Source organism: Bidens hawaiensis, unplaced genomic scaffold (genome assembly GCF_021521415.1).
Source record: "Bidens hawaiensis isolate Kalapana, Puna unplaced genomic scaffold, B.hawaiensis_p1.1 tig00023392_1, whole genome shotgun sequence".
Taxonomy (NCBI): Eukaryota; Viridiplantae; Streptophyta; class Magnoliopsida; order Asterales; family Asteraceae; genus Bidens; species Bidens hawaiensis.
In genome coordinates, this window is record NW_027493662.1 from 289,690 (window position 1) to 361,778 (window position 72,089).

The window sequence follows — 72,089 nt, forward strand, 5'->3', positions numbered from 1 at the left end:
ACTGATGATTCAGTGTATTATATTGACGTGTGTGAGTCTATAGTAAGTTGTCACCTTCGTGAAACCACTAAAAAGAAGCATGCAACACTCAGCTGATTGAGGAAAAGCCATACGCCTTCATCCATGAGGAGCAAACCAATGAGAATCAGGAGGCAAGTGAGCATCAAGACACGTACGAGACCGTTGACCGCAAATTGGAACCAAAGGAGAAACCTTCCGTTGAAGATCCGCCAGTTCTTGAACTTAAGGAACTTCCCTCCCATCTCCAGTATGCCTTTCTCTATGGTGAATCTCATATTTCTTCCCGTTTATCAAATGAGGAAAAGAAAAGATTGCTTGAAGTTTTCAAACTCCATAAGAAAGAAATTTCTTGGAAAATCATGGACATCAACGGAATCAGTCCATCATTTTGCACTCACAAAATCCTGATGGAAGAGGACTTCAAACCAGTCGTGCAGCATCAAAGGTGTCAACTTACTATAGACGTTGTAAAGATGTTGTAAAGAAAGAAGTCATTAAGCTTCTCGATGTTGGATTGATATACCCAATCTCCGATTCCCCTTGGGTAAGCCCAGTACAGGTGGTACCAAAAAAAGGATAACTTCCCCTTTCCTTTCATTGATCAGATGCTTGAGCGTCTATCAGGGAAGATGTATTATTGTTTTCTTGATGGTTTTTCTGGATACTTCCAAATTCCTATCTCCCCTGAAGATCAGGAGAAAACAACATTCATATATCCTTATGGCACATTTCCTACCGTCGAATTCTCTTTGGACTGTGTAATGCACAGGCCACTTTTCAACGTTGTATGGTGGCTATTTTTCATGACATGATCGAGGACTCTATGGAGGTATTCATGGATGATTTCTCTGTTTTTGGATATTCTTTTGATCACTGTCTTGAGAATTTGAGAAAAATGTTAACAAGATGTGAAGAAGCCAATCTTGTATTGACCTGGGAAAAATGTCACTTTATGGTCAAAGAGGGCATTGTCTTGGGACACAAGATATCACAGGAAGGACTTGAGGTCGATAAAGCAAAAATCGAGACCATTTCAAAGCTCCTGCCACGCACACCTGTCAAATCCATTCGAAGTTTTCTTGGCCATGCTAGTTTTTATCGCCGCTTCATAAAAGACTTTTCAAAAATAGCTCGGCCAGTGACGCAAATTCTAGAAAAAGATGCTCCCTTCGTGTTCTCCGAAGAATGTCTAAAAGCATTCCAATTTTTGAATGATAAGCTTGTTGATGCCCCAATCATGGTAGCTCCAGACTGGACACTCCCATTTGAACTCATGTGTGATGCAAGTGATTTCACAGTTAGGGTAGTGGTGGGTCAAAGAAAGGATAAACATTTTCATCCAATTTTTTATGCCAGCAAAACTCTCAATGATGCTCAAGAAAACTACACCACCACTGAGAAGGAACTTTTGGCGGTAGTATTTGCATTTGATAAGTTTCTTTCTTATCTTATCCTTTCCAAAACCATTGTCTACACGGACCATGCAGCCATTAAATATCGTTTTAGCAAATAGGATGCTAAACCTCGATTAATCCGATGGATTCTGCTTCTTCAAGAATTCGACATTGAAATCAAAGATAAGAAAGGTGCCGAGAATGTAGCTGCTGATCACCTCTCCCGTTTGGAATGCCCAGCTTCACAAGAATTAGTGGGGTCCTATATAAATGACAATTTCCTCCACAAACTTCTTATGTATGTCCAAACAAACGAAGAGGAATGTCCATGGTTTGCTGACATTGCCAACTATCTTGCAAGTGGGGTCATGATCAAAGGTTTGACACATCAACAAAGAAGAAAATTCTTTTTCGATGTCAAACATTATCTTTGGGAGGACCCACACTTGTTCAGAATCGGAGCCGATCAATGCGTTCATCGATGTGTATTCGTGGATGAAGCAACCAAAATCCTCCAACATTGTCATGAAGGACCCACTGGAGGACATCATGGGGTCACATCCACCGCAAAGAAGGTTTTTAATGCCGGTTTCTTCTGGCCCACCATCTTTCGAGACTCTCATGACCTTGTAAAATCTTGTGATGCATGCCAACGGGCAAGCAACATTTCTACACGAGATGAAATGCCCCAAAAGGCCATACAAGTCTGTGAAGTTTTCGATGTTTGGGGGATTGACTTTATGGGACCATTTCCGACTTCGTATGGAAATCGGTATATCCTAGTTTTTGTCGATTATGTTTTGAAATGGGTGGAGGCTCAGGCTTTACCCATCAACGATGCTAGGGTAGTTGTCAAATTCCTAAAAAAATTGTTCTCACGCTTTGGTGTCCCAAAAGCACTCATTAGTGACTATGGAACACATTTCTGCAACGCCCAGATGGAAAAGGCATTGTCTCGCTATGGTGTCCGCCGTAGATTTTCAACACCATACCACCCACAAACCAGTGGGCAAGTTGAAGTCACTAACTGGGGCATTAAGCGAATTCTTGAGAAAACAGTCAGGCAGAATCGTAAGAATTGGTCTGAAAAGTTAGATGATGCATTATGGGCTTTACGAACCACTAATAAAACTCCTATCGATACCACACAGTTCAGTTTGATTTATGGAAAAGCTTGTCATCTTCCTGTGGAATTGGAGCACCGAGCTTGTTGGGCGTTTAAAGCCGTTAATCTTGACTTGGTCGATGCGAGCGAGAATCGGTTCATGCAAATTCATGAGCTGAAGAATTAAGAAATCAAGCTTATGCGAATTCCACAATCTACAAGGAACGCACTAAGTTGTTACATGATAAACGTTTGAAAGAGAAACAAAGATTTCAAAACAGGTGATCGTGTTTTGCTTAACAACTCTAGGTTGCGTTTATTTCCCGGAAAGTTGAGGTTTCGATGGTCGGGTCTGTACACGGTCCGAAAAGTCTTTCCATACGGAACCGTGGAAGTAGAACATGATGACGGTAACAATTTCAAAGTTAACGACCACCGCCTAAAACAATATCTCGACAGACCGGTCGAGCTAACTTTGGAGGTTGTCCACCTCCATCCCAAAAACGAATAAATAATGCTCGGGTCTCGCCAAGACCCAAATCAAAACTAGGCAATTGTAAGTAGTTATTTTAAATTTAAAAAAATCAATCTAAATAGTTATTTTAATTTCTGTGTTAAAAATAAAATTAAAAAAAAAGAAATTATATATATATATACATATATATATATATATATATATATATTATAATAAATAAATAAATAAGAAAAGAAAAGGGTGCCTAGGCATAGGTCATGTAATGTCTAGGCTTGGTCTTATGTTTCAGAAGATCCTGCTCCTTGATATGTGCTGCACATGTTGCTTTTTCATCAATGCACACAAAAGTGAAGCAGGCTTGGGGCATGCCTCGTCCAGGCATGAGGTCATGCCTACATGCAGATTTGGCTATAAAGAGCATTTTCACTTACTATATAAGCACACTTTTCCTATTCTCTAAATCATGTCTTCCAAAGATAGCATTAACAGCCCAATTCCAAAGAAGTCTCGTTCCGAAATGCAAGAAGCAACTCAGACAGCAATGTTGCTTCGTATGCATGAACTCGTTAAGGAGCTAAGTTGCTTGGTGATGATGAATGGTCAAAAGCTCATTGAGGTAGGTAAGACAGCCAACGAGGTCAAAAACGAGATCACTTTTGCTAATGCTCAAATCATAGTGCTCGGTTGTTCGGCTATCAAAAACGAGAAGAAGATGGTAGAGATGACCGACAACATCATGGAGCTCAAGAACGAGCTCATGGTTGTGAAACCTGAAGTCAAGGAACTAGAAAGCTGCACCTCGCACTACCCGATTCCCTCGTTCCCCGCCGACCCATTTAACGGAAACCTTTTTTAGAATTTTGTTTTTATGCTAGTACTTATGTATGTTTCGTGAGCCGTATTTTCCCGTGTTAGGCTCACCCGGATGTGTAACCGTTTCCTATAAAAATTTTAGTTTCGAATTTATTTGTTATTTTTATTTTTATTTTTAGGATTCATTTTTTTAGCGATTAAGTTAAATTTATGATTTTGCATAACCGAGTTTAGAATCGAACTCAAAAGGTGTTAATTATTCTAGAAGGAATATGAGCAGTGTAAGGCCCCGTTACCGGTAGCCCTACTTTCGTGTTGGATTTACTCATAAACACAGTTCTAAATATCAGAGATAATTAAAACATTCGCGGAATATAAAAGCTTTCATAAAACATTTCATAACAAAACACGTCTTGTCTTAAAACATCATTTTGTCTTTCAAAATAAACGAAACATTAAACTTAAACGTCTTGAGTCTTCCGATGCCAGCCTCTTATTCAGTGCCAGGTGTCTCCTCAAGCGAGCTGCCTCATCCTACTCACCTGCGTGCATACTAAAAGTCAGCTACGCTGAGTGAGTTCTAGTTAGTCATACACTATACAATACACATAAACTTATATTCTTTCATTCATACTTTCATACTTTCATACTTTCTTTTGTATTAACTTACTTTCATATCTTACGTTATAAAGAGCATTACGCCCTACATTCCTCGAGTATTATTAGGGCTCGGTACCCTCCTTCCTCGAGTATTATTAGGGCTCGGTACCCTCCTTCCTCGAGTATTATTAGGGCTCGGTACCCTCTTTCCTCGAGTATTATTAGGGATCGGTACCCTCTTTCATCGAACATTAGTAGGGTTCGGTTCCCTAGTTCTCGAATATTAGTAGGGTTCGATTCCCTCTTCGTTACCATACAACCATACATCATACCTCGAGTATTATTAGGGCCCGGTACCCTCTTCGTAACCATACAACCATCTTTTCCTTCTTTTATTAACTTTATCACATTCATACACATAAGCATACATATCATACTTACCTTATACTTAGCGTTACAACCTGACAGTACGTGCAATATCCGAAAATCGTTCACGTACCGTCAAGCCATCATTCATACATATCACATCATTCACATAAGGCATACACTTATCTCTTAGGATAAGCGTATTAACAAACATATCGAGTATGCACATAGCCCTGAAAACATAACACATAATTGGGGCTAGAAACTCACCTGAACACGGTTACGTTCACCATTAATCGTAATCCCTTTCTTCGGTTGTGCACGGCTGACTGTATAACAAGTATACATATCAATTAACTATCACTACTCATATCATCTTTCTAGTCTTAACTACTACCCACAACGAACGGGGGTCCGGGGGCAGCGCCCCTGGCAGCGGGGTCTAGGGGCGGCAGCCCCTAGCAGGGTCCAAGGGGCAGAGCCCCTGGCTGGGGTTGAGCTGCCAGGTCAGCTTGGAAAAATTTTATTTACATTAACTGTCTTAACACATTTTCCATTAGGTTTTTAATTTATTTTCTAAGCGAACTTAACCTTAGGCGAAGTTAAACCTTAAGCGAACTTAGCTTTAGGCGAAGTTATCAGTTAGGCGAACTTGGCCTTAGGCGAAGTTATCAGTTAGGCGAACTTGGCCGTAGGCGAAGTTATCAATTAGGCGAACTTGGCCTTAGGCGAAGTTACCAGTTAGGCGAACATGGCCGTAGGCGAAGTTAAGCTTTGAAGGCGAAGTTATGCTTTGAAGGCGAAGTTAAGCTTTTGCAGGCGAAGTTGTTCGGGTCAGCTACGGGTTTGGTTTTTATCAAGCATTTTGGCGATTTTAATACCCTTGTTATGGTTCGACATCACCCCCTACGTTCCCTAACCGTTTTCGTTCGTATATATATCCCGTATATACTATAAAGCTTGGACCTTTAAGGTAAAAACGTTCAATACTACGTAAACTTTAAAGGTCAAAAACATACCTTTTATACGTTCGGTGTGGTCGCGGTTTGCTTGGTTATCTCGTATATTGAAGATCTAATAATGGTCGGTTTGATTCTTGGTCTCGGATGTCTCTCTCTCTCTCGGCCGAATATGGTGTAGTGTATGTGTGTGTTTTTGAGTGTGTAGAGATTATGATGGAAATGAAATGAGGGTTTAGGGTTTTAGGTTGGTTTAGGGGATATTTATATCCCTTAAAGCCCATGGACCTAAGGCCCATTCTCATTTAACCCATCTTAATTAATCTAAGTCCATGATCCGTTCTTTACTCGACATTAATTAATTAATAACGCGAAATCACTAAACGTAACTTTCTTTATTTAACATTATAAATTTTAGGATGTTACAAGCAGATCTGAATTTTGTCATATAAAGGCGGGCTTTGGGCATGCCTTGTCCAAGCATGTGGCTTGGTCAAAGGAGAATCTTCTCCTTGATCATCGATGAGTGCCAAATCGTCCTTGTCTGAAGCTTTGATATTGTGCATCAGCATGGGGCATGCCTCTGACATACTTGGGTCATGCCTGAAGCCAATATATCATTATAAATTCATGTTGCTTCTTTTGGTTTTACTCACACCTTCAAGCACTTCTAAAAACTGTCTGAGAGAGAGAGAATGGAGTGGCGTTCGGTTAAGAAAACTGCTAATGAAAGACGTGTCAAAGAAACCATGCTCGACATGCTAGAGAAAATGAAGTGGCGGAGGCTAGTGTTGCAAACGAGAAGCGTTTAGTTGAGTTAGGACAAAAGGTCGAGCTCATGAGGCTCGAAATCCATCTTCAAGCAGAGAGACGTACGCTTGATCTCGACCAGAAACTCAATCGGTTGCGTACCGACTTTGCAAGCCTCGCTAACCAACTCCATGAACCGCTTGACCGTAACCGCTTGCGTGCAGATCTTGCACGCATTAACAACCAACTCAACGAGCCCGTCAATCGCACCGCTCACTTCCCAACTCCACCTCCACCCGCGGAGTACGGGATGGGTAGGGGTCGTTTCATGTAGTACCTTCGGTTGTAGTATCCTCTAATACGTTTCGTTTCTATTGTAATTTTTTCTTTTTAGGATTTCGTAATTTAGGATTCGTGAGCCTAATTTTGGTCGTTCTGGCTCACTTGGCGTGTAATCGTGTTTACTATTTTAATGAAATGTTATGATGTTTAGTATTGTTTATTTTACTCTAATTTTTCGCTCTTCGTTCCCAACTATTCAACTTCGAAGCTTTTAAAATGTTAAAAATCCAATTCTGCAGCAGGTCAACATGGGGCATGCCTAACCCGAACACAAGGACATGCCTTTAGATCAATGTGAAACAGCCCAACATGGGGCGCGCCTACCTTGGACACAGGCTATGCCCATCTTCACACCTGCACAAAATAATTAAATAAATATTTAAGGTTTTAAAAGCTGGTCCTTGGTTCTTTCTCAAAACCAACCTGCACATTACTTTCATAAACCCCACCTACTCTCTTGCACATATTTGTTCGAACTCCATCACCTGTGCATATATTTTGACATCTCCATTTCTTTTTCTTTCATCCGTTTCGTCATAGTTATGTATGTACAGTATTTTTATTTTTTTTTTTTTGGTAAAAGGGCATTGCCCTTGGTAAAATTTATTAATAAATAAAAGGTGATTACATACTAGTGCATCTCCCCCTTCTTGGACATTGACAATGGATGGGGTTGACCACAAATAAACAAATCATAAGCATAAGCCATACATTGTGGAACATACTAACTTAACCAATACTCTAGATGTTTCATACTCCCATTAAATTGCGAACTAAACCAGGCAAAGAATTTAGCACGGGGCCACGCCCCACCATTCATCAGATTGAACTTGGAGGCCCAAGTGAGGCAATCTTCATAAGCCCAAAAGGTGGCCCACAATAGAAGGATCCCTTGCAGTCTTTGATAGTCCATATCTCAACAACAATCCCAACCCATGTACTTCATCCGTGTAGCAAACCATTCCGGCTTAAGAGGCAACCTCATGGTGGCCTGCCATACCAAAGTCTAACAAATCAACATTAAGCCCATGACTTGGTTCAGGCCAGCCATCGTGTAAGCCCAAAAGGCTTAAGAAAAAAACCATGCTCCTCTCAAAGCCTAAGCCTAATCATGCTAATAGTAAACCAATCGTAACTTCATTTAACTTCATTCCCATTCGCCAACCATCCAAGTGGATATCCATAAAGTCAAACCAAATCAATACCTTGAATCTTGGAATCACGACTGCCTGAACAAAAGTTTGACAAACCGTGCAGCCGGAATGTCACACCCCAACCTACGGGTGAAATGCCGGGGCGAACTGATTGCTCACAGCTTTTCAAAGTTTACTATCATGCAACATTATTTAAATGATAATATCTATTTAATTTGATTTAGTAATTTAAATATTTAAAGTACAAAATACAACTTTTAAACAAACAACAATTACAAATTAAATTCTTGATTTAATTATTTTCTAACTTAAATTCTTCACTAAGTATTCACCAACCTGCATTAAATTCCTACGATAACCTGCATATGCGTATAAAATAGAATTTTGTCAACAACACATGTTGAGTGAGCAACACACCAGTTTAGTTGTACATATAGTATATATAACAAAAATATGTAGCTGTAACAAGTCATATGAGAATAACAAAATAACCAATGAGCAAGTATAACTGAGATGTCGAGAAGCACAAAGGCTATAACGACTGGCGTATGATCATACTAGACTGATATTATGTTGGACCTCTCCGAATGCGGAAGCATACAAAGCAAGTAAGCACATAAACAAGTAAGGTATAAATTGTTAACACATAAGACAATAGTTGCAGTTTTGTGTATAAGTATATATGAGAAAGTATATTTATGCATATGTCCCCAAAACATGGAAAAACAAGTAAAATAGGGGAATGTGGTACTCACCTTAGTGATTAAGCAAGAGACATGGACTCGTTAAGCTATAAAGACAGATCGAACTCTTCAGGAAACATGGATGAGATATCCTAATAAGGAATAATTACGGAAAATAAATATAAATTCAACAACGTATATACAACTAGATAGAGACTCGGGAATTTATAATCGAGTAAGTTCTTTGCGAAAATTAAATATTACTTAGTTTTATTATAAATTTTATTATCAAAGTTTTATCGTAGTAAATATGATTTAATTATATAAAATACTTATTAATACTCAAATAAATATTTATAAAACTTTGGGTGGATCAATAAAGAGATTTGTTTTTCTTAAATTAAAAATGCATTTAATATAGCTATAAATATATTTATTATTAGTAAAGATATCTTTTATATTATAGTATTGTAAATAATAAGTAATTGATAATAAATAATCATGTTTGTATAAAATAGAATCTTTTGTAAATACTTACACTTATAATTATATTATGTTAATTTGCAATAAGTCTTACATATATATATATATATATATATATATATATATATATTAACATAAAACCCTTTATTATAAAACTTTAACAATTTTAGCAAATATACATATAAATATCTATATATATGTATACATATACGGTTTAAACACGATTCGGGAAAGTGTTCAATTGTTATGGCGGTTTTATAAAAATACAAGTCATTTAATTATATTAATGATATAATCAATTGTATTAAATAGATTAATAAAATGATTTATATGAATTAAAAATTGATTTAAACCTAAAAACCCTACAAAAACGGGCTGGGGGAATCGAACCTGCGCCCCCAGCCGCTCCTGAGTTTTAAACAAGCTGCAACAGCCAACTGAGCTGGTTGTTTATTCAAACATAACATGAAAACAAACATTTAAAGAAACTCTACCAGAAATCCCCATTTCATTAGAAACCCTAGAATCACAATTGGTTTAATATGTTCCTTATAATCAATTATGATTCGTTTTACCCTTTTTAACTATGCCGACCCTAATTCGTATTAGTTGTACATATAAACGATTACAATAACACAATTAAACTCCCAACTATCATATCCTAACCCTAGCCGTCCTTAACCCTCTGCTCAATTGGATTTTAAAAGTTGTTTATATCGTCGTTCATAGCCGTCCTATAACATCCGGCCCCTCGCACCACCAATATTGTCCACTCTTCCCACGAAGAGCTCACGGATTTGTTTTTGGTTGCCCAGATGGAGACTTCCCAAGAGGTTACCCATCCTAGTACTACTTCCACCTAAGCGCGCTTAACCGTGGAGTTTTCATGTGCTTCACAGCCAACTAAGCCCAAAACGCATTGGTGATTGAAGAGGCAGGACATTTACTTATGAACCAAGCATCTCTCTTGTCCACGGCCGATGTGGAATTTTCCTAAGAGTGGGACGATGTTGTGTTTGCCAAGGGTGTTACAAACAACCCCCCTTTGGACTCATCGTCCTCGATGAGGCGTGTCCCATCATCCCGAACGGCACAAGAGTGGATCTGATACCACCTGTAACATCCGGCCCCTCGCACCACCAATATTGTCCGCTCTACCCACGAAGAGCTCACGGATTTATTTTTGGTTGCCCAGATGGAGACTTCCCAGGAGGTTACCCATCCTAGTACTACTTCCACCTAAGCACGCTTAACCGTGGAGTTTTCATGTGCTCCACAGCCAACTAAGCCCAAAACGCGTTGGTTAAAACATGACTTTAAGGAAACTAAAGTTTTAAGGAGTTTAAATATAGAACACTAGAAAGTCACCAATGTATAATCTCAAAAGTTAGAGTGATTTAGTAAAGTAAAGAAATTTTAAGACGACTTTTAAATATAAAGATATGAGTATTTAAAGTTGAAGAAGGGGTAACTTATAAATAGTTAAGGTTAATGAAGATAAAGAAATAAGATGGAAGTAGGCTTCAATAAACAATTTTAATCAAAGAAAACTTTATTTATTAGATAAAAGGTAAATAGTTCAATTTGGAAATAATTAAGGCCATGAAGAGGCGTTATAATACGTAATTAAGAAAAAGACAAAATAAGGTAAGATAGATATAGGGAACAACAAAGGTCTTCATGATCGTGTGAGTAGCTTAATTGGCGTGACATGAGGCACCATGAGGAGTTGCAAGAGTAGGAGCAGTTGAGGTAGGTTGATTCGGTATTGCTTGGAAATCTGGAGCTTGAACGGTTTGCAAGAGAGTTGTCTGGTGAAAATACGTCTGGTAAACTTGAGCTTGTGGTTGCGGGATTTGATAGTTTTGGGTTAAGTAAGGTTGACCTTGATTGATGTGAGGAGCTTGAGGGACATGAGGTTGATGGATTTGAGCTTGGTAAGCATGGGTCAAGTAGTATGGTGTAGTCGTGGATTGGGCTTGATGAGTTTGGGTAAGTTGAGGGTACGCATTACGGAGATGATTTGGGTCCTTACAATGGTAGCAAGCAAGGGTATTAGGAACATCATGTTGAGTATGAGGGGTAGGTTGTTGCGGAACAACTTGTGCAGTAGGCGGGACACGGCAAGTGTTAGCAAGGTGGCCATAACGATTACATTAGATGCAGCAACGGCATAGGGATTTAACCGAGTGATGACGGTTACAAATGGAGCATGACAGAAAAGGACCGAGGTAAGGTTCCTTGTTTGAGGAGACTTGCGGGTGGGTAGGATTTGTTGCAGCAATGTTCTTACGTCTCTTGTTGTGTGGATGAGTCGAGGTAGATGGTTTGTAGTCACCAGCAGAAGTATTAGTGGGAAAAGTTGAATCGGTTGCATTGATGTTTTGGATTTGGGTCACTATCTTAGTGATTGTAGCAGTTAACTCTTTGGCTATACAAGCAGCTATACGGTGGTTGTGAGAATCAAACGATTGATGTCGAGGATGATGGTGGTTTCTTGAATGAGACATTCTAGCGATCAAAAATGAGGATTTATAAGATGAAGGATAAATTGAGGAAATCATAAGAATAGTAAAATGTTGAATTATGTGGAGATAACAATGTTGTCTTAAGAAGTAAGAGGAATTGCGTCATGAGGATTAAAAGTAAAAGTTTATAAGATGAAGGGGCACAGTATTATAGAAAGTTGTATTTTGAAAAGATAGATTTTATTGTATGCGCATAATCACTTAAAATCAATAAGCTATTAGAATAAAAAAATTAAATTCAAAGATTAAATATATATTTGTTATAATGAACGACCGAGAAAGTTAAATATGTTTAGATAAAATGACAAAAACATCTTCTTTGATAAACTTAGTTATGATTGATTTGATTTATCTGTTTTAACATAACTTGATTAATTAGATCTATAAAAATTTGAATCATTGAAGTTGATTGAATTGAAATATTTTGATTAGGTTGCAAAGTAGGGTTTAATAAAAAAAAGTTTGGAAATTTTGAGCTTGTTGAATACGATTGGATCGAGAACACATATGGCGTAGGTGATTAAGACTTCCATAGTTAGTAATTATAGGTAGAAAGGTATGAAATTGGAGAAAATATCGTAGCATAGGCTTTAGAATTTAGTGGCATAGACAGTTGTGGAACGTCTTGTGGTACGTGGCAAGTATTAACAAGATAATCGAACGATTACATGGGGTACAAAATGATATGAGGGTTAAATTGAATAGTGATAGTGGCAAGTGAAGCGTAACGAGTGGATTTTGACGTAAAGTTTCTTGGTTGAGACGCTATGATTTTGTTGAGATTGGTTGCTAATTTGATTAGTGGCACATAGTTTATGTTTAGACTTGCATTTGTTATTATTATTGTCATAAGAATGAGTAGGGGTAAATGGATCAAAATTACCAACAAATTAGTTTAATGAACAAGATTTAGTTGATTGTATTTACGTGTTAGAAATTGAGTTTATATTTTAGAGATCGCAGGAGCTATCTCCTTGACTAAACATGTGGTCATGAGGCGGTTATAGAGAATAAATAATTGATGTTGTCTGATGTTGAAAAATAAATCTATGATTAATAAAGATGTGATTCAATGAGGAAATTGATAATTGTTTAGATTTCATAAGAGTTATTGTGTAAAACGAAACTTAGATATGTTATGTTGATTTTTATTTATAACTTAAAGATAAGTTAGAATCTAAATCGATATTTGATAAGTTGATTTGACGAGAGAAAAGCTTTATCAAAGTTTAATATGTTTTTAACGAATTAGAATTTGAGGTTGAATTCTTAAAATATGTTTATTGGTTTATGTATATGATATCATGAGTATTAAATTGTGCTATATTATTTAAATCACTTGAGGTATTGATATTATAATAACGTGATCAGATGAATATGTGAAAATCGATAGAGTGTAAATTGTTTTGATTGGCTTATGATAACCGGGTTTTGATAAATGGAGAATTTTTATCCGATCTGGAGAATAAAAATGTTGACTATATAAATAGATCGAATCAATAGATCTTGATTAAAAAATGATTTAGTAAGTAAGGAATTGATAAATTGCATAATTGAATAATAGAATAATTGAGTAATTAAATCAAGTCATAAATCATTTCGTATAAAATCAATAAACAAATAACGAATGTTCTTCGATGTGTTGGGTTTCCCATGAGCTTTCCATGGCATTTTGTTTCCCCAACTTGTAAGGCCCCGTTAACGGTAGCCCTACTTTGGATGTTGGATTTACTCATAAACACAGTTCAAATATCAGAGTTAATTAAAACTTTACGCGGAACATAAAAGCTTTCATAAAACATTTCATAACAATCCAAAACTTGCCTTAACAAATAACTTGTCTTTCAAAAGCAAAGTAATTAAAATTAAAACATCATAAGTCTTCAGATGCCAGACTCTTATTCTTCTGCCACGTGTCCCCTCAAGCGAGTTGCCTCATCCTACTCACCTACGTGCATAATAAAAGTCAGCTACGCTGAGTGAGTTCTAGTTAATCAAGCATAATACATTACATACACTTACCTTCAATCATGCATCCGAAGATACATAATAATTACTTTACTAACTTACTTTCATTACATTATTTCATACGTACATTCATACTTTATTACTTTCATACTATATAGTTACTGTCCATTCTATCTTAGATATTATTAGGGTATGGTCCCTCTTTCCTTTGTCTATCTCAGATATTTTAGGGTCTGGTCCCTTTCTTGTCTATCTCAGATATTATTAGGGTTTGGTCCCTTTTTACTTCTCTATCTAAAATATTATTAAGGGTTTGGTCCCTCCTTCTCTATCGCAGATATTATTAGGGTCTGGTCCCTCTTTCGTCATCTTCGTACATACTGTCTTTACATACCCATAACATGCATACTTTCTTTAATCATTCATACATATTCATATATTGTACATAGATCTATCATACACATTCCTTTATCATAAACATACCTCCCTTGTTAGCACGTGCAATATCCGAAGATCGTTCACATGCCAACAAGCTTTCATTCACATTTAAGATATACATACATAACATATAAACCATATAAGGCATACACTTACCAGTTAAGGTAAGTGTATTAACTATCACATTGAGTATGCACACAGCCCCGAAAACATAACAAAGAAATGGGCTAGAAACTCATCTGAATCCTGTTACGCTCTCCGTTAATCGTTATTCCCTTCTTGAGCTGTGCACGTCTAACTGTATAATATTTACATGTATCAATTAACTACTACTACTCATATTGTATTTCTATCTTAATAAAATCCCACAATGAACAGGGGTCCGGAGGCAGCGCCCCTGGCAGCGGGGTCTAGGGGCGGCAGCCCCTAGCAGGGTCCAAGGGGCAGAGCCCCTGGCTGGGGTCGATTAACTGTCTTAACGCATTTCCTATTAGGATTTTAAGTTACTATTTTATTCACCTACTCATTCGTTAGCCCGATTCGTTACCTTAAAATGCATGTTAAGCGAACTTAACTTAAGCGAACTTAAGGTTCGGCGAACTTAGAGTCCAGCGAACATATGGTTCAGCGAAGTTGATAAGGTAGGCGAACTTGCTTGTAGCGAAATTAACATCAAGCGAAGTTAGCCAGCGAACTTGACTTTTGAACGAACTTATTTTCAAGCGAACTTATCTTGGCGTAGTTGGCTTGTAGCGAAGTTTAGCTACAGCGAACTTATGCAGCGAAGTTATACAGTAAGCGAAGTTCGTGGTCTGCAGTTCACTGGTTCGCTTCGTCGCACATTTCACAACTTAAATACTCATTTAATGATTTGGCCTTAGCCCTAAACGTTCCCTTGACCATTTGCGGTCCAATCTTGACCCGTTTATAACATAAAGCACGAACCTTAATAGTGAGCGTTTAGAGAATGGATCTAGGATTTCGTTTTAAACGAGCCGTTTAGGTTCGCGGGTTCGTTAGGTTCATTTTATCATCAAGTTTACAACTTTACATTTCGTCTATACTCGATCTACTCCCGTTCTAAGTTTCAAGGCTAAACGGTTATAAAAACGTAAACTTTAAGATCAAGAACATACCTTTAGTGCTTGTTTGGATCTCGTTTAACTTGGTTATGAACTCTAGATCTTGTATATTGCTCGTGTGATAAAGATCTAATACATGCTAGCGTTCGTTTGGTCTCAAATCCCTCCCGTCTCTCTCTCGGCCGAATATGGTGTAGGATGTGTGTGTGTGTGTTTTTTTTGAGTGTGTAGAGATTAGGATGATAAGAATGAGGATTTAGGGTTTTATGATGCTTTAAGGGATATTTATATCCCTTAAAGCCCATAGACCTAAGGCCCATTCCCTTTAATCCATCTTAATTAGTCCAAGTCCGTGATCTTTATTAATACTAATTAATTATTCAGGCCCAATGACTAAACGCGACTTTCTTTTATTAAATACGAAATTTTAGGATGTTACACAACTTTTTAGCATACCAAAACCAAAACAAACGTGTGAGTTGGCTTCCCATGAGCGTTACATGGCAATTTGAATGGCCCAACTTAATTAACGAATTCAATGAATCAATTAAGTTTGTCAGCCCATGAGCGTTACATGGCGATTTAACCAACCAAACTAAATAAAGAATAAACGAACTCAAACATAAGTAGTTGAAACACCTTGCGTATCATAACGGATGATAATTTTCCAACAAAATATCGCAAGTATAACGAATTGTGCAAATGCATAGTTGGCGTGCCCATGGGTTTTACACCCGACTAGGCATTTTAAAAACAATAAAACGCAATAAAGGGTGTAACCGTTCAGCCGATTACGTTGAACGCTTAAAGTATGAGCAAAAACAAAGCTAAGAAATTCTCAAGAAAATTTCCGATAAGAAAAAAATAATAAAATTAAATAGAAATATTTTGAGGTTGAGGCGTGGCCTCAGAGTTATAAAAATATTTTGAGGATGAGACATGGTCTCGGAGTAATAAAATATTTTGAGAGTGAAGCATAGCTTCGGAGTTGTGTGTGTGTGCAGGACAAATAAAATAAACAATTAAATAAACAGTTAAATAAGTACTTAATCTGGCAAGTAATTACATAAGCTGTAAACAATCAAATAGAACCTTGGTTTTAAAAAGCGAGAGGCGAACAAAAGCGATGAGGTCTAAAACTGAAGCGCGAAGCGCAAAGCGCAAAAAGCGAAAGCTTTTCGTGTATGAGGCGTAAGGTTTTTACATAATTTTTTTAAAATATATATCTTATGTTTTTAGCATCCCAACTCTAAATGTAGTAATAAATAGATGTTATATATGATTCAATATATAAATTATCTACATCTACAACCTAAAAAACATGTTTTACAACATTTTGATGCATAAAAACGACATTTGTATGAAAGGCGCTCGCTTCGGGTTCGCCTCAGGCTGCTTTTTGCCTAATAATAGCGCCTCACTCTCGCCTTTTGAACATTGCTCGCCTTAAGTAGGCAAAAGCGATGAAGCTCTCGCCTTAGGTCGCCTCTCGCCTCGGCTCGCCTCAGGCGCGCTTTTTTAAACAAAGAATATAACACATCAGGTAAACAAATAAGCACGTATGGGGCTCCTAAGCATGTTACTAAGGCACCACTAACGACCTATCTTAAACCTTCGGCTTTGATACCACCTGTAACATCCGGCCCCTCGCACCACCAATATTGTCCGCTCTACCCACGAAGAGCTCACGAATTTGTTTTTGGTTGCCCAGATGGAGACTTCCCAAGAGGTTACCCATCCTAGTACTATTTCCACCTAAGCTCGCTTAACCGTGGAAATTTCTTGTGCTCCACAGCCAACTAAGTCCAAAACGCGTTGGTGATTGAAGAGGCAGGACACTTACTTATGAACCAAGGATCTCTCTTATCCACAGCCGATGTGGGATTTGCCTAAGAGTGGGACGGTGTTGTGTTTGCCAAGGGTGTTACACGGAAGAGAAATAACACCTGAACATCTTCATCATGATCATTCCCAAGTCCGTCTAGCACCAACAGTCGTCACCATTGGGCAACAGTCATGGTCGTCACCAATCCCGATCAACACCTCAGCAAAAGTAAGGTTGTGACCATGAATTAATCACCAGCCGATGACCAATCCATGTAACAGTTACTCTCGAAAACCCATAGACCATTCCTTATTTCTCCGGGTGTCTAGCTCCAGATGTGTAAACACCTGGGTAACAACCAAGAAGATCTTGATCGATTGACATCCTATCAAAAAGAGATAGGATCGATTAATCCCAATGGATCAACCAAGCTCGCCTCCCACCCTCCATAGGGATACAAGCCGGAGATATTCATCTTCTCACCAATCAGGTTGCCTTTCACCAGATCAAAGAAACGAATCTGGGTAACAATCACGAACACATCATGATTGATTAGCATCATGCCACAGACATCATGATAGATCAATTAGGTTGCTGGAAGCAATCAGATTAATCAAAGACCAATCCCATAAAGAGATTAGTGGTCGGATTGGAGAGAGATGGTGGGGAATGAGGGGACGGCTCTTAGAGAAAAACACCTTGGAAAACACACACAAAAAGTTGCAAATGAAATTTCCTTTTTTAATTTTTTTTAGGGTTCGTGATTTGGGGATTCTTTGAAATTGGTGAAAACCGCATTCAACCTTGGCATAATAAACCGAGAATCAACTTGATTTTGATTTTAATCTCAGGTGTACAGTCGGTTTCCCTTGTTTATTAATCGTTTTGCCAAAGTGGTTCGGGTTCGGTTTTGTCCAATGTACAGCCGTGGTTTTCACCTCATTTGGGAACGGGTTTAAGCATCCTTTTCAATGATAAATCCATACCCGTTCTTAGCTGTACATTAACCTTTCGACACACGTTCGAATCAATTTTTTTCGCGAACAACGCGGACATGACCAATGCCCCGCCTAGGCACCACCCTATGCCTGATCTTATATTAGGATCTATCCGTTTTCATTTGTATTCCTTTGCTGACTTTAACCGTTTTTAGGACCATGGAGCACGCTTACTTGGTCTTTGAACTCGATCACGAAATATTTTGTTGTGATCGCCTCCGGATCCTCCTCAATCATCATGATTCATGAAGAACCCAACTTTCGGGTTTGTTAAGAAACTTTAAGACAAGTCGGTAAAGTGGATCGTTACAACGAGCTTGTTACGGGCCCGTGGCGCCGTCTTTTTAAACACGAAAGTCAATCCGTTCGTGAACTTACCTTGGAATTCTTAGCTTCGTTCACTTTCGACATTCAAAAGTTGGACCCATGGGACGATTCTGTCATTAAGTTTCACCTAGGAGCTTTGTGGAGTCATTCCTCTATCGCCCAATTTGGAGTTCATTTGGGCCTTTACACAGTTGATGAGATCGAAGAGCCTATTTTCTACACTGCGAAACATACCTTTCCCGACGAAGAAACCGGGGATTTTTACGGTGGTGGTGATCAACGAGCTGCATTCTGGGAATTGATTGGGACAGTGAAACATAATCCAAGTTCAACTAAAAGTACAACTCTGAAAGACCCTTCACATAGGTATGCCCACCATCTTCTTGCACGTTCCGCTACCGCACGCGGTCAGACAGTGGGAGTCATCACATTAAGGGACCTTTTTGCCATTTACTCCATGGTGACAGAGGAACCGTGCAACATAGCTTATCTTTTCTGTCACATGTTCAAAACCAACTGCACCGCCGCCTCGAGCAAAACACCGTTACTTGGTGGGTCTTGGATTGTCGAGCTTTATAAAAATTATGGAGTGTCGACTCAGGGCACTGCCGGGATTTCTACAAAAAATTGGCCATTGAGCTCTGTTCAAGTATGGGGATGATTGCCGACTTACCAGGCCATATTTGTCGTTTTAAAGATTCTAATGGTCAGGTTTGGGACCCGAATGATCCCACTCAAGCCACCATGCAAATTGTTGCACTTGATCAAAATGATGAGAACACTTCTGCTCCACTTTCGCCACCCCGCTCTGAGCCGCATGATACCACATCTTCATCTCATTCCATGGCGGATCTCATGACGGCCATCCGGATCGCTTCCAATAATTCTCGTCGGGCGTTAGAAATTGCACAGTTAACTTCTCACCAGGTTAGCGAGCTTGCGACCACCCTTCAACGTATGGAACAAGACATCACTTTTATACGCCAACACATGCCTAGGAAGTCGGGATCGGAGGATGCATAGCCGGACCGTGTGTTGTTTTCTTTTGCTAACGTTAGCTGTTCCGTTTCGTTTATTTTTATACTTTTTTTTTAAGTTGTTTTGTACCCGGTTTTAGTTGATCTTATAGTTTTGAAACCTTTTAAGTTGTGTCTATGTTGGCTGACTTTGTAGGACTGTCTTTTTATGCTATCTATGTTTTGTTTGTTTAAATTTTTTGCATTTTAGGCTACTGTGGGCACCGACCACACGCTTGGGATACTACGGCATTCAGGGAAGTCTCATTTTACCTCGTCTCCTAACACTTTATAACACACTTTATGCTTATTTCTTTTCACATTGAGGGCAATGTGAGATTCAAGTGTGGGGAGGAGTTTACTTGAACTTTGTTTTGTCCAATAATTATTTTTGAAAAATCTCTCCAAATTTTATTTTTGTGTCAAATAAAAAAAATAAAAAATAAAAATAAATAAATAAATGTATAATAATAATAATAAATAAATAAAAGACCGTTAAGCATTTTAATGAATATTTGACAAAACCAAGGGTTAAGGTTGTATTTCGAAAAGCGCTCGTTCAAACCAACCACCGAATCAACTTTAACTTAATGTGAAAACCGAAAATATGGTTTGTATCTCTTGAGAAAAACTTTATGCAAAATGTGGCGTTTAAACCCAATCTCTCTGTTCCCGTGAGTAAAGCTTCAAGCCTTATTACAATATATCATCGCTTATGTTTTCGGGGATTGAGTGAGTCATTTGTTGAATTCGTGTGATTTAGAACTTGTCTTGGGAATGCTTTTTCAAGATCACAACGAAATGTTGCATAAAAATGGAGGTAATATATAGCCAAACTTAACCCTTCCCTCAAACACCATATATAACCACAAACGCCACTTCACTTCAAAACTTCCCTCTTTCACCCAATACACAATCATTTACCCATAACAATCCTTTCAAATTTAGCTTACTCCCATTTTTATTACCAGTTCAAGTCAAGTCTCAAGGATGACCAATGCTAGTCAAGACTTAATCTTCATATTTCGGTCAACAAATTTTATGTTAAAAAAAATTTAAGTAAATCACCACAAACTAGGTGATAAAAGGAACAAGAATTTATGAACTCAAGACATTGAGACGATCAAAAAGCTCCCGATTCAAGATTGTACATATCGTCTTCAAAATAAAATAATTTCAAGCCACCAATCATATCCATACCTCCACAAACCGAGAACCCAACCTATATTAACTCTTCGTTTATGCAACGTTTCACATTAGTTGGTGGAGAATAGATCCCACGACAAGCTTATTTTTCACAAGTTGCATTTTGACAAGAGTGTTCTTATACATACAACATTACATGTATGATCAGATATAAAGACGAGTGTGAGTGAACATTGTGAGAACGTGTAATTTTGCAAAAAAAGAAACTCATAAATACAAACCATGTTTTCCTATATCACTACATATATTCATACGATCTCTGATGGTTGGATTGTTCGTGTGTCTTTCTTCGAGGCCACCTTAACGTTTTGGGGGTGTTATAGCCACGGTCTCGTTATCTTTTACCATTTGAAGAATTTTTATATTTAAGTTTGCTTGAGGACAAGCAAAGTTTAAGTGTGGGGATGTTTGATGTATAATTATTTATACATATTTATTGCATCATTTTATACCCAATGCATGGTATTTTCTTGATAATATTATTGAGAATCGGTTCTTATAAGCCTTTATTTGTTTTTATAGGAACAATGAGCTTAGGATACTAAACATGACGAAAAACAAAGAAAAGAATCAAGAAAAATGAAGTTTGTCAGCTAAGCATGGGACAAGCCTCAACCAAGCATGCCCCATAACCATCTGAAGACACATCAACTAAGCATGGGCCATTCCTAAGCCAGACATGCCCCGCGCCTCCTCAGAAGATGACAAAATAAAGTACACTGTTGGTTGTCCCCCTTTTTGAAGACACACGGGATCATGCCTCACCCAGACATGCCCCATGTCAATCATGTCTGCCAAGAAATTACAAATCAGTTTCATGCATATTTAATGATGAGGGACTAGCACAGCCCAAGCCTAGACCAGACATACCCCGTGCCTAGCTATATGCCAAATAGTACATCAGGGAACACGTGGTGTACTACAAGGGGACCAACATGGGTCATGCCCCTTCTAAGCATGGGTCATGCCTTGTGCACAGTGAGCCTATATAAAGACCATGCATGTTGCTCATTTGGTGTGCACAATTTTGGGAGAAAAACACACCCATTTTCACTCTCATAATCCATAGAATTAAAGAAAGAGAAGCTCTTGAATCTTCATACAACATCAAGAAGAAGTCTTAGCATCATCATAATTATCTAGCTTGGTTAGATTATCTTAATATTAAACATGAATGCTATATTCTTCTATTTTGGTGTATCTTTTATAATTATCATGTGCTAAAACTCTTTATATCACCTTAACTCATGATGAAACTTGACAACTTTTGATGGTTGGAATTAATATATGATAATTTTATCTTAAAATAATGACTAGTTCTTAGTTATCTTTTGATGAAATATTGTGTTTAAACAATTGAAAGTAATACACAAGAATTATAAATGGTACATCTTGTTATTTTGAAAGACTCTTGATTTTATCATTTATTTATAAATGTTGTTCTTGCAACTTTATAACTTTTAATCTAGAAATAGTTAAAATAATTATTGTATGCTGCATGAAAATTGGTTAAACGCATATCCTCATGTTTAGATTTGTAAAGATTGAACATTTTTTATGAATTGATATTCTTGTTAAGTAATATTATAAATAATTTGTTAACACAACTATTTTAATATTACACTTGGGTTGAAAATTCATAAATCAATGAAATACTTAAACTTAGTCTAATTTAATCAACCATAGGCAGATTATGTGTTGTTCATGTAATCTTTCCGACCGGTTGTTAGATTTGAGTTTCGTAATTGAATGATAATCTATATCTTTAAATTTCAACATAAAGGCTCACTTACATTATCATATGATTTGAGGTGATTAGTTTGTATAATTCATACTAAGTTTTCCAAAAAATCATTTAGATGGTTGTCTATAACTAGAAACTATTCTTTTTAAAAACAAAATAGTGAATTTATCATATATTCAAGTTTACCATCATTAGGAGTCAAGTGGATTCTAAGTTAAGGTGATAGCTTCTTAATTCTTGTTTATCTCTATTATCGTGTTACTTGGTTTAATTTATTGTTACGAGTTTTTCTAAAAATTAATTTTAAAAACAAATCAATTAAGCTCATTTCTCACGGTTATTATATTTGCAAAGGTTTGATATTAAAATTTACGTGTCCATGGATTGATACCCGGTTCTCGGCGTTACTATATTACCACACGACGGGTACACTTGCCTTTTGTGTGTGTGGTTAAGTCTAGGTGAAAACCATTTTTAAAACCCGACAAAGTGTGATAAATCTTTAATAAATATATATATATATATATATATCACACCACATCAGCTGTTGATGAGTTAGCCATTTTTTAGGATTTTACAAGACAAGTTGTTTTTGAAATTGGCAAACCAAGGACTTTCATCCTCCTCTTGCATGACTGCTTGGATATACATTAGAACTTCATTTGGGAAATTATCGTTGATAATTTCTTTCTGAGGTTCTTCTGAAGCTGGGTATTTTAAGCGTGAAAGATGGTATGCGGCTACTGTAGGTTCCCAGCCGGATCTACACGGAATATCCCGTTCTACGTAGGTGCGGAATCCCTACGTAAGACGTTACGAGCGTAGAAGACGATATGAGTTAACACTATCGAACACACGTTACAATAAGCAAAGACACTTTGTATTGCAACCGGAAACACGTGATATCAATCACTGATTACAGAACTCGTAAACACGTAAACTAAACTTGTTCGTTTTCGTTACTAAACTCAGCTGTAACCTAATGAATATAAACACGACAACTTCGCCTGGCATGTTCAGGCGAAGTTGTCACTAACTTCGCTTATCTAACAAGTTCGCCTATATCAGCGAACTTGTTAGCTAACTTCGCTTACATACAAACACAAATCCAAACGACTCGATTACAGACACTATATACTGAACTACTGACATCATGTACCAACAGACTCCCCCTTGGCAGTAGCTTCATATCTTTATCTTCAAACACATGTCTTGTAATCTTCAACAATCTTGCATCTTCATCTTTAAGCATGAACTCCTTCGCGTACACAAACTGATACAATTCTCTGATATTTCTTCGCTTCGTCTTTCCAAGCAGGAATATAAAATATCTTCTTCTCATTCAGCACCTGCAGATCAGCTTGTGACAAGTTCACTAGATGCATCGGATCATACACTCTCAGCAGCTCTTGTTCATCCTCGTCTTCCATTACTGCTTCAGCTGTTTCACAATCTACATACCACCACTTTAGATCTTTGAGAACATCCTTGGGCATTTGTTTCATCGGCACTTCTTTCAAACACCGGATCGGTTTATACTTCATAATCATCCAAGGCTTGCCATCTGCTCTCATCCCTCTATCTTTGTCTTCAATGAGTTTTCCCTTCTGTGGTTTCAACAGCTCGAACTTCTTTTCCTATATACTCTCTTTCCACACTATCTTCCCGATGACTCTAGCCATATTATCATCACTTCTGTTTATTAATCCCAATATGGCTAAGTCTTTCACTTCACATTCTGGCAGTGTATTCAACGATCTCAACATCCTTTTGAAGTACTGAACACCATCATATCTTTTAATCACGAAGAGCCTCAACTGCTCATCATATATCCAGCATATAATCCCCTTTTTCGCTTCAGCATAGCCTCTAATGTTGTAACTCTTCTTAAACATAGTAGGGACCGCCGGTTTCTTCGTTTTTATGAACCATTGAGCATAGCCTTCTTTCCATCTAGGCTGCTCTTCCCATTCAGTATCATCATTCCCAATCTCTTGACTCATATCTGCCTAATCGACTTCTGGTATCTCATGCTCCACATTCTCCTCTACTATCTCTCCCTCTTCAATATCATTATCAATCACTATCTCTGCACCAATCTTTTCTATCTCATCCACTGGTAATACATCATCATCACCAATAAATTCATCATCCATCTCCTCAACATCCACTACCACCACATCATCACCACCAACTGCACTTGTCGACTCCCCCTGAGTTGTGGAAGTCCCAAGAGCTTGTTCAGTTCTTGGCAACTCTCCACCTGCACCTTTCGATGCATTGGGATCATCGTCTCTATCAATGCGCTTCTTCGTCCTCAGCTCATCGCCTTTACAGCTCGTCTCCCCCTGAGATGCCAAGAACTCCTTCAAAGCATCTATGATTTTGCCATGTTCTACCAGCAGGGACGACTGCAACTGATTCTCTGCAATTAGGCGCTGAATAGCCTGGGTCTGGATAAGATTCACCCTTGATTGTTCTGCCACGACCCGTTCAAATGCTACTATTCGTTCAGAGTCTGATAAGGTTGCATCGAAATCAAACCTCATATGAGATATATCTTGAGTGTACTGAGAAGGGGTTTCCGATGTAACCGGGACCTCAGAAGTAGGCATAGACGTAACCGCAGGTGGTATCGTCACCGATAACCCTGCAGTGGCCACAACCGTCGACTCAATAATTCGTGCCACGACCTCCGTTGGAGTAAGAGTTGGAGGTGGCAACGATACAATCTCCAGAGCCGATAGTTGGAATGTAGTTGGTGGGAGGCCAAAGGCAGATGAGGTAGCCACCACGGGAACATCCGTAGCGCTTGGCCTTGTGACCTGTAATGATGAAGGGACCATTGTCATACCGGACAGTGCGGGTGGAGTGAAACGTACCACCCTTGAGCTCTCAGCGGCTCCCGAACATGCACCTGTCCTCTCCCTTCTTGATCTACGAATTAACTGATGTACTTCTTCTTCAAAATCTGACTCGCTGTCATCATCAGTTCTCTTTCTTTTCCCATGAGTTCGTTCTTGAGTTACCAAAATCCGTCTCGCTTCGGCCAACTCATCATCAGAATCAGAATCAGCTACCGTTGTAGCTGTCCTAGTCACATTCACACTTGAAACCTGTGCAGTCGAGAGTTGCACATTTTCCTCTGGATCCACCCTCTCCATATCAAAGAATCCTTGACCACCAAACTCTGCGTCAAGGTCTACATTCTCCTCTGGTGACACAACAGGAACAGCAGGTATAGCTTGAGGTGCTCCTTCCTGTTGTGGTGCCGGGTCCCGAAACTCGTCCCCACGAGCAGGCACATACTCCGGGTTGATCAAGTACCCAAATAGTGGAGTATGCCGAGGACGGAGCTCAGGTTTGCTCCTCGCACTGGAGGATCTGCATTGGGCGAAGATCCTTTTGCTCACACTTTCAACGTATCTGATCGGGCGGCGCTGAGGTAGCGTTGGAGCAACATGATTCAAGATCATCTGAATGAATCTTGGATACATAAGAAATCGCTCACACGCCACCGCTCTTCTCTGTCGATCTATCTCGTAGAAGACCATCTGACTAAAGTTGTAACGCTTATTATAAGTCAGAGCAGTCATCGCCGACTGCATGGTCGCACCCATGCCATCAGTGCCCGCCTTTCTCCCTGACATGCAAACTATCATGACATGCATGAGAAAGCGCCACTGGTCAAGCAAAAACCCCTTCTTTCTCTGAGTATCTTCCAAGGGACCAGAGTATCCCATCCTCAGAAACGCTCCATCACGGAAAGGAGCCACAAAATCTGTCGAGTCATCCCTCGTCTCATCTCCAAATCGTAAAGCCGCCCGGATCTGTTCAGGTGAGAACTGAACAATGTGATTGTTGACTGTTGCTCGCATCACCGGGGGCTCGACCCTACAGTCATATTCCACAGTCTGCCAAAAATCCTCAATGTTTGGCAAGGATATTGGCAGTGTTGTCGTAATCGCGTGGAATATACGCGAGCGTAGTAAGAATGTGATGATTTCGCGGAAATCATCAACTCCGCTCGCCTCCGGGTCTAATGTTATGTACATGTTATGACCCGGGAAGAACTGTCTTTGGTTATCACCACCGTCATCACCGCTTGTACCACCTACAGCAGCCAGATCTGAATCAAACAGACTAAGTTAGATAAACGCCAAAGCAAATCACAAGTTCGCCTGTTACCATGAGCGAAGTTGTGATTTATTCTGTATAGGCGAAGTTAGAGGTGGGGCGAAGTTGGGAACAACTTCGCCTCAACTTGAACTTCGCCGGATAACAGTTAAATAAAAAGGGCCAGGCGAAGTTAATGATAACTTCGCCTAACCACAACATCGCTAAAGTACCGTTACACAATTAATTATAAGGCGAAGTTAAACCTCATGCGAAGTTACGGATAACTTCGCCTAAACTGTAACTTCGCCGAATATGAAACGGCAACGGATTCGACGATTCAAACAAATTGATTAGGTCAATTTGGAGATTGTGGTCAGTTAAGCACATGTTTTAGAGACGATCTGGACGATTAATATGTTTACGATCACGTGAAAGTAAGTTTGAGAATCGGTTATTGAAGGTTCGAAAAACGAGGTCGTGAATCGGGTCGATACGACCTCTGAAAAACATCAATTGTCAACGAATAATCGATGAATCGACACTACACACCTTTAATCGGAGTTGAAAACGAGAAAGAATGAACACAGAATGATCGATGGTTAAGTTCGCTTAGGGTTACGTAGGATAAGTTCGCTGGGTTTTTGAAATTAATGAACAGTTTGACTTTTACTCTTCTTTATATAGGGTCAGATTTATTCAGGCGAAGTTATGGAACTTCGCCTGTTGCAGGCCAAGTTATGCACAACTTCGCTGATATTAAAATATTTCAAAACCAACCCCATAATTTGAACAATTTGCAATTAAGTTTTAAAACAACCTTCAAAGCGTTAAATGATACGATCAAGACCAAGTAACCAGGTATAAAATCATACAACTACATAAGTAGAAAAATTTTAAAAATAAAGTACACGGGATCAAATTTCAGTCTCGATAGGGACTACCATGTTTTAGAAAAGATCCGAACAGGAATATACTAACTACGTGACTGTCACACAGATCCGTGTTCAGCCGTATTATGACATAAAGAAACAGGTTGTAAGCAGGTAAATAACTTAGAATGGTTTTCATCGTTTCTGTGATACGGGTTAGGTTCAATTAAGCTCAAAATTTAAATGGGCAACAACTCAGAGATTATGATGCCTCCTATCTATTCTCAAAGCGTATTTGGCTTTCCCCAAGTCACCCCGAGTTGACCTCGACCCGTAGTGTCTGATTAAATAGTAATTCCTCTTCGATCTTCAGACTCTTCTTCCCGTTTTCTTTCTTACATCATGATTGAGAAGTATTAATTTATGAACTCTAGAATATCTCAATAACTCACAAATTTTTATTTTTTTAATAATAATAAGCATTTACACAAACTTCAGAGTAGTAAACAACTGCAAGTCCTGAATCTGGATCACTGCAGTTTCTTGACACACTATCTTCACGGGAATCAGAACACTCACGGGCTCGTGTATGACTGGGTAATCGTTTTTCTGCCTATCATTCGGAAAGGTATATATGGAGACATGCACAACTCTTAAGAAGTTTCCACGTAAAATCAAGTAGATTTAGTTAGTATCACTTATACTTTTACGCACCATAAAAAGCTACCATGACATACAATGACTGTTCTAAAGTCTTTTAGGCCTAATAACTTCACTAGTTAAGCACACAGAATCAGTATATGTATCACTTTCCAAGGTTGGATCAATTTTCTGTTAAACATAGTAAAGGAACTTCTTACGAAGTAGTAGACTTGAAAAATAATTTCATTTCCCTAAAAAAATTTTAAGTTCTATCGCCCCGATCAAATTGAAGTTTTCAGGTAAACGGCTATCCTAAAGATCCAATGGATCAGCTGGACCGACCACATACAAGTATGTGTCCTTCTAACTAAGTATGATCGACTAATTTTCAGCAAAAGAATAAAAACACATCATAAACCGCCCCGGTCACTTTCAGTCATCTGTTTAATGGCTATCCTCATATTCTACAAGTAGAAATAAGGACCAAACATATCCGAAGATATGTCCTTCAAACTGAGGCAACCGACATAACTCTAAGCGATAGTGATGTTTTTTTTTTTTTTTAAATTTAAACAAAGTCAAAAACACGGTTACTCGGGATTGATCATCCCATTCAGCTCAACAAGGTTTTGAAAACGATTTTTGTCAAACGCTTTAGTAAACAAGTCAGCGAAATTATCTAACGTATCAACCTTTTCGAGCACAATCAGTTTCTTCTCAGCACAATCCCGTATAAAATGATGACGGATGTCAATATGTTTAGTTTTGCTATGCTTTACGGGATTGTTAGTTACTGAGATAGCAGCAGTATTATCAATGCAAATAAGAGTATGAGTGAAATTCAGACCATAATCGCGCAACTGTTGTTGAATCCAAAGAACCTGGGAGCAGCAGTTGGATGCTGCCATGTATTCTGCTTCACAGGTTGAAATGGCGACTGAGGTCTGCTTCTTGCATTGCCATGACACTAATCTGCCTCCAAGAAACTGACATCCACCTGTTGTTGACTTCCGACTCTGATTGCACCCTCCATAATCAGAATCTGTGTAGGCGACCAACTCCAAGTCTCCTCCTTTCGTGTACCACAATCCCAGCTTAGGTTTGCCCTTGAGATACCGTAATATCCTCTTCGCACCCTTCAAGTGAGATTCCTTTGGGTTTGCCTGAAAGCGAGCACAAAGACAAACTGCAAACATAATATCAGGTCTAGAAGCAGTTAAGTACATTAAAGAACCTATTATTGCCCGATATTGGGTTGGGTCCACGTCTGCATCGTTGTCTGAATCAGCACCCAATTTATGGTTGACGCAGACTGGAGTATCAAATGGAGTGTTGTCCTCCATCTTGAAGCGTTTGAGAACATCATGGACATACTTAGTCTGATGAATGAACATCCCATCTTTCTTCTGATCAACCTGCAGTCCTAAAAAGAAAGTTAGTTCACCCATAGCACTCATTTCAAATCTCTTCTTCATGATGGCCTCAAACTCCTGACACATGGCGACTTTTGATGCAGCAAAGATGATGTCGTCCACGTAGACTTGCACCAGAAGAAAGTCGCTCCCTTTTCTCTTGAAGAACAGTGTGTTGTCAATCTTTCCCCTTTCAAAACCATTCTCAAGCAAGTAGTCGGATAGTGTTGAGTACCAGGCACGAGGGCCTGATGTAGCCCATACAGTGCTTTACTTAGCTTGTATACGTGATCAGGAAAGTCTGGGTCAGGAAAACCCGGAGGTTGCTCAACGTACACAACCTCATCGACTTTGCCGTTAAGGAACGCACTCTTCACGTCTAACTGAAATACCTTCATCTCCTTATGTGCAGCAAATGCCAAAAACAAACGAATGGCTTCCAATCTTGCTACAGGAGCAAACACCTCATTGTAATCGATCCCCTCTTGCTGATTAAAACCTTTTACAACCAGCCTCGCCTTGTTCCTGATAATAATCCCTTTCTCATCTCTCTTGCATTTGAAAACCCATTTGGTACTAATCGCATGCACATCCTTCGGTTTTGCAACCAAGTTCCATACCTCCATCTTTTTGAACTGGGCTAACTCTTCTTGCATGGCTTCGACCCACGAGCTGTCCTTGAGAGCCATTTGATAGTTCTTTGGTTCAATCTGGCTGATGAAGCAGGTGTACAAGCATTCGTTAATGATGCCTGATTCTTTAATGCTTGTGTAAACACAGGTGTGCTCATTCAAGCTTTGTCTTGTTTGTACACCGTCGGACAGATCACCTATCACATTCTCCAAAGGGTGATTTTTGTGAACTCTCGTAGTCGGAACCGCACTGACATGCAGATTGTCTTCCAGGTTCGAAGATAGCTCATCAATGGGTGATTGTTGTTAAGAGTGAAACGGATTGAAGAATTCCTCTTCTGTAGAGGCAGCAGGGGTATCGACAGTGTTTGACGAGGAAGGCTGACATTCATCGTACAGTGGTCTTTGCACAACATTGTCTTCCTCATCGTAAAGCATCTTCGTAGCAATTCTTTCATCTACTTCTGCACAATCCAAATAAGGCATGTTAAAAGATTTAAAAAGTCTATCATAGTCGAAAACCCCAGCGGGTCCCGTGCTTGGTTTTGGTGATTTGTAACTTGTGATATCAGTGTTACAGACCACCTCAACCTTGCTGGTCGATGTATTAAAGACTCGTCTGTTGGGAGTCCCAACAACGTATCCGACCAAAATTCCTTCGTCGGCTACTTCACCAAATTTAGAATTTGTCTTTAATATTGAACACGGGGACCCGAATGGTTCGAGACCACTCAAGTTGGGCTTTCTCCCATGCATAAGTTCATAACATATTTTATTTAGTCTTTTAACGGTTAACACTCTATTAAGGATATAACAGGCTGTTGCAACAGCTTCAACCCAGAACACCACAGGAAGTTTCGAATCAGCCAGCATGGTTCTGGCTCCTTCAATTAACGTTCTGTTCTTCCTCTCAGCCACTCCATTTTGTTGCGGAGTATACGGAGCGCTGTACTGGTGTTCTATTCCTTTCTGTAAGCAGAAGAGCTCCATTTGATAGTTCTTGAACTCTGTCCCATTGTCACTCCTGATGTATTTAACTCTTTTTCCCATAATATTCTCAACCTTGGTAATCAAATTTATTACCATCTGAACAGTTTCATCCTTTGACTTCAGGAAATATACCCAAGAGTATCGAGAGAAATCATCAGTGATCACCAAGCAGTAAGATGTTCCACCTAGGCTTTTTGCATTCACGGGACCAAAGAGATCCATGTGAAGTAAGTCTAGGGTACTGACTATTGAATTAACCTTCTTGGTGTGATGGGATTTCTTGTGTTACTTTCCCTTTTTGCATGATAAGCATTGGTCTTCAAAGTAGAAATTCTTCAAGGGAACACCCAGCACAAGCCCATTCTTGACAATGTAGTTCATTTTCCGAAGATGAATATGCCCGATTCTTCTATGCCATAATTCGGACTCCGATTCAGCTGCTTTCGACAGAAGACACGATTCTTCTGTGGCCATCTCAGTCGACCTCATGTCCATAATATACGTATTCTTTTCTCTTGGAGCCTTCATAACTATCCAATCCTCTGGTATCTTGAAACCAGGATACAGCACGATCGCATCATTCTTGGTAAAGTGTATGGTGTAATCTTTGTCACTGATCTGCGATACACTCAGCAGATTATGCTTCAGTTCTTCAACAAAATTTACTTTCTCTAACGTCATCTTTCCGTTAGTCACCGTCCCAATTCCTGTGATCCTTCCACCGCTCTCTCCAGCGAAACTCACTCTTCCTCCCTGAACAGGTTTCCATTCGTGTAACAAACTCTTGTTACCCGTCATGTGCTGGGAACAGCCGCTATCCACAACCCATAGATTGTTTGCAGCCCTGTTCAACTGTTCCTGCACGATTAAAGCAGATGATTAAAATCTGGGGACCCAAGACCTATTGGTCTTGGGTCGATACATCCCGTACCTTGGCTGTCCAAAGTTAGTATCAGAATAATTTCTGTAAGTCCTAAAAGGATACCTTCTTGTAGATTGACTATGAGGCCATCCAAACCTTCGTGAATTATATGAATTATTACTTATGGTTTGGTTGTTAGCAGTGAAAAACTGAGATCGATTTCTTTGAAAACCAAGATTAGTCCAATTTCTGAACTTTGATGAGTTTTCACTTTTACCATTATAGTGATTACGGTTAGTTCTGTTCTCAGTTTTCGAAGGCCTCACACCTCTGAATCTCTGCTTCAGAGGGCAATCAGCAATTAGGTGTCCTAATTGATTACATCTGAAACAACTCCTGTGTTCAACTTTCTTTTCAATAGCTGTTTTAGATGTTGAGGCTGCATTATTGCCCGTTTGTCTCACATATGGTGGGACATACAGGTTTAGTGGAGAATTCTTTTCATTTGACTTATGTTTCTCTCCACTTTTTGGTAACACTGCCTTTTCTTTTGTCTCACTAGACTCGGATGACTTGTCCGAGTTTGATGAGACAGGACTCGGAACAGAAATCATAACAGGCTTACTTGTTTCGCCTTTACTAACTTCTGGTTCTTTAATAGTAACCTTAACAGGAATTGTCTGACCAAAATCAACATCAACAGATTTCTGATTACTAGGATCATAAGTGTAATTATGATTGTAAGGTGGTGGAACTTCATGATATCCAATTCCTCCCCTTTTAACTGGGGAACCTTGATCACTAACGAGGTGATCAAGTTTAGCGGTGGAATTTCTAAATTTCTCAAGTTTCCTGTTCAGTTCCACCACTTTCACCTGGTGATCAGCTATCTGTTTATCCCTTTCAGCTATTAGTTTGGTTTTCTCTTCTAACACTTCATAGCTAAGATCAATTACTTGAATTTTTTCAGCTAGATTTGCTTTAAGACTTCTAATATCTTTCTCACTAGCTTTTATTTTTACTTTATAACTGTTTTCTCTAGCTTTAGTAAAATGATGATCTTCTTTTAATGTTTTAAATTGAGCATCCAAACTAACAAACTGATCAGTTATAGTTGTCAATTGTTCAGACAGATTTTCACACTTAGTACAAGGGAGTTTGGTACTTACCTCAGAGAGCTGGTCTTTCACATCTGCCATGTAAGCTTCATTTTGAGCTTCTGCCATGTAAGCTTCACTTTCGCCAATTACTTTCTCAGTATCTGCAGTTTCGATGTTCGCCAAATTGGCCTGTTCGAACACTTCTTCAACATGCAGATTCCAGTTATACTCCCCGTCTTGTCTGGATATCATGGCTCTATTATCATTACCACCCCCACTCTGTTGTGTAGATCTGTTTTGACTGCGTTCTACACGTTCATTTGTGCACTCCTTCGCAAAATGGCTATTCTGTTGACAGTTGTAACACCTAACCTTCGACTTATCGAACCCTGGTCTTTCACCAACAAACTTCCTACCTGTCTTCTTCATAAACCTCTTAACCCTTCTCACAATCATCGCCATCTGCCACTGCAGATCCATCTCTTCCAGATCATCAGCATCGATCTGATCATAGTCTTCATCCAATGTGGCAGGATCAACAATCTTACCCTGAATGTAATTTTCATATGAAGCAATGAAAGATGCATAGAGAGCAAACTGCTGTTCAGCAGATTTAACACTCATGGGCATCTTTGAGTAGTTGTTGTTCGAAACACTTGGGGAAAAACTACTCTTGGTTGCTTGAGGTTTAGAAGCGTTTGATCCACCAGCTACAAAACACACATCACCATTCATGTTGAGAGATACATGACCTTCATGTGTTGAGTTAGCGCCCGAGTCTCCCTTAGAGTAGTAAGCAGACGATTCAGACTTCGAACTTGAACTTGAGTTAACTTTTGCACCATACATACTTGGATCCTGAACCTGATCAGTTGGTGTCTCTTTACGAACCATGTTAAGTTCAAAAGTTCTTAGTTTGTTGACTGCTGTTTCCAAGTCATAGTCGGCAAACTCTTTGTCTTCTCTCATCAAAAACAGTGTACATCTCCCATTTCGGTGGGAGAGCATCAAGAAGCTTTTCAACAATCTCATCTTCTTTGTAAGTAATGGAATAGTTGCTGAGTTCGGTCATCAGATGATAATATCTCGTGATGATATCATCAAGTGATTCATTCTTCAGATACTTGAACACCGAGAATTGAGTTTTTAGAAGTTTAATCTTTGATGCACGAATCCCCACATTACCCTCAAATCGGTTTTCAAGTGCTTCCCAAAGCTCTCTAGCAGTTTTATACTTTCTGAAGGTGTGTAGAATCTCTTGTGGAAGAGCCGTTGTTATCGCTGCATGAGCTTTGCTTTCAGCCTCATACATTTTGTTTTCTTCTTCTTCCATCTCTTTGTATTTCTTAATCTGATCACGACCCTCATACTCAGCAGTTGGTGAAATGTAACCATCTTGTATGCACACCCACATTTTAGCATCTTGGTACTTGACATATTGCTCAAACCGATCTTTCCATGCTACAAAATCGGTTCCTTTAAGCATCTTCGGTGCCTTTGTAGCTGAACCCGCTTCCACTTCCATCTTCACCAGTTTCGTAATGTTTATTGAAGACATCTTTCACGAAACACAAAGAAACCCGAAAAATAAAAAATTTTATTTTTAACAGTACTGTAGGCGAAGTTGTGGATAACTTCGCTTAAGTCTGAACTTCGCTGATTCTGAACTTCGCTCCCCTTGTTAAATTCGCCTGATTCGGCGAAATTGAGGATAACTTCGCTTAAGTTAAGCGAACTTGGGAGGTAGGCGAAGTTGTGGGTAACCTCGCTTGAGATAAGCGAACTTGAGAAGGTAGGCGAAGTTGTGGATAACTTCGCTTAACCTTATATCTTCGCCGAAACCCTACGAACAGTGACGGCAACTTCGCCTGATGAACACGATGGTTTTGCAGGTTTGATTTCTGGATTTTGCGAGGTTTGTGAAGGTGTAATGGGTTGTTTATGATGGTGGGAGGTGAGTAGGATACAAAAACTCGGTAAACTCGTCCCGCGAATAGTCGAACGGAACGATTTCTACACCCGCGTGATAATCCCAAACCACACAATCACGAGCAAAAGCTCTGATACCAATTGTAGGTTCCCAGCCGGATCTACACGGAATATCCCGTTCTACGTAGGTGCGGAATCCCTACGTAAAACGTTACGAGCGTAGAAGACGATACGAGTTAACACTATCGAACACACGTTACAATAAGCAAAGACACTTTGTATTGCAACCTGAAACACGTGATATCAATCACTGATTACAGAACTCGTAAACACGTAAACTAAACTTGTTCGTTTTCGTTACTAAACTTAGCTGTAACCTAATGAATATAAACACGACAACTTCGCCTGGCATGTTCAGGCGAAGTTGTCACTAACTTCGCTTATCTAACAAGTTCGCCTATATCAGCGAACTTGTTAGCTAACTTCGCTTACATACAAACACAAATCCAAACGACTCGATTACAGACACTATATACTGAACTACTGACATCATGTACCAACAGCTACATTTTCTGCTCCTTTCTTGTCCTTGACTTCTATGTCGAACTCTTGGAGTAAGAGAATCCATCAGATGAGTCTAGGTTTAGCATCCTGCTTGTTGAAGAGGTATCGTATGGCGGCATGGTCGGTGTAAACTATGGTTTTGGAAAGAACTAGGTAAGATCTAAATTTTTCAAGGCAAAAACTACTGCTAGTAACTCTTTTTCTATAGTGGTATAATTTTCTCATGCATCATTAAGAGTTTTACTAGCATAGTAAATTGGGTGAAAATGTTTCTCTTTGTGTTGTCCTAGTACGGCTCCAACTGCAAAGTCACTTGCATCGCACGTGATTTCGAATGAAAGGGTCCAATCGGCGTAGACATGATTGGTGCGTTAACAAGTTTGTCTTTTAATATGTGGAATGATTCAACACATTCTTCAGAGAAGACGAACAGTGCGTCCTTCTCCAGAAGTTTAGTCATAGGTCTAGCAATTTTGGAGAAGTCTTTTATGAAACGACGTTAGAATCTTGCATGACCTAGAAAAATTGTAATGGCTTTGACTGAAGTTGGTAGCGGAAGTTTAGAGATGGTTTCTATTTTTTCCCTATCAACTTCTAATCCTTCTTGAGATATCTTATGACCGAGAACAATGCTGTCTTTAACCATAAAGTTGCATTTTTCCCAGTTGAGTACTAAATTTACTTCTTCACACCTAGCTAACATTTTGTCTAGGTTCTTAGACAATGATCGAATGAGTCTCCAAAGACTGAGAAGTCGTCCATGAAAACTTCCATAGAGTGTTAGATCATTTCATGAAATATGGCCACCATGCAACGTTAGAAGGTGGCCGGAGCATTACATAGCCCAAATGGCATTCTTCGGTAGGCAAGGGTTCCATACGGACATGTAAAGGTAGTTTTCTCCTGATCTTCAGAAGCAATGGGAATCTGAAAGTATCCGGAGAATCCATCAAAAAAACAGTAGAACATTTTTCCAGATAAACGTTCAAGCATTTGATCGATAAAAGGAAGTGAAAAATGATATTTTCTTGTTGCATTATTAAACTTCCGGTAATCAATGTAGACTCACCAGCCTGTGATGGTCCTCATCGGGATTAACTTGTCCTTCTCGTTCATTACAACTGTCATTCCTCCCTTCTTGGGTACTACTTGAACTGAACTTACCCAAGGTGAATCTGAGATTGGGTAGATTAATCCGGTATCAAGGAGTTTGATTACTTCTTTCTTCACCACATCTTGCATGTTGGGATTGAGACGTCTTTGATGTTGGGCCACGGGTTTGTATTCTTCCTCCATGAGGATTTTGTGAGTACAAAAGGAAGGGCTGATGCCTTTGATATCCATGATCTTTCATGCGATGGCCTTCTTATGGTGTTTGAGAACCTTAAGAAGTTCGTCTTTCTCTTCTTTAGAAAGGTGAGATGAAATAATTACTGGAAGTTGAGAATCTTTTTCTAGAAAGGCATAATCGAGATGGTTTGGGAGTTCTTTTAGTTCTAAGGCTGGTGGTTCTTCGATTGATGTTTTTGATTTTTCATTATGTTCGGTGATCTCACATACTACTTCTGATGTTCTTGATAGTTATTGATAGTATTGAGATTATCGTGTTTTAAGGTGGGTTTATTGTTTACATCGGTTAAGATCTGTGTTTCTAATGGGGTGTTGATGGAAGATTTCCGCACATAGCAACTCACGATGGAATCGATGATGTCGACACAATATAAAGTGTCGTCGTCTTGATGTTGCGGATGTTGCATAGATTTTCCTATGTCAAAAGTGATAGCCTCTTCATTAACCCTTAGAGTGAGTTTGCCAGTGCAAACGTCAATGATAGCCTTTGCAGTGGTTAGAAAGGGTCTTCATAAAATCAGAGGTACACTTTTGTCTTCTTCCATATCTAGAATTACAAAATATACTGAGAAAACAAAGTTGTCAATTTTGACAAGCATGTTTTCAACAATGCCCCAGGGATATTTAACGGATCGGTCAGCTAACTGAATGCTCATGCAGGTGGGCTTTGGTTCTTCTATCCCTAGTTTTTCAAAAACTGCATAAGGCATTAAGTTAATACTAGCTCCTAGGTCGGCCAGGGCATTACTAACAGAAAAATTTCCTATGAGACTAGGGATAGTAAAGCTCCCTGGATCGCTCATTTTCGACGGCTGCTTGTTTTGGAGGACAGCTGAACATTCATCACTCAGGGTAACATGTGATAGCTCCTCCAGCTTCCTCTTGTTTGTCAGCACTTCTTTGAGAAACTTAGCATATTTTGGCATTTGAGCAATGGCTTCGATAAAAGGGATGTTAATGTGGAGTTGTTTGAAGAGTTCTAAAAACTTCCCATACTGAGCTTCCAATCTTTCCTGCTTCAGCCGTCATGGAATAGGTGGAATATAAGTTCGGACTGGTTCCTTAGGTTGTACGGTGCCTGTTGGAATCAGAATCTTCTGTGTTTTGTCAGGGGCTTCCTTCTCCATAACTGGTTCTAAAGTTGGTGAGGCAACAGTGGTTGTCCCGCTTCTGAGTGTAACAGCATTAGCTGTCGCATTCGGATCGGTGATTGTGTTGCTTGGAAGAGCACCATGTGGTCTTTCAAATAATTGTCGGGCAATTTGTCCGATTTGGGTTTCTAGATTCTGTAATGATGCTTGTTGACTTTTTAGGTCAGCTTCATGCTTCAACAATACTCCGATGATATCAACAGCTCTTGAATCGGCCTCTTTTCTACTTCGTTTGTTTTGGTCATGATTTGGATCAGCATTTCTTCGATTTTTGAGTAGCCCGAATTTTGATGGCTACTGGAACTTTGGTCTTGGAATTGTGGTTTAGCCTGGAAGGATTGATTCATCGGTCTCTTTTCGAATCTGGGTAGGGTTTGAGTGTTACCTCCGTCCTTCCAACTGAAATTCGGGTGGTTTCTCCATCCTGGATTGTAGTTGTTGCTGAAAGCATTGTTTTGACGGGGGATGAAATCGACTTCTTCCATGGCCATAACGACTTGTTTGCAGTCACTGGTCTTATGAGTTCCCCCACAGGTATCACAGGTGATCTTGGTTTTAGATAGTTCGGCTTGAAGTTGTTCGAATTTTAAGAAATGGCTTCAAGCTGTGAGGTGACGAGAGTGTTTGAATTGACATGGTGCAATCCTTAATGTGTTGGTGTAGATCTTGGTGGTTTATAAGAGAAACTCTTCTTTGCTGCCTTCTCCATGATTTCAAATGCTTCGTTAAGTGATTTGGATCCCAGGTCTCCACCGGCAACTTGGTCGATGGTTTGTTTGTTTTGACTGGATTGTGCGTCAAAGAAAGTTTGTACTTGCAACCATACGCTCAGTCCATGATGTGGGCATCTTCTAAGAAGACTTTTGTATCTCTCCCATGCTGCGTGTAGCGATTCATCATCATCGGTCCGGATTCCGGTTATGCTGGCTTGGTATTTTGCAGTTTTATCAGGCGGAAAGTATTTTAGGAGAAAACTGTTCAACCATCTGGTCCCAGTTGCTAATGGATCCAGAAGAAAGATATTCTATTCATTCTAAGGATTGACCCCTTAGAGAGAAAGGAAAGAGTTTGAGTTTGATCTGATCTTCTGAACAGTTTTGAATTTTAAAGGTTCTGCAGATTCGTAAGAATCGAGATATATGAGAAAGAGGGTCTTCGTCGAGGAGACCATGAAATTGAACTGAATTTTCCACCATATGAATGGTGCTTTATTTGATTTCGAAATGTTCGGTGATGTCGGGTGGAGCCACTCCAGTGCCATAGCCTTCGAGAGTTGGCTTGGCATACTGGCTCATGTTTGATTTTGTTTTGTGCTTTCATCATTTCTACAGTTTGATTTCCTCTTGATGTCGCGGCGTCTACTGACTCGTCTTTGATTGTTTCGGTGGTTTCTGTAGTCCGTTTACGCACTCGTCGACGAAAGAGTCGTTTTGGTTCAGAAATTGGAGAAACAAGCTCAGGTCCGAATGTAGAGGACATACATGGGGTTAAATCAAAATTTATACTATTTAGATTAAACTAAAGGTTAGGCTAAAGTTAAGCTAAGCTATTCTAAATTAAACTAAGATATAAGTTAATTAAGCTAAAGTAGAGGTAAAGGTAATTAAAAGTAAAGGTTAGGCTAGCCTTAAAAATATATAATATATTATAATAGAAAATAGAATAAAATAAAATAACATAAAATAAAATAAAATAAAATAAAATTTGTACAATTATAAACAATGATTAAATTAAAACTTAGATCGTTCTTAGAAACGTACCATGTCCCCGGAAACGACGCCAAAAACTTGATGTGTGCTGCGTGTGCTAGTAAAATGATAACTGACTGGGGGTTTAAGCTTTGCACAAGATTGTGTTTTAAATTTATAAAAGTGATTTCTACTAAAACTAAACACACACAAAATTGGCAAGTGTACCTATCGTATATGTAGGATAGTATTGGTAAGAACCAAGTATCGATTCGCGGACACTAATGTTTCTAATAATGAATCTTTGTCTTACTTTAATTAGAGGGTTTAATCATTTTTTAGACTGATTTTTAAACTTTTTATAAAATAGAAATACTTATATATAATATAGATGACAAGAAGAGAAATTCTAAGTGAGTAACCAATTATATGAATGTTTACCATCTAATATCAAGAATCCACTCCATTATTCCTTGATGATTATTAAATAAATATGTGATAAACTTGTCTTAAGAATATATGATAGAATAGTCCCTCATTTCTAAGTGAACATATTCTATGACATAAAAGAAATTAGTATGCGCATTTTAAAGTCCATCATTTCCTAATGTCATATTACCACAAGAATGTCAATTTAAGTAGACAAGCAGTTTGGTATAGTAGAACGATTAGGATTGACTTCGATTTCTCAAATACCAATCCTAACAACTTCGAGTGGTTGTAGTTAACTCACACAACCTCCCCTTGGTTGATTAAATTATATTATAATTACACATTCCATTAACATATGATTTCTTTAACTAGCATGATAACCTAAGCAATCGTGTTAACAATGTTATTTTAGAATTATCAAAACTAGAGAAATAGATCATATCTTATATCTCATCATTTCTAAGTGCAACATAAGGATCCATGTTTTATCTTGAATAAGGTATCGAAGTATTCTTTTTACCATTTCTAGTTTCCAATAACATGAGTTAACATGAATGATTATAAATCATCAACTTTGATGTATTGCGTTAAAGTGATAAAACACTTCTTCATCAATGGATAATTGCAAAATAACCATGTAATATACCAAACTAAACCACATGTTTCACATAATCATCAAGTAAAACAAAGCTTCTTCATAGATTATAGATGGTAATTTGGAGTTTAGCTCATAATGAGCATGGTTAATGACATAAAAAGAGATGATGATAACAAACACATGATTAAACTAAAACAATCTAACCAAATGTGGATGAATCTCCATTCTTAATGATGATGGATTATGGTGATGTTGTTGATGATGGATGATGATGATAACCTACAAGCCTTCAAACTCCTCACAAGATATTCAATATGAGTGTAATGTGGGTGTTTTTATAAGAGAAACCCGTTTAGAGATCTTCTTCAAGCACACCAAGTGAGTGCAACTTAAGCCTTTATTTATAGGATGTCTGGAGGGAGGGGCACGACCCCGTGCTTAAGAGGCACGACCCCGTGTCCATGTGTCCCAGTTGCATGTTGTCAGATCGTACATGATGGCTCACCATGGGGGCGTGCTTCTGAGGCACGTCCCCGTGCTTTTTATTGACATGTGCTGAAACTCATTTTGTCTTATCTGAAGGTGACCACGACCCCGTGGTTGAGGAAGCACGGTCCCGTGCTTTTGTCTTCAGTGTTTTTCTTTTCTTGTAGATTTTTATCTTTTCTTGTGTTCAAAAGCATGGGGGCGTGGTTCTTCGGGCAAGGGGGCGTGGTTGAGGCTTTTCTTGGGTTTTCTTTCGTTTTCTCCGTCTTTTCACTTGTTTCTTTATTTAGGGCTTGGGTTTACCTGAAATTGCATTTTAGTGTGATAAGTAGCCTTCTGAGCTAGTTTATTTGATAGAAGTTGCAGTTTTTAGAGTTTATTTGATGCAAAAAAGATGTATAAATTTATACATCACTTAACGTACATTAAGCGAGTATTCGGTTTTATCGGCCCCAACTTGTTATAAGAATTCCGACATGCCAAGTACGTTGAGAAAATAATTTAAAATTAGTTTAAAATATAATCTTGAAGAAAAAGGATGAGTTTCGGTAGCCCAAAACACACTTGTGTGTCTTAAGCGAGTAAACTCGGTTTAGTTCGGTTTTGGTTCGGTCCTTGACTCAGAATAAGACCGAGGATGGTTACCACATGCCTAAATACCATGAAACTTGTAAATTAACTTATAAATAATAATACTTAAGTTTTACATTCAAAATGTTAATAATAAAGCTTTTACATGAAAGTTCATCAGTTCGGTTCTCAACTCGGGATGAAACCGAGGCTAGTCACCACATACCCAATACCATGTAACTCAATAAATATGAATTAGAAACTGAAATAAATAGTAACTACAAGATAAATAAGCATTGAGACGGAATATAGTATAATCAAGTATACAGTAATCCTTCATATAGCCTTGCCTTATAAGCCCGACACTTCACCGACCGAGACCAGAGAAGTGAAAGCCGAAGGAAAACAAGGGGTATATATTATATATATGTTGCAACAACAAGCTTTAATTACTAAGAAGTTAGTTAGAATGTAAGATTAAACTCAGTTTGACTTTGGAAAGTCAAACTGCCAAAAACTTGAATAATAATTTTAGAAATCTTAGATTGAGAGAGAGCTTTGATGAAATGAGCAGGGAAAAATAAAGGGAATATGCTTGTATTTATAAGGTAAGTTGAATGGGTCATGCATGAGGTTAAATTCAAGTGTTTACATGCAAATGGGTGGAGAAAAAGGAGTCAAACAAACACAAAACAACAAAAAACGTTATTGCTGCTGCAGAGCCCCTTAGCGCGGCGCTAAGGTCTCTGCCCTTGACCTTAGCGCGACGCTAGGGTCGCAGAGGGAAAAGTCTGTTTTTTCAACTTTGGCAGTTTTAGTCCATGAAGTTTGTTTTGAGCGTTTTAGGGGCATTTTAAGGGTTATAAAAGGTGTTTTTGAGATCCGGCAACTATAAAACAAATACATAACATAAAATTCATCATTTTTATATTATTGAAAGGGTTTGGGATACAAAACGGGTCGGTTTGCATAATAAAAACAAATACAAGAGCGAATACGAATCGAATCGGAAAATGACGAAGGTCACAATTATAGTGTTTGAAAACAATGTACTCTTAGAAAAAAATTTTGGATTCATCACTGCCCCGACGACATGCCTTATTTGAGGTGACAACACACTACTAGAGTGCTTGGTGATGAAGTCAGGCTATAAATATACAATCTCAAATTTCTATAAATGTAAACTAGAATGAGCTCAAAATGATACCGGTATCAGTTTTGAGAATTTGAAATATTTGGTATCAGTACGGTATATGTACGTTTAACTTTGACCAGTTGTATGTAATGTAATGTAAAATATAAGTAGAAAAAGAAAAAAAAAGGTGAGTTGTATCGGAGGTGGTGGGTGGAGCCTACCCTATCTCTGACTGATATAAATAATAATAATAAGCGTTTCTTGGCAGATTCTTCTTCCCCTACGCTTTGCTTACTCTCCACCTCGGGGCTCCGTTTGATCCACAGCTTCCGGTTCAATTCACCCGCAGGTACCTTCTTCTAATTTCCTTTGTATTTCGCGTTATTAGGGCTCCGAATCCACCTTCAGATCTGATGTACCCATTTCATTTAAACCCTAACCGAAGCACCCTTTCTAATTAGGGTTTTGACCGATTTACGAATAATATATTTCACTTTGATTGATTTTAATGTAATTAGAAGCAGCACCTTGTATTACGTGCTAGGTTTGTTCTACCGCATTACATTAGCTTTTTTTATGCTTCTTACTTTTATTTAGCAGCTATCGATTCGGCACCCGTTATATTATGATTCGAATGGTGACTTGTGAATGAATTGAGTCTTTATGCTTATTTTGAATTTTAACCTAGTTTATGGAAGGAATCTTCTGAGGTTTTAAAAGGTATTTTGTTTTGATGGCGCGTTGTCGTTTAGCGTATGTAATTTATTACATTGGAATGGTATATCCCATGTTGGCGGCACGCTTCTCATTTATTGTAAATGATTATTGATTACTTTTTGTTGGCGTTTTGTATTCTATATCGCGTTTTAACCATGTATTGGCTGTAGGCTTTGTGAGAATTGAGATTGGCTGTTCTTATGGCTGCTACCGCAACCGAAACTGCAACAACTACTGCTGCTACTCCACGGTTTGCTCCAGAGGATCCCACACTTCCGAAACCGTGGAAAGGGTTAGTTGATGGTACAACTGGATATCTCTACTACTGGAACCCAGAAACCAATGTTACCCAATATGAGCGGCCCACGGGGTCCAAGGATTCTTCTCAGCCACAAAAGTCTTCTTCAGTGGCCATAAGTTCTGCAGTTCAGGTGCAAAAGTCTTCACGTCAAGAGAATGGCTATAATGATGATCATAGATATGGTAGAAGTAGCAATGGTGGTTCAAGGCATTCGTCTGGAACAAGAGGTTACGAAGTACGTGTTTTTACTTCCTTTTGATGTTATACCTTTTTTTTTGTAAATGAACTATGTGCGTGCTTTATTTGTTTATTTTCTAGTTTCTACTTTCTGTGGGGTGTATGATTTTATTAACTTGTAGACTAGTCCATATGTTTGTGAAGTTCTTTTTTTTTCTGTTGTGTTAATGTAGCTACTTTGTTAGTATAGATGGAAAGACATGTGTTATAGATCGTTTCAGTTCAAGCAGAATGTATATACATGGTGATAAATCTTTTTAGTATGGATTTTAAACATGTGCGTGTAACTGTAAAAGTGGTTTGTCATTTCAACTGATTTAGTTTGATGTGCACGTTACACGTCAGTTCATAATGTTCTGAGTTGTTATGTGTTGGCATCATGCTTCAAACAAAGATAATTACATAAGGACTTCAGTTTAGTCAGTTAAGTGACAGTTGAATATCCTAAGATCAATAATAACTAGTGTTTTGCTTTGCACAATTTAGGGACAGTGCTGGATTCTTGATGACACACTTTCTGAACTTGTTATCAATGTTTGTTTAGTGGAAAATGTTAAGAATTATATTAAAATTTCAGACTTAATGCTAATTTATATCTTTTGGTTATGTATATTGGCTTAGTTATTTTATGTTATGCTAGATTAACTGGTCCATTGCTTTGTTTTGATCAGAGTACAAGAAGCGGGTCCCATAATTCACACGGCACTTCAAATGGAGCAGTTGCTGCTGGACCTAGAGGAACTTCAGGTCGACCTTTTGGGCCTTCAGGTGGAAGTGGTTTATCCCCAGATGCTTATCGTCGGCAGCATGAGATAACTGTAACTGTAAGTATCAGATATCATATATTTCAATAAAAAATTAAAAGGAAAAAAAGAAAAACAAACCTCTATCATGCATATAAGGGATTTCTTATGGTTTTAGATGTTAAAATCTGACACTTGGCTTTTAACTTTTTAGGGAGACAATGTGCCTCCACCCTTTACATCATTTGAAGATACCGGGTTTCCATCTGAGTTGCTTAGAGAGGTATTCTTTTGTTACGTTTATTCCCGCTCTTGGTGATTTAACATGCTGTTGAGCAACTCATGTAAAGTAGGTATATAACTGTTTTGTGCATGCTGATTTGTCATTACGGAAGTTTTATCGACTTTCAGACTCATGTTTGCTTTTCCATCTTCACTTTTTGTCCCAGGTGCGATATTAGCTCCAGGGAGGAGCTAAATGTCGTACGCTGTGCCACCCCACCGTCTTATACTGGGGTTGCATATAATATCTGGAGTACTCTTAAACGGTGGACCAATTTTCTCGAAAGGGCTTTCCGAATCATCTATGGTCGTGTGGTGGTTGCCTGTTGACTTCCAATGATGATGATTCAGTTTGCCTGCCACTTGGTCCGTCTGAAGAAGAGGCCTCCCCTTCTGCCAACCGGTGGGAATTGATTCGTGGGGGATGATTAGTGATGCTATTTGCATCAATCTCACATGATGATCAATCAAGCCCATAAAGAGCATGAAACCCGCTGCTTACCGATTATCTTTTTTAGGTACTTGAGGCTGGGTTTACAGCCCCGACTCCAATACAAGCACAGTCATGGCCCGTTGCTCTTCAAAGCCGTGACATTGTAGCCATTGCAAAAACCGGTTCCGGGAAGACTTTAGGGTACTTGATTCCTGCATTTATTCACCTCAAACGAGCCCACAAGAACCGTCAAATGGGCCCCACTGTTTTGGTTTTATCACCCACTAGAGAATTAGCTACTCAGATACAAGCTGAAGCAGTCAAGTTTGGCAGATCATCAAAGATACTATGCACCGTATGTTCTTTATGTTTTTCTCTCATTCTTTATACGGTTATAAAACTGTCTTTGACACGTTCTTAATTTTTTTCTATATTGAAGTGTTTGTATGGAGGAGCACCGAAGGGCCCTCAACTAAGAGATTTAGACCGTGGGACTGATATTGTGGTTGCAACACCTGGTCGTTTGAATGATATTTTGGAGATGAGAAGATTAAGTTTGAGTCAAGTTACTTTTTTGGTGTTGGACGAGGCTGATCGGATGTTAGACATGGGATTTGAACCTCATATTAGGAAGATTGTTAAGGAGGTGCCAGCACGTCGTCAGACACTTATGTACACTGCCACGTGGCCAAAGGAGGTCCGCAAAATAGCTGCAGATTTGTTGGTTGATCCGATTCAGGTCAACATTGGCAGTGTTGATGAGCTTGTTGCCAACAAGGCTATTACTCAACATATTGAGATTTTGGGTCCAATGGAGAAAAACAGACGGTTGGAACAAATCTTGAGATCTCAAGAACCAAGATCAAAGGTCATCGTCTTCTGTACAACCAAAAAGACGTGTGATCAGCTGGCGCGCAGTTTGACCCGTCAATTTCCTGCTGCTGCTATTCATGGAGACAAATCTCAAAGTGAAAGAGATTATGTGTTGAATCAGTTTCGCAATGGCAGGTCTCCTGTGCTTGTAGCAACTGATGTTGCTGCTCGTGGATTAGATATCAAGGATATCAGGTATAATGTTACTTGTTATTAGAGGTGGCAAATGGGTTGGATTGGGTCGAACGAGTCATGGGTTGAAATGAGTCATGGGTCAAAATGAGTTTGGGTCAAAACGAGTCAATTAAAAAAAGGGTTGTTTTGGTTTGGGTCAAAATAGGTTGGTCAAACCGGGTTTTGAGTTTATTTTTTTTTGAACGAGAATAATGGCGGAAACATTTTAGTTTTTTTAGATTTTTCGTTTTTTACTTATATTTTAAGTTATGATTTTTTTAATTATTTTTTTTAGGGGTTTTCTATTAAAGATCAAAAACCCTCAAAAAATATTCAAAAATAATAATAAAAAAATTATAACTCAAAATATAAATCATAAACAAAAAAAGTAAAAGCACTAAAATGTTTCATACGTTGTCCTCGTTCAATTAAGAAAAAAAACCATCTAGAATCGAACCGAAACCGAAAGAATCGACGAAAATGAAACAAAGAAACAAAAAGCCAAAACCGGACCACATCAATCGAAATCGAAAAAATCAATCAAAACGAAACTAAAAGAATTCAAACCAAACAAAAACAAAACTGAAAAAACGAGTCTGGAATCGACCAGAAAGAAAACAAAACCCAACACGTCACGGGTGAAAACTCGTGTTGACTTGAAACCTGAACCGAACCTGTTCTGATCTGAAACCCATTTCGTGTCGAAACCTGTCTTGTACGAAAACTCGTTCCGATCCGAAACCTGTCACATTTCTTTAGGACACTAACCCACATCGACCCATTTCTTTGAACTGTCCACCCATTTTGACTCGAAAATAAAATGATGGAATTTCAAATGACTCATTTTGACCCATTTATTTAAAACCTTTTACCCAAACCAACTCATTTAACTTTTAAAACAACTCAAATTGACTCATTTGAAAGGGTTTGGGTCAAGATTGCCACCCCTACTTGTTATGTTTTACTTATTCAACGTGGATCTTATCATTTTGTATAAATTGTTTACAGGGTGGTGGTCAACTATGACTTCCCTACGGGAATAGAGGACTATGTGCACCGAATTGGTAGGACCGGCAGGGCAGGTGCAACTGGGGAGGCTTATACATTTTTCATGGAGCAGGATACAAAGCATGCTTTAGATCTAGTCAAAGTATTGGAAGGTGCAAATCAACGTGTCCCTAGAGAACTTCGGGACATGGCAGCACGTGGCGGTGGGATGAGCGGCAGGTCTAAATGGCGGACTACCGGTAATAGTTTTGGAAGCCGTGATGGAGGGCGTGGTAATAGTTATGGAGGGCGTGGAGGACGGACTGACTCAAGCTTTGGTGGAAGGGGTAGTTGGAATGCTGGTAGGGGTGGTGCCCATGACAGGTACTGAAACACAATTTATTTTGTTATAATTCTTAAATTCCCTTTGCCTATTATGAATTTTGATTATTATTGTTGCAGCAATAGGGGTGGTTACAATCATAGGAGCTTCCATGAAAGCATTGGGGGTGCTGGAGAGAAGCGAGGCAGGAGCAGAAGTCCACCTGGCAAGTATGGATCGGAGTGGGGTAGGGTTAGCCGCAGCCGAAGCCCTGAGAGGTTTGACAAGCCACCTAGATCGAACGGGCCTCGTTTTCATCCTGCTGATGATGATGAGGAAGGTTTGATTCGGGATTAAGCTGTGATGGTGGCTTCTTGTTTATTATTTTTTTGGGCAACGAACATGGTTTTGAAGTAGGAGAGATTATTTTAGGCATTTGATTTCGGACTTATCTTGAAGTGTAGATGGTTTGTGCTTTTTAGTGTATTCTAAGTTTGTTGTTTTTGTGCCTTATTTCAAAATTGGACATATAAATGTAAAATTGAGAAAAGCATTCTAGTATTTGTCTCCTTAATCTGTCCATAATCTCTACTTATGGTTATCAAAAATATACTTGTTACTGATTGTGTTTGCACGACTAAAGTTTTATGCAAGGCAGGGTTTACGCAACTAAGTAACTAACACAACCGGTTCATTTACGTACAGATTGTCACCATCACTATTGCCCGCTTGCTGCCACCAATTGTTGCTACTGCTGCAGTCACCCATCACTGCAGCCACACACCAACAAATCATTAAAAAAACTGCATTCTCACATGATTTTGTGTTTGAACATAAAGGCTGCACTCCAAACACTCCTTTTTCCACTCGATGATCAGTCAGTTATATGTATTATTATTATTAGTAGTAGTAGTAGTAGGAGTATTGTTATTGTTAATGACTAATCGTGGTTTGAGCGTCATGCCATGATTGTGACGGGCAAATACGAAATATCTAGTTATGCAAGGAATTGTTGATGGTCATGGTAACATCTAAATATGGTATGGTCTGAAATAAATGAGTACCACAATCCACTTTACCATCTATGAATGACTTGTAGGGAAACTACATATCTAAATTTCCTAATTCTCAACCAAAATCCTTTCTTTATGGAACCTACTCATTCTAATCATCAATTTTGTCCATATCAAGCGTATTCAATTAATAGTTACTTAAAACAGTTGAGTAATCTCTTTATATGCTTCAACTCCTTATCGAGATCATCATGAACCAATGGATCAAGCAACACTATTCAACTTTCAGATGTTTGGATCGCCATTCGGGCATTGTCCCCAACAAGTTTCATGCTTGAGCTCCACTGATAACGGGCTTCAAAAGAAAGGCAACAGTAGGAAGAAAATAAGGGTCGAAGGAAGGGTAGTAAAAGTTGTCGGAAAAGTTTAATCGTTAAAGGACAATGGAATTCCCAAGAAGACATGTAACACCCGGTTCCACTATTACTGGGCCCATGAGTTTTGCCTAACCAGTTCTCATATATTTTGATTTTCTTTTAAATTCTCAACAAAACTTTTTTTTAAGGTTGTTGATGCAGTTGGTGCAGTATGGGGATAGCAAGTGGTCTAGTGTTGCTGAAAAACTTCCTGGTAGGATTGCAAAACAGTGCAGAGATAGATGGCAAAACCATCTGAGGCCTGACATTACGGTATCCTTTAAATATTTCCACATTAGTCATGTTCGGCCCGAAAGCCTCTGATTTGATTATTCAAAATAGGCTAAGATTTTATATGATACATGGGATTTCTTATTAGAGGTGGGGTATTATTTATATACAATTGGTCAAACGAGTAAAGTTTACATAAACTTAGCTAAATATGTCAAACAGGTCGTGACGGTTTGAAGGGTTGAAAGTGACACGGAGTGTATCTAAATGTTCACAACTTCTTAAAAATCTGTATTCACAAAAATTTTATTAATATCTTAATATTATAGTTTTCTAGTCATATATGATGCATTACTTATAAAATTCATGAAAAAAAAGGTAAAAGAAAGCGTTGACAGCTCAGGTCAAAATGCTTACAACCTCTAAATTCAATTTAGTTAGATTAATATCTTGAAAAGATATTTAATACATTATTTATATAAAAAACAAGGAAAAGGTACAAGAAAGCATTGTGAGGCCAGCCAAACCTGATCCATGATAAAAGAAAAATGGCCCAACCCGGAGACATTTTGACTTGTTGACCAACCCGCCCATTTTGCCATCCCTTTTTCTTATATTATCATTGGTTTGTTTTGTTAAAAAAAATCAACAGAAAGATGCATGGTCCGAGGAAGAAGACAAGTTATTGATCGCGATTCACAAAGAAGTCGGAAACAAATGGTCAGAAATCGCAAGGAGGTTGCCAGGTAGGAGTGAAAACACCATAAAAAACCACTGGAATGCAACCAAAAGGCGCCAGCTGTCATCTCGGAGGCGTGGCAAAGCTAAGTCCCAGTCCCTCCTGCAAGAGTACATCAGAAGTGTCCCGTCGTCATCATCGTCATCTTCTTCTTCATCTGAACATCAAATCAGCATCAAACAACATGCTGATCAAAGTTCACAGGTTGTTGTTAACGCACCAATCGCGTCCCTGCAAACAAGCTTCTCATCTGCTGCATTTTCATTTCCTGTGGAGAACTATGGTTTAGGTGCTGCTGTGTTTGGTTACATACCGAACGGGCCTGCAGTCAACGAGAGCAGTTTTGAGTTTGACCCGGTGTCGTCTCATTTGACAAGTCAGCTGGAGTTTGATATCAATAGAAGTCCTTGAATAACTTTTTTTTTGTTTTGTGTTTGAACTTGGTTTAGTTCATGTTCTTACTTTTCGACCACTTTACATAATAGATTTATGTTATTGAGTCAGTCAGTTTAAGCTCTTAATCACACGGACGATCTTCCAGATTGTGGTTTTGAACTTTTGATCCTTCCTTTTCAAATAATTATAATTACAACAAAGTTCTTATTGTCAGTTGTAACATGTTTGGTCCTTTTCATCACTAATATTTGTGAATTCAGACCATTTTACCCTTTGCTTGAATAAAAAACACTCCTCTTCATGGCATGCAAAAGACAAAGAAAGAAATTAGGGATTTGGTTGTCTTTGTATTTTTATTTATTAATAAGGGTATTATAGTCATTTTATAAAATTAACCGAACTTTTAACATCAGTGGAAGTTAAGAATGCTTTCACCATTTTACTTGTTTTGAATGATTTATCAATGCTTTTAAGTTACCTTGCCCCGTAACAATTTTCCCATTTACTAAAGAAGCTAAAAGTAAAAAACTTCGCTTATAAGTTATAACCCAAAGCTCACATTAATAACCTAAAAAATTGTTGGGTTTTACCTTCAACAAAAATTCAAGACAAGGTACTAGTTATAAATCAAGCCTCATTCAAGACATACATTAAGCCAAAAACAGCTAACTGCTCATTGTAATTAGCAAGTCTAGATCATGCAACACATTTGAGTCTAGCAAATGTTAAATAGCCGGTGTGACCTTTTGCCTCACTAGATGGTCTAGCCATCACAATAGGTGAACCAGAGCCATCTTGTTGCCAATGACTTGCTTCACTTGAATGGTGCTTCCTCTTGCATGGGCGGTGGGACCCAGGAGTGCCTTCTTCACTTTGACTTTCATCCATTTTCACTTCTCGAACTTCATACGTGCGCAAAAGCACCTCAAACGTTCTTATATCTGTGCATAATACCAAAAATTAAAATTATATATATCAATCAATCAATCATACCCAGTAAAATCCCACCGACAGCAAAGCTATAGGTAGGGTCTGGGGAGGGTGGGATGTAGGCACACCGTACCTCTATCCAAAGGAATAAAGAGGTGGCTTCCAGAGAGACCCTCGGCTCTAAGTACATGTGTATGAAGCAAAATAAAGGAAATCAAAGTTTAACAGTTATATAAAAACTACTACTAATTATAATAATATTAATAATAAGGTCACAGTTTAACAGCTATATAAAAGCTAATAATAATAATAATAATAATAATAATAATAATATATGTAAGGGAACTACCATTATGGTATGTGACCTAAATAAGTTAAGTCTAAGCCATAAGGTATTCAATTCTCTCTAAAAATCCTTAACTTTAATTCTACTTCTCCACGAATTCCTATCCTCAACCATGTCCTCGGAGAGGTTTAGTTCTATCAAATCATGCCTAATCCTCTCATCCCAAGTCAATTTCGGTCGTCCTCTACCCCTCCTCCTCTCTATAGTAATGTTTTCTACGGATCTAACAGGATTCGTCGTCTGTCTTCTCTTTACATGTCCAAACCATCTCAATCTCCACTCTCTTATCTTGTCTGCTATGTTCGCCACCCCTAATCTCTCGCGAAACACAACGTTTCTTATTCGGTCTAGCCTTGTGTGCCCACACATCCAACGTAGCATTCTCATTTCTGCTACCTCCATCTTCCGCACTTGTGCCTTCTTGATGGCCCAACAATCTGTTCCATATAGCATTGCAGGTCTAACTGCCACCCTATAGAATTTTCCCTTTAGATTAGTCGGGAAACTCTTGTCGCACAATATACCTGTGGCTGCTTTCCATCTACACCATCCTACCTGAACTCGGTGGGTCACATCACTGTCTAATTCCCCATCGCTCTGTACAAATGATCCTAAATACTTGAACTTCGTTACCTGCGGGACCACCTGCCCTTCAATTGTGATGTGTGCGTCTTCATTGTCGTTTATCCCACCAAAATCAAAGTGTAGGTACTCCGTCTTAGATCGGCTAATCTTTAAACCTTTTATCTCTAAGGTTGTTCGCCACTCCTCAAGCCTCATGTTTAGATCTTGTTTTTTCTCAGCAAGTAACACAATATCGTCTGCGAACATCATGCACCACAGGAGAGTCCCCTGAATCGACTTTGACAACTCATCCAAGACTACTGCAAAAAGAAACGGGCTCAACGCTGACCCCTGGTGAAGACCTACCTCTACAGGAAAGAAATCAGTATCCCCCACTGGCGCACGGACACTTGTTTCACTCCTGGTATACATATCCATAATTATCTCTATGTATTTCCTGGGCACTCTTCTACCCTCCAAGCACTCCCAGAGCACCTGTCGTGGCACACTGTCGTAGGCCTTTTCTAGGTCAATAAACACCATATGTAGATCACGCTTCTTCTCCCTATACTTTTCCATTAATCTTCTTATAAGGTGTATTGCCTCTGTGGTGGAACGCCCCGGCATGAAGCCAAATTGGTTGACCGTAACCTGAGTTTCTCGTCTAAGTCTAACCTCAATCACTCTTTCCCATAGCTTCATAGTATGACTTAGTAGTTTGATTCCTCGGTAGTTACCACAACATTGGGCGTCTCCTTTGTTCTTATAGATAGGAACTACAACGCTGCTCCTCCACTGGTCTGGCATCTTACCTGATTTGAGAATACTATTGAACAGAGTAGTTAACCACATGACTCCTTCCTCCCCCAGACCCTTCCACACCTCGATGGGTATGTTGTCTGGGCCAACCGCCTTAGACCTTCCCATCCTCCTAAGTGCGTCCTTCACCTCTTCTCGTGTGATCCGTCGGCAGTAGCAGTTATTCGATTGTTGTCGTTGAAAGTTTGTGTTGTCATGTTCTTCTTAGTAAGCTCTCCCATTGTTAAAAAGATTGTGGAAGTAGGTTTGCCATCTTAGCTTGATGTCCTGCTCCTTGACCAGTACATGCCCATCTGTATCCTTTATGAACTTCACCGGTCCTAGATCTTGCCTTCTACGCTCCCTGGCTTTGGCAATCTTAAACATAGCATGTTCCCCCTCTTTTGTTTCTAGACTTTCATACATCCGTTTAAAGGCCGCCTTCTTTGCTTCCGCCACTGCCTTCTTCGCCTCTATCTTGGCCATTTTGTAGTTGTCCCTCAATTCCACTCGCTCCTCCTCATTCGTGCACCTCATTAGCTCCCTAAAACATCCTTGTTTGTCCCTTATCTTGTCTTGCACTGCGTCATTCCACCACCAAGACTCCTTATGCCCACTTGTCTTTCCTGTTGTGACCCCGAGAGTCTCCTTTGCTACTTGGATGATCTTTGTCTCCATAGCTTCCCATATATGAGTTGAGTCCCCATTTAGTCGAGCCCGCGTATGCAGTATGAGTTTATCCTTAAACAGTAGGAGATTTTCGTCCTTCAAATTTCCCCATCGAATTCTCGGTGTACCTTTCTTCTCTCGAACAGTCAGCTTATTTACATTAATGTAAAAAGCTTTAAGTATCAATATTGATCAACATACTCTAGCTCTACAGAATCAATTCAGTTTTTATCTTGACCAAAAGTGCAACAAACCAAATCTAAGGATTTAATGTGATCACACACACATTTTTTTTTCATTTATAGCGTTCTTTTTATACTGAAGATGGCAAAGTGGGCAACAAGTCAAAACAGATAATGTTTCTGTATAGGTCAAAACATGCCAGGTTAGGTTAGTTGACCCCAAAGCACACTTTTTTCAAAAGTATTTAAATTTTCAACAAATAAGCGGGGTGTTATAAATGAATATAGAAAGTAGGGGGTGTGCATGGGTAGGTTTGGATCGTTTCTTGGTTTTGGGTTCGGTTTAGTATTTGCAATCGAAATTTTGAGACTGAAATATGAAATTGGCCCAAAAAAAGGAATTTGGGTCTAAATCTTTTTGTTAAATAATAATTAATTGACTTTTATGCATGTGGGCTAAAATCTTTGGATTAACTATACATTATTCTCTTACAAATTATTCAACATTCGAAATTAAAAAAGAAAATCCAAAAAAATCAATTCAGCTTGGATTTAATTGCACACAAACTGAAACCGTGCCCAAAATTCAACTTTTACGAAAACATAAAACCAAACTGTCGGTTTTTGTTTGGTTTTGCTTATTTCGGTTCAGTTACTTTGGTTAATTTAATACGGATCGGTTTTTTCGGTTTCATACACGCCCCTAACAAAAAGTAATTCATTTTTAAAATTATAAGGTATTGTGCATCAAACTTAATTTCAACACCTTTATCTCATTTGACCCATTTCAGATTAAACACAACCTAGCCCATTCACAACCAAAAAGGTCGAATTCACCACAAAAGTTATCAAGGTCTAAAATCTTGATGTGGGAGTTAAGTTTGTACATACCAGTAAACTTTGACGTGAGTGTTTCAGACGACCGCTGCACTTGTTCAATGCATGGTGAGAACGAACACAAAACTCCATCCGGTTTCAACATTTCACCAGCAGAGGGTATAGCAAGCCACGGCTGTGGCAGATCCAAAAACACAGCATCCGCAACACCGGTTAAATCTTTCGGAAACCCTTCACCTTGAATATCTCTAACCCCAACCGTCACCAAACCGCTCAACCCCGTCTTCTCAAAATCTTCTCTAGCAGCCGCAGCCCTCTGCTCATGAAAGTCAAACGTGTACACATGACCCGTAGGTGCAACAGCCCGCGCTAGAGAAGTACTCAACGATCCACTTCCGGTCCCGGATTCAAGCACCACACAGCCGGGAATTAGTTCCAAGTACATGACAACAAAGCTTATATCCGCAATGTAAAGGATTTGAGTTCTGTGGCTTAAAACTAGGGTCCATAACTCGGGTGTCGGGGCTAGCAGGTAAACGAAACCGCCCTTGTGGCTAGACACTTTGCAGCCGAAGGGTTTGCCGATCCAATCTGAGTGTTTAAAGACGCCGAAGCGGTTCTCTAGTACTGATTTTTGATTTACTTTGACAGCTTTCATGTTATCGTGTTTCTCGTATACTATAACCAAATCACCATCGTTGATCTTGCGGTTGAATGATAATTTCTTTGTGGAATCAATAGGCAGCATACTTAACTGGATGTTATAGGTCTGTTGTTATAATATGTGTAACAAGGTCTGCAACCGTACATTCAAAATTACAAATTATATATCATGAGTTAATAATACATAATATGATGATATACATACAATTAAGTTATTCAAAAGAAAGAAAGAAAGAACCTTTTTTCAGGCCGCAACTGATTACTGAGGGGAAATTGTTGTTTGTTTTTCTTTCTCCAGTTTCAAATTAAAACCAGGCAGGGGTTAGGGTTTAATCGTTTATGTGTTGGGTTACCATTTTATCCTTATACTCTTGATCAATCACAACTAAGCCCTCAACTAATCCAAAAGTTATGGTTTTGATATTATAGTTTATTGAATATTAGTATCGAACATGTATCCATACCAATTTAGCCAATTTAGTATTTCTCGCATACCGGTACCAACGTTTTGAGCTTTTGGTAGCGGTATTTCTCGAATTTTACCTTAAATATCGATCCTGTCAAGGAACCAAAAAGTTACGATTTATGGGATCGGGATTTTTAGTACCGGTACGATAGTACCGATCTCGTCCCTACTATCAAGTTCAATAGAAATTTAAAAAATAAAAACAATGTGATACTAAAGCAGGTACCATACTCGTACAGTCATACCCATACTAAAAAATTCGGTATGGTACTCAGTACTCGGTTTTACTTATTTTCAGTACAGGTATTTTTGTCACCGTAATCCCTAATTCACACATTTATATTTCAATTAAAAATACTTCTCGTTCTATATTACAAAATCCATTCAAAATTTTCACACAGATGATCAGCCAAACCTGAACCAATTTAATTAAATAAATATTATTTATGATTATAGTTATTTAAGTACAAATTTTATAAGAAAGTATGTTAGATTAGAATTAAAGAGTTGTATTTAAAAAATACATTTTTATGAAAAAGAATAAATAAGTGTTTTTTCATATATTTTTTTAATTTTAAATATTAAAAAAAATATAATAAAAATCAATGTATATATGAAATTAATTGTTAGCAAACTAAAAAAAGAAAATCATAACTATTTATTTGGTTAGGCGGTATAAGACCACCCAATTTAGGGGAGGGAATGAGAAAACATTCTTCAATAAACGAAGTCGGGGGAGAGGGGTGTCTTGGATTTGGTTGGGTGATAATTCTGGTCATTAGTATGTTAGTTCAGTTAGACGATCCCTTTTGCCACCCAACTCCGGTGCTAACACTATAGCGGTAATTTGGTGTAAATGGGTTCCGTTGAAAATGTAACATTTTTGCATAGAGAGCGGTGCATAACATACTTCCTTCATATGAAGCTCTTAGCAAGATAAACATAGGGGCTCATGACCTGAGATACATTCTTTGCGAGTCGGGAGAGGACCCGCTTAACCACATTCTTACAGGCTGCTTTTTCGCCACGTTGGTGTGGCAACACATAAGCTCATGTTGCAAAAATGCCCAGAGCTTTGTGTATTCGGTGGAAGATCTTTTCTTGTGCATAACTTTTCGAGGACATGCGAGTACAAGAAAAAGGTGATTCACGAAATTATGATCATTGCATGTTGGAGGATCTGGAAGGCGAGGAACGAGAAACATTACGAAGGCAAAGAGGCCAAGTTGGAAGAGGTGTTAGGAGATGTCAAGAATTTGAGTTTCTTTTGGCTCAAAAATAGGTTTAAGAGTTTTGATGAGATTTGGTCGAATTGGTATAAAAATGCTTTAATGTAGATGGGTTTTTTAGAGCAACGATGGCTTCTCTGTGCTTGATGGATGGGTCCTGCTAGCTCGTCTTTGTTGGCTTTTATGGCAATGAAGTGAACTTTTTTTTAAAAATATAAAGACCACCCAAGTTTGGGTTGTAATCTTGGTTGCTCCATGGACTCTATTGATTGAAAAGAATTGTTTTTCTCTTTTTGTATATCTCGACCCACCCAAAGAAAGCGTCACCGATGTGGGTGATCTTTTACCATCCATGCTAGAGATTACAAAGTTGATTTACCCCTAAGCCGTTATATTAGATTTTCAGTTATTTTTTAAAAATACTTACTTTCACTCTACTGTTACATTCTTTTATTTCCAAATCCATCACTCTTTATATTTATTTTTATTTTTATTTTTATTAAATCATACTATTTATAAACGTTTTATAGATGTATGATAGACTGATAGTAAATAATGCATTGTTAATAAAATAATTTATTAAAGGGAAAATTCCTAAAATGGCCCATTTATAGAATGTGGTTTCAAGTTCATCCCCCTTAATTCAAGTTTCCAACTTTGTCCCTTTGATATCTCGTCGGCGTCGACATGTTAGGAAACACCAACGATGTGTTACTGAAACAAATCGGATAACGACACGTGGCCGGAATCTGGCTGGAATCAGTCATCGATGATGTGTTCTCTGGCCCATTTAATCGCATACGATAAGTTCTTGTTAACGACGCCAGCGACGGGTTGCCATACCTGACACCCGTGTTCACATCGCCGGTGACGACTCGCCGGATCTCATGGCTGGAGATTTGTTGACATAACATAAGGTTGACGATGCGTTTATAAGGCTAACGCAGGGTAGGCGATGCGTTTATAAGCTAACGTAGGGTAGGCGATGCGTTATCCACTAATGCATCGTGGAACCCCTACTTTAAACATTAACGCGTCGTGCACTACATGTTATGTCTACAAACGCATCGTATAACCCCTGTGTTGTCCACTAATGCATCGTGCCCTTTCCTCTTCACCACAAACATGTCATTAAGCACCTACTTTTAGAGTATATTTATACTACATTATAATGCATATAGGAGACTTTTCATATTCTATTTTCTCTTTCTTAAAACACTTATATTTATTATCACTTATGTTGGCGACGTTCGTATACCTCCTCCGGCAGCGACGTTCCGTCTGCATTCCCCACTATTGATCATCAGTCCATTGAATTGCAATTGACGTTTCATCATCATTTGTCTATATTACTATTACCTCTCATTCCTCTCTCAACAAAACCCTAAAATTATCCACTTCCGGCGTTTACAATTGAAATCGAAGGTGATTAATGTTTTTTTGATAAATTTGTGTATGGAAGCTTTTGGGGTGGCGAAAAGGAAATATTGAAATCTGTCCTTGATAGTTGCTCTACACACCACTATCGACGAATCTCAAGTCGTCGCCCCAAGGGAAGGCGGCTCAATCGACATATGGCTCATCTTGCTACTGCCATTCGGTACGCATCAGCATCAGTTCTTCTTTTGTGTTATTTTGCTCTTAATTGTGGGATTTGGCAACACAAAGCCTGAATTTATTGTCATTGTAAGTCTTATTATGTTTAGGCAACTATCAACACAACCAAAACTGCTTATGTTTTCAGTAACTCTTTGATGCTAGAAAGTAAATAATGGGATTTGAATCTTGGTGGTAAATGACACAATGTCTTCGAATGATTGGATATATAAGAAGAACTGGAGTATATAGCGAGTATGAAATGCGCCTGCAGGTAACCATTAATCAAAGGCAATATTTATGAATACTTAAAAGCGATGTTGAACTACTGTCTCAAGATGCATTTGTTTCTTCTTATTAGCCAATACCATGTCATATTTGTTGATGATACACAGGAAGTGGAGAGAATTATTGTGGATGGTATGCTCATGTTTGGTGTTTCTATTATTTATTATTCTTATATTTGTTTTGGCAGTTTTGGTTTTCAGTGTTACTAAATCTTTATGTATCTTGCAGCGTTTGATCGTACTTGGCTTGCTTTTGTTGGGAAGCCTTGTTTATACCGTATTGGTGTAAGTATATCTGTATAGCTATTATCGAGTAAATTTGTTTTCAACTATGGAGAGACACCTTAATACTAAATATTTTATTTTCAGGAGCTCTTTTGCAGTCTTATTATGACCAACAATACCATCAGTCATAATGTTGTGGGCTTGAGGTGTTATTTAAAATTTTAAACTGCTATTTTTTTGGCATTGTTTTATGATGTGCTAAAAGTAGTCTAATGTTTATTAATTAAAAATAAGTTAATCTAGACACTAAGTAATAATTCTAGACTCTTAACTTAACTAAAACTACTAACCTACAAGTGAACCAGTCGACTCTAGTACAGCTAAGTAAGTCTGGATATCGAACCCACGTGACTCTTTAAATTACGTAAATTAATTAAACTAGACTCAACTACAGACGCGACTATTTATTTATTATTAAAAGGGGGTTTTACTAAAAACTAATATTAAACTTATTAATAAAGCTAAAGACGACTTAATTCAAATGATGACGAACAACCACCTGGGCTAGAATCCCTAATGCGTCAATCATCAAATGGTTGGAAAATGCTAAGTTATGAAACCAGGATCTTAAACTATTCACTTAATGGAAAACCGAACAGGACCCTTGACCCTTCTCAAGAAGACACCTATGGAATCCTAATAAGCTATTAAAATTACAGGTTTTAATTAGACTCACTTACGGTTATTAATTTATTTTATGACAAGCACCTTTATAAAAAATCCTACCTTACAGCGCGAAAATCAAAGGTAGTTTAAAGAACTCACCCGACTAGATAAACAAAGCTGATAAATCAAACCTAAACGGACTCCTTACGAAGAACTAAATCTAGCAATTTAAACAACCAAGACTTATCAAATAATCTATCACCTTACAGCTATCTAGATTAGCAGCACACTTAGATCTAATTGATTAATTAATATTGTTCCTATGGTATTATTGCAAATCAACCATAAAATAGTCAAAAACACACAGTAGATGACCTAACAGAATCCTATTATATGAAAGAAAATCACTAAGGAAATTGTGAAACAATAAAACTCATCAAACAAACCTAAACACACATATGCATCGAATGAAAATAAACAAACCTATTACTTAATCATAAATCCATAGACGAAAACAAAATCCAAACCAAAATCCAAAATCAACAAAAGTTTATCATACGCCTAGGCGGTTTAAGGGTTTAGCCAACAACCATACTCGAGAACAAAAGAAAATAAATTGGTTCAAATAATGAATTCATAAAGCTAATAATAAATTCAAACCAATAATAACGATGTTTGGTTGAGTAGGTGTTAAACCCAAACGCTCTCCGCTCGAACCAAGGTGCTTCTCTCCAAGTCATCAGGGGCTAGCTTTCAATCCTTGTTACACTAGGCTCCTCAAAGTTGTGTGTAAACCTTGGTGTCTCCTGTTGACGGCTGCCCAACTTGTCTCTTCTTTTTTTGCGTAGCCCTCAATAAATATGCATTGTAAAGTTAGAATTGTAAAACCTGTATATTATATGTTGTAATTGTATTGTACATATTACAAGGATATATATAGAACTCAATGTTACACTATAATCCCTCTAATATAATATATAATAAACTATGTCTAATATTCCCCCGCAAGCTTGGACCATAAGAATAGGAATCGCGGAGAGGGTAGAGGCTTTGTAAAATCATCTGCAATCTGATCCTCTGTTGAGATGAACTGCACTGAGAGTTTCCCTTGAGCTACGGTTCTTGAACAAAATGAAAATCCACTTCAATATGCTTTGTACGTGCATGGAAGACAGGATTTTCTGACAAGTATGTTGCACCAAGATTATCGCACCACAGTGTTGGTGGTGATCTCACTGGGAAATGTAGTTCACGCAAGAGTGCTTGTAACCACGTTAGTTCAAGAATCGTATCAGCAAGAGCTTTATACTCAGATTATGTGGATGACCGAGAGACAGTTTTTTGTTTACGCGCAGCCGAAGATACCAAATTCGAACCAAGATATATAGCATGTCCCCCAGTGGATCGACGGTCATCTGGACATCCAGCCCAGTCAGCATCAGAGAAGGCACTCAGAGTGTTGTAGTTGGCATATATGTAAGCATGAAGAACATATGACGACTTATGTTTGATGAGAAGGCCATGTGAAGCAGTACCCTTCAGGTCGCGCAATATACGTTTAACAGAGGACCATTGATTTTCTGTTGGCGAGTGCATGAATTGGCAGACCTTGTTAACCGCATATGTGATGTCGGATGAGAAAGTGTCACATACTGAAGGGCACCAACAAACTGTCTATGTTTTACCGGTTCCTCACAAGGAGGGCTGTCACCCAAGGCCAAGTGGGAAGTAGTTGTAATAGGTGAGTCAACCGGTTGAGCATGTGATAAGTTCGCACGTTGCAATAATTCCATAATGTATTTCTGTTGTGACATGATTATATCTGAGCCTTGATGTATAATCTCAATTCCCAAAAAATAGAGAGCCGGCCCATGTCCTGGACCGCAAAAGACCGACCAAGATTGTGAACCATGTGATCAATTGCCTATGGGTTGTTACCTGTCAAAATAATATCATCAACATAGACAAGTAAATACAATAATGTGCCCCGGACTAGTAAATGAATAAAGAAGGATCTGTCTTGGAAGCTCGAAATCCAAGCCCTTAAAGAGTTGTAGACAACCTATGAAACCAAGCTCGGGGGGGGGGGTGTTTTAAACCATATAGTGACTTATGCAATAAACAAATGATTCAGTCTCTGTGGGTCAACAAAGTCAGGTGGTTGTTGTAAATATATTGTCTCTTGCAAGTCACCATGCAGAAAAGCATTCTGAACATCAAGCTGTCGAAGCTGCCATTTTTGTGTAACTGCAATGGAAAGGACCACACGGATGGTTATAGACTTGACAACCGGGCTAAAAGTCTCCTGATAATCAACCTGGTTGTTGTCGAAAACCTTTAGCAACTAATCGAGCTTTATGACGTGTGATAGCTCTTGTTTGGTCCCTTTTTAGTTTATAAACCCACTTACAATCAACAACATTAGAGCCTGGAGTACGAGGTACCAAAGACCACGTAACGTTTCTCATCAACGCGGAGTATTCGTCAGCCATGGCGTTACGCCATTTAGGATGTGTATTAGCAACGGTAAAGGAAGCGGGTTCATTGTCAGGAATAAGGGTGGTAGAGTGAAAAGAAGTTGCATTTAAGGGTTTTGTAGTTTTCGGATTTTGGCGAAGGTTTGGTGGTCGTTAGCGGGGCGGTGGTTGGGTAGTAGGGGCTGTTGTTATGGATGTAGATGGAGTGGGTGTGGTAGGGCTTATAGTGGGTGATTGAGGTGTAGGGGATGGTTGGGTTGGTTTGTTAATTGGGGAGGGTTGATCCATAGAGGCTAATTCAGTGATCGGGGATGGTGTTGGTGGAGGTGTGGCCATATGGATGGTGGATGTTGTGTCAGGAAGGGATGCGGGTGGGGCCGTAGGGGCTGTTTTGGGTCGGCGAGTGTACGTGTGGAGCAGAGGTGGATGGGAAGATGGTGGGGTGGGTGAAGGAGGATTAGGTGAAATAGTAGGGTAGGAAGAAACATATGTCTCTGTAGGTTGAGATGGGAAGCATGGGATGGATTGCTGATGGAATGGAAAGTGTTGTTCATTAAACCGAACATGGCGTGCAACGTAAATGCGGTCGGTTTGTGGATCAAAGCGACGATAACCATGATGAGCAGAACTGTAACCCAAGAAAACGCACGAGATTGACCGGAAATCCATTTTGTGTTTATTGTAGGGACGAAGATGTGGGAAACATTGAGATCCTAAAACTCGTAAAAAGGAGTAGTCTGGTGGGTGTTGAAATATGTGTTCAAATGGGTAATTGGAGGAATTTGAACGAGATGGCATACGATTTATAAGGTAAACTGCTGTTTCGAAACCAAAGTTCCAGAAATGTTGAGGAATGTATGATTGGGCTAGTAAAGTGAGACCTGTTTCGACAACATGACGGTGGCGACGCTCCACAATGCCATTTTGTTCACTAGTATGTGGACAAGAAAGCCGATGAGTGATACCTAAGGTTGAAAGGAAAGTAGACAAACTTCGGAATTCACCACCCTAGTCACTTTGAACAGATTTGAGTTTAGTGTTAAACTGACATTCAGCTATGGTGATAAATTGTTTAAAGATTCCAAAAACATCATATTTTCGTTTGAATGGAAAATTTTACATGAACTTAGAAAAATGGTCTACACACAACAAAAAAATATTATGACCCTCAAAGGACGTAATGGGAGCCGGGCCCCAAACTTCGCAAAAAATAAGATCCAAAACATTTGAACTTTTAACATCAGATGATAACAAATGAAGTTTAGTTGATTTCCAACAGAACATGAAGCACAACAGTGCTAAAAACATCGTTTTTGAAAGGTAAATGATAAACAGATAACATTAACTTCAAAAGCTGTGGATGAGGATGTCCAAGTCTTTGATGCCAAATGGAGGCGGAGACACAAGTTGCAGAGAAGGAGACTTTAGGCGGGACGACTTGAAACCGCGGGAACCGGGAGGGAGTACAAACCGCCATTACTTGGACCCGTGAGGAGGGTTTTGTATGTAGACTTTTCCTTCACAGCAAAAAATGTAGCGTGAAATTCAAAATAAACGTTATTATCAAGGCAAAAATGTTGGACATATAGAAGATTTTATTTGATTTCGAGGACATGAAGTACGTTTTTAAGGTCAAGAGTTTTAGTGGGTGAATAATAACGAGTGGAACCAATATGTAAGATGGGGAGACCCTTGCCGTTGCCAACATGGAGACTGTCATTACCATAGTAGGCTTCAGAATTACCGATGCTGGAGAGATCCAGAACCATGTGGTTATTTGATTCGGTGTCAGGGAGCCAAAATTTGGAAGTTTGATGTAACATCCCGAAATTTCGAAAATAATATTAATTATATTACTTAATATTGGTGGGAAAGTTTACTCGGGTTAGTGGAGAAATAATAAAATAAAGTAGGGATTATTATGAGTCGGGCTTGTGTTGGGTTAACTAATATGGGTAATGGACTTGGATTAGAAAGGAAGGAAGATGGACCATGGGCTCAAACCCATGACCCATAATATATAAACCATAATCACCCATTAATCCTTCCATTTTCACATATTTCATACACCACCCAAAACACACACTTAAGCTCTCTCTCATAATTCTATCTTTCTCCCTCTCTCTAGCCAAAAACAAGAAAGAAGAACCGATCCCGACCCGAGGTAATGATAGTATGATATTATACGAACCCAAAACCGCTAGATCTAGTCGCGAAATGATGAGCGAACACCTTAAACTGTTTAAGTCACGATATCTAGATGGAATCGGGTATAAACCGAACAAAAGATAAGCTTATGGGTCACCTTAACTCAGATCTGGATCGAACGGGACGAAAAACGGTGAAAACGGTGCGAAATACGTTTTATCCAGTCACCGCCTGTTTTTCCGACAATGACGGCACCAGAAAAGATGTACGAGGTAAAGAGAATGTCAGAGAATATTTAGACATTCTCTGACCTAACCCTAGTTCGTTAGCGGAGACTTAACGAATTAGAAGGTAATTCATTATGTCATTCCTCAAGGGGAGATAATGAAGCAGAAACAGTTCATTAAGCCCTTCGTTAAGTAATTCGTTAATGGAGAACTGACGAATGAACCCCTCCGGTTCGTTATAGAAAGTCAGTTTGTTATAAAAACTAGTTCGTTAATAAGACCAATTATGGATTGATTCGTTATATGGACTGATTCGTTACATCGACCAATTCGTTATAAGGTCCAATTCGTTCTAAGGGTCAGATCGTTATAAGGGTCAGTTCGTTATAAAATACCAGTTCGTTATAGAATCCCCATTAGTTAAGGACTGGATGACGAAGTGGATAAATAATTAGAGTTTAAAATAATGACAAAAAGGTCCCTGGACTTAGAATAATATGGATTAATTACAAAGAAGCCCTCGAACTTAATGAGTTAGCAAATAAAATAATAAACTAAAATTCTAATGGAAAATGTGTTAAGACGGTTAATGGAAATAACTTTTTTCCAAGCTGACCTGGCAACTCGACCCCAGCCAGGGGCTCTACCCCTTGGACCCTGCTAGGGGTTGCCGCCCCTAGACCCCGCTTCCAGGGGCGCTTCCCCCGGACCCCCATTCATTAAGGGTTATAATTAGACTAAAAACGTGATATTGGTAGTGATAGTTAATTGATACGTGTAATTGTTATACAGTTAGTCGTGCACGGCTCAAAGAGAGGAATAACCGTACGAATAACCGTAAACGGTGAACAACTGCTTTCAGGTGAGTTTCTAACCCCACTTCCTTGCTATGTTTTCGGTGTTGTGTGCATACTCGATGGGAAGTGTGAATACACTTACCTTAAGAGGTAAGTGTATGCTATAAGGTTTGATATGATATATATAGATGGATGTCTGTAGATGCGCGAACGATCTTCGAATATTGCACGTGTAGACAGGGAAAGTGACGTTTGTTGGTGCGTGAACGATCTTCGGATATTGCGCGTACCGCCGAGGGGAATGATCTACAAGTGGTTATTAGCGTGTGTAAATGTTATGATGTAACTTGGTTATTATGTAAATGATGTATTGATTTAAAGTATGTCGTAGACAAGTAGAAGTAGAGTATGATAGAAGTGGATAGGGGTCCAGTAAGGGTGTTAGTGGCATGACGATAGTGCGTGGTAGGGTAAGCCTATACGTGACTTCGTTATTAAAGTGGCATAACGTGAGTGCGTGGTATGTTAAGCCTATATGTACCTCCGTTAGTAAAGTGGCATAACGTGAGTGCATGGGAGGGCAAGCCTCTATGTGCTTCCGTAAACAAGTGGCTAAGTGGTTAGGGGGCGATTAAGTGGTAAGGTGAACAGGTTAGACAGTGGACTATGTGTCTTCGGATACGTATATAATGCATTATGCATGTAATGGTTGTATGATAAGTTGCTTGATTAACTAGAACTCACTCAGCGTAGCTGACTTTTAGTATGCACGCAGGTGAGCAGATTAAAGAACTAGCATGAGGATGGCACATGGCATGGATTGAATGGCTGGCATCTATTGATAAAAAGAAATAATGTTTTAACACGATGTTTTATGTTATGATTTACAGACAAGTTTGTAATGCTTTGTAACGAATGATCGAAGTTTTTGTAACACCCCGCAACCGCAGCGGAAACGTAAACGGGATGCGACAGACACCTCTGATATCAACCACATTGTTTATAAAGAAAACTGAATGCATTAATATACTTCAAATTACATCATCTTGTATTTCATTACCGTCTAGGTGATACACGCATCATACAATACGGTACACAATTCTATTTGTTATAATGTATCCTAACATCCTGCACGCAAATCTTACACACATCAAGCACTTAGCACGTAAGCAATCACTTCATCTTAATTGTACCTGAAAAGCACGTGAGAAAACGGGTCAACTACGAATAGTTGGTGAGTTTCACAATTTTAGTAAACCATGATAAATCCATATCATAATATAATATTATCTGGGGACACTGTTAACCCAGTACTGTACTCACTCCGGGGACAATGTTAACCCGGAAACACTTCTAGGGACCCCTGGGGACACTGTTAACCCAGTACCGTACTCACTCCGGGGACAATGTTAACCCGGAAACACTTCTAGGGACCCCTGGGGACACTGTTAACCCAGTACCGTACTCACTCCGGGGACAATGTTAACCCGGAAACACTTCTAGGGACCCCTGGGGACACTGTTAACCCAGTACTGTACTCACTCCGGGGACAATGTTTACCCGGAAACACTTCCAGGGACATCTGGGGACACTGTTAACCCAGTAATGTACCCATTCCATACGATTCCCGTACAATCAAATATTTATAATTACACGCAAATCCATGCGTTCAGTATGTACTTAACATTTAAATAATAACATGCTTTCCGCCCCGGGTAAATATTTAAAAACAATTCAGAAAAAGGGGCTCGTGAAACTCACCTTAGCACATGCAAGCAGGTAATAACAATCATTATCAATTAACGCGCCCAATCTGTAATATGATCCCTAAGATCGTTATTATACACTTATTGTTTATATAATCTTTTAACCGTATCAACTGGCACATCTGGGGACACTGTTAACCCAGTACTGTACCCGAAATACTTCTCCGGACTCAGATTGTGATGTCGTTTAGAGTTCAACAGTCAAATTTTCTATTAATTCGTTTTCCCCGTTTTGCGTGCCCAGCACGGTTATCCAATTTTATGTTTCAAAATGAGTTTGGTCGCACACGACCCGAAAATAGTTGTTGACTGATAACTTAATTACAGTGGTGAAATTATAGCTCGGTTTAGACGTCCCGATTGGCCGCGGGACCCGTTTCCGTCTTTGGCGTACCGGAAACTGTTAAGATAGGTTAAAATTACTCAAATCATCCGAATTATTTTCGGATGATTTATTTTTACTTGTCTAACTCATTTATATGAAAATAGTTCATTTTTAGGGTTTTTATACACCAGTCAGCTCGCTTAAGCGAACTTCACCGGTTTACGCGTTTTAACTTTAAAAGTTTGATAATTAGCACAAATAATTATCCGTTTACTCTCGGATCTTGAAATTTTGCACAAATCACTTTTTAACAGTGGGGAATTTATAAAAATATTTCCAGAATTAATTCTTATATTTAAAATTTATTTATCTATTTTTAAACACCATTTAAACACTAAATATGTCGTAAATACCAAACGATCTTAGAAAAATCCCAAATTTTTCCTGGATGTCCCCTGCCATCCACATAGTCCCCTGTAATTTTTCCAGAACCAAAATCTTCTTTTACATGCCCTTTTTACTAAAACCGAGCTAGAAATCCCTAGAACTCGTTTAACCGAAAAGCCTACTTAGACTTCTCCAACGGACCTCAAATTTTGTGTGTGACTTATACATGATATGAAAATCTTATCTACAATTTTCCAGAATTTTTCATGATATTTAACTATTTTTCGCCATTTTTGGCCAAAACCGAGCATTAAATTCACCAAATATTCATCCTTTGTCCAAAAATTACCAACAATTCACAGAACTCTTATTTTCATGTGTAGAACATCCCTGAAAAATTTCATGACCTAACTCTAAACGACCAACAATCTGTCCAAAAACACATACACCGACATAAACCGAATATACCTTTCGTTTTCCGCCACTACAAGCTACAAACTCGTCTTTCCGCCTTATCTACCACTAAACACAGAGCCTAAAAACAACATACCACAATACCAAGCAAGTTACACTCACGATCAAGCCATTTCTTTCATGGTTACGGTTATGATACTAAAACAAAGATTTAACCGTAAAAATTCGTTTTTGATTCGTTTAACTCATTTCTTGGACCAAGATCCCTTGTATAACCCGTATACATCACTTGATCATGCAAGAATCGGTTTTCATCTTTGAAACCTCATTTTCTTGCAATTAAACTCAAGAAACGAAGATGGAAACGTGATTAACTCGGTTTTTACCTCGGTTTTCTTGCTCAAATTCCGGGTTTTTGGATCATCTTGCGGAGAGAATTGATGGATCTTGATGATGTTTGTTAAAAAAAATAATAAGGAAATGGGGATACACCCCTTATGTCCGATCGGAGGTTAGGAGGTGGTGGGGTGGGACCCACCTCTCCATTCTTGGCCACTCGTTTGGATTCTCGAAATCCGGATAATGTTTTGGATAATCTGGTTCAGTTCGTTTTTCGGTTAAATGTTTAATTCGGCTTAAAACGAGGCCAAAACGGTTGTTTTTCGGCTAAAAATGAAATTTATATAAAACCGATTTAAAAACTTTAAAAAACTTAAACCATGACATTTATTAACTCAAAACATCATATTATTAATTATCGCGCATCTTTTTCGGCTTGATCGATTGTCTCTTGCTCGGTTCGGTCTTAAAGGTTTCGTTTAACGTACCGACGTACTATTAAATCGAAATCCTTTTTCTGTGCTTTAATCCACTTATCCCGAAGCTTTAATACTTCGTAACATCACTAAATATCATATATCTCGTCTATAATTGAACCCTCGATTCATTCGGGTTTCAATAACTATCGATCGTTTGATCGCATATTCAATACGGTGAATTATATATTCACGTACAATCAATACAATGAACCATGTATTCTCGTATAATTACCATGGTAACTCATGTACCCGACATTACATATGACGTAACTAACGTCTACCGGTTAGGGTATACCTGGTTTCGTCGGAATCGTTACATTCTCCCCCCGTTAAGAAATTTCGTCCTCGAAATTTTACACTCTCACTATCCCTTTCCGAGGGAAAGGTGGGGGTTTTTCCTTCAGAACACACCCTCGCGTTACCAGGTATAATCTGGTCCTCGCTGTGAATTCCACTTAATCTTAATCAATAAAGCTTGGTGTGTCCAAACTGTTTAGTTTTCCCGTCTACTATCTCTACGGAATTATTTATGATATCAAGTATGACTTCTACGCGTACCTCCATTACTAGTACTTTTGTTGCCTCATCGCTTAGGTACTTTTCAATCCGTATACATGGCAAAACATCATGTATAGTACTTAGCCCCTGGAGTACTTTAATCGATAAACTACAAGACCAATCATGGAGATAGTTCTCATGGGGTCCAATATATTAAGAAGCTATTTTCGGTTTTGCCAAACCTCATATCACCTCTCTCTAAGGTGACGCCTTAAAATGCCTTGTCACCTCTATTCAGTGACAATGGTTTCCTTTGAACGTTGGCATAAATCCTTTGCCAACCTCGCGCTACTTTCAACTTCTCTTAAACATTATAAATCCGATTGGTTGTTTCTCGAATCAATTCAAATCTTATGGCTTGATCGACGCCCATTTTCAATTTAACAAATTGGTGATAACTACTTCACCCATAGAAAGCTTCAAGCTCTCGATGCTTCCTTCCCCTCCTTCCAATAATGGAAGTAGGATGACTATTTCGATCTGAGATCATTGAAAATGGTACTCCACGACGAGTTACCATTTCATCATCATGAATTTGGGCGAGAATTCATTGTGGTAATCGTCATAGATTGGGATGAAATGCGAGGACTGGTTAATCGATCCGCGATTACCTAATTTACCTCATGCCTTTGATATATCATGGGAATTTGCGTCCCGAAATCCATTGTAATTTATTCTCACTATCATTGGCGAATTTTTCTGTCGTTGTGGCGTTCCCTAGGGTTTTCGGTGTGCAGCCTTATCTCTTGCATAACTCAATATTCACCAACACACGTAACCATATCTTTCTCCAAACTCGACCATTAATAAAAATCCTTTCAGATATCCGTATCATCAATAGTCAAATCCGATCCCGGATGTATGGATTATTTCGATCTATGCGCTTCGTCAATGATTAATTCACGAAGGTCATGGAGGGTCGGGATCCAAACCCGATCTTTGAAATAGAAAATTTCGTCCACGCGCTTGTTCGAAATTCTTCTCGTTGCCGTAAAGTTCCTCCTTTTCCAATTGTTCCTCTCTCAACGCCTCACGTTGAGCGACTCGAATCAGGTTCATAAGGTTCGACTGAACTATCATCCCCAGCGCTCGCACTCGCAATGGCTTAACCCGATCCTTCCTACTCAAGGCATCGGCTACGACGTTAGCCTTGCCGGGGTGATAACGGATGTCACAGTCATAATCGCTTAACAACTTAACCCATCTTCGATGAATATGAGACTGCGGTCTCTTATCATCTATAAAATTTGTATATTTGCGTCGTACAAAGGATTATGAGTTGGGTAATGCTAAAATTTCTTTAATAACCCGCTGATAGTCTCCGGCTAGTCCTAAAAATTGGCGCATTCCCTTTGGCGCCTTGGGTGACTGCCAATTTTAATGGTTTCTATCTTATTTGGATCTATGTGAAATCCTTGTTGCTTTACAACATGACCAAGGAATTATGCCTTCTTTATTCAAAATCACATTTCGAAAACTTCGCGTACAACTCCTCTTGCTTTAACACTTCCACAATTTTCCTTATCCGTCGTTCATGCTCTTTTTTACGTTGCGAATATATCAAGATATCATCAATGAATTTTTATGACAAATTTGTCAAAATAAAGTTTACAGACTCGGTTCATGAGTTCCATGAATGCTGCCGGCGCATTTGTTAGCCCGAAAGGCATAACTAAGAATTCATAATGGCCGTAACGAGTCCGAACGCTGTTGTTGCAACGTCCTCCTCTTGGATTTTTCATTTGGTGATAACTATATCTAAGATCAATTTTCTAAAAATAAATCGCCCCTTGCAATTGGTTAAATAGATCATTTACTTCGAAGAAGTGAATACCTATTCCTGATCGTCACTTTATTCAATTCTCCCTAATCAATACATATCCTAACACTTCCGTCCTTCATTTCCCAAATAACTCTGGTGCACCCCATGGTGACTAACTAGGTCGTATAATACCTTATCCAACAATTCTTGTAACTGATTGAATAATTCTTGCATCTCGGACGGTGCAAGTCGGTAGGATGCTTTAGCAACAGGGCCGGCTTG

At 38.7% G+C, this 72,089-nt stretch overlaps 3 protein-coding genes across 3 annotated transcripts; 2 read left to right on the forward strand and 1 right to left on the reverse strand.

Moving 5' to 3' along the window:
* Positions 1–43,097: 43,097 nt before the first annotated feature.
* LOC143567345 (ATP-dependent RNA helicase-like protein DB10) lies at positions 43,098–48,534 on the forward strand. The gene is made up of 8 exons (XM_077053792.1): positions 43,098–43,155; positions 43,694–44,059; positions 44,733–44,885; positions 45,019–45,087; positions 45,605–45,874; positions 45,959–46,587; positions 47,575–47,937; positions 48,016–48,534. The coding sequence occupies exons 2-8, from the start codon at positions 43,724–43,726 to the stop codon at positions 48,230–48,232; spliced, it is 2,037 nt and encodes a 678-aa protein (XP_076909907.1). The 5' UTR covers positions 43,098–43,155; positions 43,694–43,723; the 3' UTR covers positions 48,233–48,534.
* A 613-nt stretch (positions 48,535–49,147) lies between these two features.
* Positions 49,148–50,685, forward strand: LOC143567347 (uncharacterized). The gene is made up of 3 exons (XM_077053794.1): positions 49,148–49,291; positions 49,467–49,577; positions 50,188–50,685. The coding sequence occupies exons 1-3, from the start codon at positions 49,148–49,150 to the stop codon at positions 50,683–50,685; spliced, it is 753 nt and encodes a 250-aa protein (XP_076909909.1).
* Positions 50,686–51,261: 576 nt separating this feature from the next.
* LOC143567340 (uncharacterized) lies at positions 51,262–55,792 on the reverse strand. The gene is made up of 2 exons (XM_077053787.1): positions 55,051–55,792; positions 51,262–51,611 (listed from the first exon to the last, which is right to left on the reverse strand). Exons 1-2 carry the CDS (start codon positions 55,742–55,744, stop codon positions 51,367–51,369), a joined length of 939 nt encoding a protein of 312 aa, XP_076909902.1. The 5' UTR covers positions 55,745–55,792; the 3' UTR covers positions 51,262–51,366.
* Positions 55,793–72,089: the final 16,297 nt, after the last annotated feature.

What these genes read in the sequence shown, in the direction of transcription:
- LOC143567345 (XM_077053792.1), top strand. Translation starts at nt 43,724, where the DNA reads ATGGCTGCTACCGCAACCGAAACTGCAACAACTACTGCTGCTACTCCA. An exon ending in CATCAAAGATACTATGCACC is followed by an intron (nt 45,875 to 45,958) that starts GTATGTTCTTTA and finishes TCTATATTGAAG; the next exon opens with TGTTTGTATGGAGGAGCACC. An exon ending in TTAGATATCAAGGATATCAG is followed by an intron (nt 46,588 to 47,574) that starts GTATAATGTTAC and finishes AATTGTTTACAG; the next exon opens with GGTGGTGGTCAACTATGACT.
- LOC143567340 (XM_077053787.1), bottom strand. Translation starts at nt 55,744, where the DNA reads ATGCTGCCTATTGATTCCACAAAGAAATTATCATTCAACCGCAAGATC. An exon ending in ACTCACGTCAAAGTTTACTG is followed by an intron (nt 51,612 to 55,050) that starts GTATGTACAAAC and finishes TATTATGCACAG; the next exon opens with ATATAAGAACGTTTGAGGTG.
- LOC143567347 (XM_077053794.1), top strand. Translation starts at nt 49,148, where the DNA reads ATGGATCAAGCAACACTATTCAACTTTCAGATGTTTGGATCGCCATTC. An exon ending in AAATAAGGGTCGAAGGAAGG is followed by an intron (nt 49,292 to 49,466) that starts GTAGTAAAAGTT and finishes TTGTTGATGCAG; the next exon opens with TTGGTGCAGTATGGGGATAG. An exon ending in ATCTGAGGCCTGACATTACG is followed by an intron (nt 49,578 to 50,187) that starts GTATCCTTTAAA and finishes AAAAATCAACAG; the next exon opens with AAAGATGCATGGTCCGAGGA.